Source organism: Anabrus simplex, chromosome 1, assembly GCF_040414725.1.
Source record: "Anabrus simplex isolate iqAnaSimp1 chromosome 1, ASM4041472v1, whole genome shotgun sequence".
In the NCBI taxonomy this organism is placed as follows: Eukaryota; Metazoa; Arthropoda; class Insecta; order Orthoptera; family Tettigoniidae; genus Anabrus; species Anabrus simplex.
Genome location: NC_090265.1, coordinates 614,583,968 through 614,656,056, shown reverse-complemented (window position 1 = coordinate 614,656,056; position 72,089 = coordinate 614,583,968).

Here is a 72,089-nt window from a genome sequence, read left to right as displayed (position 1 = left end):
ATGTCCCAACTGAATTATGGTCTCAAAAATTCAATGAGTACGTTCACGCTACCTTCAACCCTCCCGCACCTATCACAGAACTGCCACAGATCAACAGTGTTTGCAGTTGCTCACTGTCATAAATATCAACGCCCCCTAACGAAATTCAATATATTATCAATAGTCTCCCAACAAACTGCTCCACCGGGCCCAATGATATTAGTCTTGTATTCCTCAAAAATACTTCTACATCTCTCTGTGCACCGTTATCTACAATTTTAAACCTGTGCATGGCTACTGGTACATTCCCCGACAGCTGGTAACAAGCTGATATCACACCTATTTTCAAATCTGGCAACAAACATGATATCTCATCATACCGCCCAATATCTATCGTCGCAATATTATCCTCTGTCCTTGAAAGAATAATCCGCCGCCGACTCTTCTTTTTCACACAGCCGTATCTATCTTCTTGTATGGCGCAGAGACGTGAACCATCCTCAAACGTGATCGTGAACGGATAGAAAGCTTTGAAATGTGGTGCTGGAGGAAAATGTTAAGGATTCCTTGGACAGCTCATCGCACGAACACATCAATCCTGAACCAACTTCAGATAAAAGTTCGTCTATCGTGTAAGGTCTCTCAACGAATTGTACGCTACTTCGGACATATAATACGCCGAGATGGTAGTCTACAAAAGCTGATTGTTGAGGGCAAAGTCCAGGGAACCAGACAACGAGGACGAATACCAACGCGATGGATTGACATGGTGAACGGCCCCCTACAGTGTTCTCTCAGAGTAACCACATTGAAAGCTTTAGATAGGGAAGAATGGCGGAGTATGGTTCATCGGCTAGAGGGCTGAATATTATGATAGTCACGACGCCTCAGTCATGAGGCAAAACGAAGAAGAAGAAGAAGAAGAAGAAGAAGAAGAAGAAGAAGAAGAAGAAGGTATCTATCTAAAGAACAACACGGATTAATTTCCGGAAAATCATGCCTCACTAACCTCACAGTTCTCAATCACCACATCATTTCTGCAATAGAAAATACATCTCAGTTAGGTGTAATCTATATAGATCCGACCAAAGCTTACGACTCAGTGGATCACGCACTTCTTCATCATAAGCTCAGTACCAGATTTAGTATCCATGGCTCCGTCTTGTCATTGATAACAAGTTTTCTCTCCGGCAGAAAACAAAGAGTTGTACTCCCTGAATCTGCCTCATCATAGTTATCTATGTTATCAGGTGTATCACAGGGTAGTATTCTGGGACCCCTACTCGTTGTTCTCTATATCGATGACATAATTCTCTGCAGCCTAAATAGTCAGTGTTCCCTCCTCTTGTACGCCGACGACCTGAAAATTATAAGAGACGTGTCTACGCTTGATGATTGTGATGAGTTAGAGACTATTCTCAATTCGTGTGGTGACTGGTTTAAGAAATGGAATCTTTCTCCCAATCTTGAGAAGTGAAATACAATCTCGTTTTCATTGCTAAACCAGGGAATGAACACTGCCTGTACCATCCAGGGAAATACATTGCAATCGGCTTTTCAGGTAACCTTCTATGCTCATATTGTCTATAAAATCCCGCGCTATGCGTACCCTAGGCATTCTTTACAGGTTCACTGAAATTAATGATATTAGTGCCTTCAAATCATACTTTGTCTCGTATGTTCTCCCAATTATTGACTTTTGTTCCCCTATTTGGTCCTTATCTGCTATCACAAACATATCTCAACTGAATAGTATTTTTAACAATTTCACTTTCATTGTTAAGACCGCAATCCTGTTTCTAAGAACAAAACTAAATCTGACATTTTGTACTATCTGGGTATACTTGACCTGAGAAGCTGTTTAAAATTCTCCCATCTACGTTACCTTCATAAAATAATCGTTGGCTACAACAAATGTAATACTCTTCCGGCGTACTTCCCTATACACGTTCCTCCCCGCTAAACACGCAACCGGCCCACTCATCACGTGTCCCGTCCGCGCCTAACCTTACAACAACGCTGTATCTTCCACCGTCTCCCTACTCTTGGTAATTCACTACCCGACATATTCACACCTTTTGCATCCTTCAAACAAAAAATTAGAAGATTCCTTTGAAGTCCTTTTCAGGTTTCCATTTTCTTCCGTCAAACCAATCTTCGACCTTTCCTTTTCCTAATTTCTGTAACCGACACTTGCCAGTTATCGTCGCCATTGTTGTTACATTGTTATTGTTATTGTTAATAATTGTTAATTTATTGTTGATACATAATATTGTTGTTTATACCTTTGTTATGTTTTATAGGCCTACTTATTTAAACCTATTGTTATTATTAGTGTAAAATGGCCCTCCATAGGCTGTATATAATAAATAAATAAATAAATAAATAAATAAATAAATAAATAAATAAATAAATAAATAAATAAATAAATAAATAAATAAATAAATAAATAAATAAATAAATTTTCGCACCTTCCTCTTTCATTGATTTCCATCCTGTCTGAGAAATATAGATTGTAAATTTTGTTTGGAACACCTTTGAGTTATAAATTTTTGCCAGTAATTATTAAAAAGCACAAAATTTGTGGGATATTTTCAAGACCCTATTCATTCTGTATTCTGTTTCTAAAGATATGGTAAAGAGGACATTGGTTCATCTGCAGGAGCGACAGTTTATTTCCCTGTGAGGAGCACGAGGTATTTAGAAAATATATATCCACTTCTGAAAGTGACTGTGCATTGTCCAAACAACCCTTTCCCATATGTGTTAACTTTAACTCATCCCAAGTCCTTCATGACCTTTAAGGCTCACATACGCAGACGTGGGGCGGTAAGCGATATCTAATTACATTGTAATAAATGGAAGCCTCACAAAGGCACAGCCGCGTTAAGTAATCATGGATGAATTGTTTCACTTTTGGCGAAGACGAAGTCAAAACCCAGTTCAGTACATTAATTACATTGAATTTTCAGATAACTTTCTTCGAGAGATTCAGTATGTCATGTTCAAAAATTTGAAATTACATTTTCATCGAACCTGGGACCCTCTGAACCGAAAGCCAGTACGCTGACCATTCAGCCAACGAGTCGGGCAATTTGAAGGGTAGCAGTATGGCATATAAATTATAGAGCAAGCATACGCCCATTTCTCTCACGTTGTCAGACAATATCGGCTTCAAAATACAACCTGTGACAATAAAGTTCGTGAATAGACCTGTACTATCAACATAGATGAACAATGCACGACAGTGACCTTACTGTCCTTCGAAATAGTCCCATCCCATAACTATGGACTGCTGAGATCGGCAAGAAGGCTTCCTTTGAGATGGAGTTCAAAAGCCTCGTCACATTTCGTTGGATGTCAGGAATATCGTCAAATCTCTTTCCTTTCAAAGCTAGTTTGATGTGTGACTTTACGGCTCTGACCTTTTTCCGACGAGGGGATCCCGAAAAACGCCATTCCATGCTTTGCGGTTTCGTTTCAGGGTCGTACCTCAGACACCAGTTTTCATCCTCAGTGACAGTACAGTTCAAGAAACTTGGTGTCGCATCCGCCGTTTCGACAAAATCCTGTGAAGCCTCTAAACGTACCTGCTTCTGATCGTCAGTCAAGTGATGTGGCTCAAGACGAGAACACGTTTTTCTCTTCTCTAATTTCTGAGTAACGATTTGTCACACGGATTCATGGTTAATCTGCAGTTCATCCACTATCATGCGCACAGGTAATCGCCGATCGGTCGTGATTTATGTCCACACCTTCTCATTGTTTTCATCACTGACAGCGGTCACCGGTCTGCCGCTACGGGTTGTCAGAAACACTTTCCCGGCCTCCTCGAAAATGGGCGGAACCAGTCGTACACACACTTCAAGAACAGTGCTTGATCTTTACAAACACGTAGCAGCATCGCATGCGTTTCATTCGGTGTCTTGCCAAGCTTAAAACAAAACTGTACTTTTTTTTATCTTTTGGTCGTTCATATTCCTGTTCGCAGTTCAAAACAAACGCACTAAATACGCACTGTGTTAAACAGGTCTTACTCGGTACACACACGATGCTCAACTGAACAACGTTGGGAGCAGGTGGTCAAAACCTGCTGCTACGCAGGTGCAGCGTTGTGTGTCGCCAGTGTTGCCGGATCGACCGTTCTGACTTCATTCATCGAACTTTATTTTCACAGGTTGTACTTTCGGACTACCATTTCATAAATCCCGCTGGAATATACTTATCCCGTAGTAGGTCTAGACTGTGCGTACATGAAGTGGTTAAGTGTAAGAAAGGGCCGGGAGCCCTAACTTCGCCACAATAAAGACGCTTTAATAATAATAATAATAATAATAATAATAATAATAATAATAATAATAATAATAATAATACCGGGCGAGTTGGCCGTGCGTGTAGAGGCGCGCGGTTGTGAGCTTGCATCCGGGAGATAGTAGGTTCGAATCCCACTATCGGCAGCCCTGAAGATGGTTTTCCGTGGTTTCCCATTTTCACACCAGGCAAATGCTGGGGCTGTACCTTAATTAAGGCCACGGCCGCTTCCTTCCAACTCCTAGGCCTTTCCTATCCCATCGTCGCCATAAGACCTATCTGTGTCGGTGCGACGTAAAGCCCCTAGCAAAATAATAATAATAATAATAATAATAATAATAATAATAATACAGAAGTCTGAGGGAGTAATTTACAGTTCAGAGCATCTTTAAAGCAAGTATGTGCCTTAACACATTCAATTACATTTTTTGTCGCTTAAAATATTTTCTGCTCATTGCGTGTATAAAATGCCCCTTGCGACAGAGTTCTTATCAGGTTCACCTGAAATTTTTCGATAATGTTTCAATGAAAATCCACAGCCTGTTTCCAGTCATTCGACCGGGTCAGAAATGGGATGAATAAAGCCCCAATCTAGCGGCGAGGACAGGAATTGTGCCGACTGCCGAAGCCTATCGCACTCCTCCGGGGTAATGATTTATGAATGACAGATGAAATGATATTGGCGTGTTTTGCTGGAATTAAGTATGACAGAGAAAACCGGAATACCAGTAGGAAAACCTGTCCCACCTCCACTTTGTCCAGCACAAATCTCACATGCAGTGACCGGGATTTGAACCACGGAACCCAGCAGTGAGAGGCCGACGCGCTGCCGCCTGAGCCAAGGAGGTGTATAATGTTTCAATATGTACAGGAATTAAAAGCACTTCTGTATTTTATCACTTGTATATTACCTTCACACTTTTGTTTCTACAATAACTCCAAACTAGATTTTTGCCTATTGTTTGAATAATGAAAAAATGTTTTGAACGTAACTCACTCACTTGATTAAATAATAACATTTATTACATTTAAGACACTTATATAACACATTATAAATACATAATACTGAGTATTGATGGGCAGATGCCCTCGATAACAGTCAGTCACATGTTCTCATCTTCTCTCGCACGAGGCACCCAAGCATAACAGTCTCTCATCCCCTTCCATCCACACCACTTCCGGCTGGGTGCTGAAGGGTGCTGCTATCTATCCTAAAATGGTAGCGAGCAACTAGGTGGTCTAGCCATAGCTAGGCCGGAACATGCTTCCCACCGTTGAATCACCATGATTCAACTGAATTAAATTGCCTGATATGCCCTCATGAGCGTTCAGTTCAAATATCACACAGGCACTGACATACAGAGTTCATGTACAGTAACCAAAATGAGTTGATCATTCAACAAAATATACATATAAACATAGGCAAAACAGAAACATAAGCAACAAAATATTTACACACTGTTAACAGAAGGTACTAAGTAGGTTGACTGTGTCCTCATCCATTATTATGCAGTATGAATTAAGCACACTGTAAGTTCTCAGTTGAAATCACACACACAACACCATAATTACACTCTGAAATGAACAAGAAAAAATATTCACATGAAACACTTTATGTTTTAGCCACAACGATCCTGTTTAGTTCTCAATAGTTAATGGAATTAATTTGTTAACAGGTCGTTTAAAAAGACCACTGGTTGTTCTGATGGTAGCCACTTGTGCAAGTCCATCCTTCCCAGGGTGAACAGTCTCCACCACAGCCAACTTCCAACAGAGAGGAGGAAGATTGTCCTCCTTCAGAAGAACAACTGTACCAGTAGCTAGGTTCTCCTTGGGACAGGTCCACTTTTTCCTCTGCTGCAGTGAGTTCAGGTAATCGGCAGACCACCTCTTCCACAACTGCTGCTGCATTGACTGGATATGCTGCCATCGAGACAATCTGTTGATGGGCAGGTCAGTAATGTCAGGCTCAGGGATGGTTGTAAGGGGGGCACCAATTAGGAAATGAGCAGGTGATAAATAATTAAGGTCACTGGGGTCATTAGATAAGGCAGATAGGGGGCGAGAATTAATACAGGCTTCTATCTGTGCAGTAAGGGTACATAGCTCCTCAAATGTCAATAGCGCATAACCCGCAACTCTTCTCAAGTGGTACTTCATGGACTTGACAGCTGCTTCCCACAGTCCGCCAAAGTGTGGAGAGCTGGGAGGTATAAAGTGCCACGTGATGCCTTCCATCGCTAATGAATTCCTTATCTCTTCACAAAAGCTGGTTGAAAGGAATAGTTTTTGGAGCTCCTGCATTCTTCTATTGGCACCAATGAAGTTAGTCCCATTATCACTATAGATGATGGAGCATTTCCCACGTCGAGCTATGAATCCCCTCAGGGCTGCCATAAAGGCATCAGTAGAGAGGTCACTCACCACCTCCAGGTGAAGAGCCTTGGTAGCCAGACAGATGAACAATGCAATGTAGCTCTTCGTTGTCTGTTTGCTTCTTACATTTCCCCTCTTGACGAAGAAAGGACCAGCATAATCAGTTCCTACATTAAGAAATGGGTGACTCTGTTGCACTCTGGTAACTGGGAGCTGTCCCATCAGCTGTTCAGCTGTTGACGCCTTGAATCTAAAACAGGTCAGGAACTTGTGGATGACTCTTCGAACAACTGCCCTAGCCGTGGGAATCCAGAATCTTTCTCTTAATGATGCAATTACTAATTGAGCACCTGCATGTAAAAGCCTAATGTGTTCTGCCATCACAACAAGGTTTGTGAGAGCATGCTGGGGAGGAAGGATAAGCTGGTGCTTATTGTCATAAGGTAGTTTTGAATTTACTAGTCTTCCTCCTACCCTTAGCATTCCCTTATCATCTAAGAAAGGATGTAAATCTGCAATTTTACTTTTCCTTGAAATGCAACACTTAGAGTTGAGACTGGCTATCTCTTGAGCGTAACACACTTGCTGTGCAATTTTGATACAGGAGTGCAAGGCCATCTGCAGCTCTTGTGTACTTAATATCCCTAACCTCTTGTCTTGAGGATTGGCACTATTGTGAATAAATCGCCAACAATATGCAGTAACTCGAGTCAGTCGGGACAGTGACGAGTACTTCAGCATAAGTTCATCCCAGTTTGTACCTATCAACATAACTACAGGAAGTGTGCTTCGTGACTCAGGTAGTTCCTCTTCTGCATGGGCTGAGCTTGTGTCTGGCCATGATTCAGTGGGCTCAGTTAACCAGGATGGTCCGTGCCACCACAGGTTCATACCTCGTAGTTGTTCTGGAGCAACACCTCTGGATATTAAATCTGCTGGATTACAACTGGTAGGAACATGTCTCCATTCAGCCTTGTGAGTGTATTCTTGAATTGAAGAGACTCGGTTGGCCACAAATGTTTTCCAGCGAGTAGCAGGAGATGCGATCCAGGCTAATACAATGGTGGAGTCTGTCCACAGGTACAGCTTGCTGACTGGCAGAGACAAAGCTGGAAGGGTCTTGTGGAGTAGTCAGGCAAGTAGTAGCGCTCCACACAGTTCAAGTCTTGGTAGTGTCAGTTTCTTCACCGGTGCTACTCTGGATTTAGAACATAATAATCTGACACAGGTCTGTCCCCCTTTGTCGACAGACCGTACATAAAGACAAGCTCCATAAGCTTGTTCTGAAGCATCAGAAAAACCATGAATTTGTATATCAACAGGGGGTCCCTTACATGTGACTAACCGCTCAATATAAAATTCTCTTACTGCCTGTGGCTTAAAGTGAAGTTCTTCCCATTCTCTGACTAGTTGAGATGGTAGTCTGTCATCCCAGTTCAGATTGACTAGCCAAAGTTTCTGCATAAAAACCTTGTAAGAAATTACCAAAGGGCTGACCAACCCAAGTGGATCAAATATTGATGCAATAACAGATAAGACCTTTCGTTTAGTTACATGAGAGTCAGCATGATAGGGACTGTCTGAATACAGATTGTCACAAATGAGAAAATGATCAGTAACTGGATGCCATAATAGGCCTAAAGATTTCACGCTAGTGCCTTCATCAAGACTTAAAGGCAGCTGGGTTTCCCTGTCCTCTTCTGAAACTGCTTCTAGTAATGCTGGGTGGTTTGAACACCATTTTCTGAGGTGAAATCCTCCACTCTCTAGTAAATTAATAATTTCAGACTGCAACTGAAGAGCATCCTGGATATCGTCACAGCCGCTTAATAAATCATCAACATAAAAATCTCTGCGAACAACTTGTGCTGCTCTGGGGAACCTCGATTTTTCATCTTCAGCAAGTTGCTGCAGGCATCTGGTAGCTAGGAAGGGTGCTGATGCTGTACCATATGTTACAGTTGTCAGTTCATAGTGAGAGGGTGGGTCCCTAGGTGATTCCCTCCAGATAATCCGCTGAAGTTTCCTATCATCTGCATGAACCATGACTTGCCGATACATTTTAGCAATATCTGCGGTGAAGACAAAGGTATGCATTCTGAATCTTAGAATGATAGAGTAAAGATCCTGTTGTATTGTCGTTCCAACCATTAATATATCATTCAATGAAATATTATTAGAAGTTTTAGAAGATGCATCAAATACAACCCTAGTTTTGGTAGTCGAGCTACTAAGCTTAAAAACTGGATGATGGGGGTAGATAATAGCTTCCACCTTTATTCCCTGACTGAGTAGATGTATCCACCTTAACCATATGCCCCATCGCCTCATACTCGTGAAGAAAGTGCTTAAGTGAGGGCTGCCTGCTGAAACGCCGTTCTAATTGAGTTAGTCTTGACATGGCATGATTGAAGGAGTTTCCCAGAACCTCAGGTTTCTGCTTGAGGGGTAAGCGAACTATGAATCTACCTGTAGCATCCCTAGTAGTATTCTTTGTAAAATGTTTTTCTGTGGCTCTCTCTTCTCTTGTCATGACTCGTGATGTAAGCTCTTCTATTTCCCAGAACCGTTGTAGTTGGATGTCTAACCTGTCCTCTGACTTCAAGAAACATGTAGTTAGAGTAGGATTTTTCTCTTCCCTACGATGGTAGTGTCCAGCAATAATCCATCCTAGTTCAGTGTCTTGAAGGATAGGATAATCTGGTGATCGAGTTCTGCGCCCAGGTTTCAGTAATGAAAGGAAATGTTCTGCGCCTATTAACAATTCAATGTCACCTGGCTGGAAGAACTTGGGGTCAGCGAGCTTCAAATCAGTGGGCAAGTTCCAATGCTCATGCTGAATGTAACTACTGGGCATGTTACCTGTGATACGTGGAAATACAGAGCAAGTCATACTCACAGTGAAGTTACGTACAGTGGATTGCAAATCTAACTGAACACTGTACCTTGATTGAGAAATGGAATCATTTATGCCGCTGATTGGTATGGAATTCTTCATTTTCTTAAGGCCTAATCGCTGTGCTAGACTTTCAGTGCAAAGATTAACCTGGCTGCCACTGTCAAGAAGTGCCCGGCAGACCTGCATTTGCCCCCTACAATCTAGTACCTTGACCATGGAAGTGGACAGCAGAACCCCTACAGGGTCTTTTGTATTGCAGTATGTGTGAGAGGAGTTGGATGCAGTTTGATGGGCTGTACTTCCCTCTCTACCTGATGGATTATGTAATGATGTGTGATGCTTCCTACTACATAATTTACAGCCACGTGATTTGCACTGTTTGGCAGAATGCTGTGTACGCAAGCAGTTAAAACATAAGTCCATTTCCTTAACCCTTCTTTGTCTATCTTCCACACTGAGAGCTGCAAACTCTTCACATTTAAATATCGGGTGATTACCATGACAGCAGGGACACTTTATGAGACTGGTAGTGGTGTAAGTGTAACGTGGTTGAGTATCCCCTTGAGGTTTAGGCTTATTTCTGTCAGCTTGTTGTCTGTGTGATGGTGCAGTGTGCTGTGAGCTAGGGAAGTTCTCCAGAGCTTGCCGTTTATGCTCAACAAATGACAGCAAGTCATCAAGTGATGGAACCCGAGTGTCTGCTTGTTATAATTCCCAGTCTCGTCTAGTACAAGCATCAAGTCCTTGAGCATACAGTTGAGTCAAAATAACTTCATGCAATGGAATGTTAAGTTCTAGGGCCTTGAGTGCATTCAAATGACTATTAAAAGTGTTAGAGTACCTTAACAGTTCTGTGGCTGTTTCACTGGAGACTGATTTTAAAGTTAAGAGTGCCTTAACATGAGTAGCTGCTATTAGTTTCTTGTTCTCAAATCTGTCCTTCAACATTTTCCACGCTACCTCATAATTTGCCTCTGTGATGGGTAAATTTTGAATTAATTGGCTGGCTGGGCCCTTGAGAACAGATGCTAAGTAGTGAAATTTCTGGACACTTGGCAGATTATTGTTGTTATGGATCATAACTTGAAAACTGTCTGCGAATGAGAGCCAGTTTTCGTATTTTCCATCGAAATGTGGAATGTTAATAGCCGGTAACTTTAAACTCGCGACACTGCTGACCTGAGTTCTTCCTGAATCTACCGTGTCGCGTGATGACTCTTCAAGGTTCGCTATTATTTTACTCATTTCGCCCTTTACCTTGTAGTATTTGGTTTCGAATTCGGCACGCGCCTGATCATGAGCTTGCTCGTTTTCAGCGTCTCCTAATTCTAATTCTGACTGCACGTCATCAAACTTCGACATTAATGCACTCATGTCTTCGTATCGCAATTTAATTTCATGCGAATTCGAATGTTGTTGAGCGATGAAATTCTCAACGAAGGTTTCCGAGCGGGTAAGTTGCGCTTTAAATCGCGACCTCTGCTTAAGAAGCTTTTGCCTTGTTGAAGATTCCATGATGGAGGGGGTAAGACAATAACAAGGAGAAAAGGAGAGCCTTAAATGAATAGTACTGACCTGCCTTCAGTTTAGTTTACCTCTGGTGCTGGAACATCGAACCTGGTACTGCCAGATGATGTCATTGAAGTGAACTTCCAAGTATTTCCATGTTACTGTAGAAACTAGTCGTCCATACTACACGCCACGCTGCTTTCACGAGGTCCTCGTGGTGTAGATAATCCGGCCCGGTAATTGGACCATGTTTTGAATGTAACTCACTCACTTGATTAATTAATAACATTTATTACATTTAAGACACATATATAACACATTATAAATACATAATACTGAGTATTGATGGGCAGATGCCCTCGATAACAGTCAGTCACATGTTCTCATCTCCTCTCGCACGAGGCACCCAAGCATAACAGTCTCTCATCCCCTTCCATCCACACCACTTCCGGCTGGGTGCTGAAGGGTGCTGCTATCTGTCCTAAAGTGGTAGCGAGCAACTAGGTGGTCTAGCCATAGCTAGGCCGGAACACTAGATTTTTGCCTATTGTTTGAATAATGAAAAAACGTATAGCCATTAGTTTATATCAGACTGAAAAACCCAGAGTTATTATTAAGTATACGGGTATTTTTTACAAAACTGCCAAATTATAGCCCAAGAAACATGAAAAATCTGCCGCAAAGAGCATTTTCTATGCAACATTAAAAGATTAAAAATTATTTGTTATTAACTTTGCAACAAATGAACTAGTATGTATGTATGTTGGGTATTCAGCCCGAAGGCTGGTTGGATCCTCAACAGGTTCACCATTAGCTGTCATAGATGGCCTAGGTGTCATTGAAGAGGCGTACTAGGGAAATGAGGAGTGAGGTAGTTTCCCGTTGCTTTCCTCACCGAGTCAGAAGTTGCTATTGCACATCAGTCTGCCAAGACCACTGAAATGCCTGCACCAACCGACACTATGACCGACATTTTCACACCATTCAGAGCAGGGACTGGCTGCATAAGGAATGGCATTACTAGCGTCACTCATACCTCAGCCACTTTCATATTGTCAAAGCCAAGGATAAAGCTGAGACAGGTCAATGAAAGTAACAATTTTATTCTAGCCCATACCAGAAGACATAGCGCACTGTAAACACTACATCTTGCCAGCAAAGGCATACAAATGAACTAATCAACTTCAAATTTTCTATGGTGGTCTATCTTATAACTACGTGCTTGTGTTTTAAATTTGGTTGTGATAAGTTGAAAGTTGTAGAAATCCCAAATTTCAGCCATTACTTCCCTTAATGTGAACGAGACTTTAATGAGGTTTGCCTTCTTTATTTCTTCCCACTGGAGATCAAGTGGAAGACCTTCCAGACTAGCAATTCTTTCAATTAGGGCTAATTCACCACTTTAATATACAAATTATATTCGATAGTCTTGAGTATTTGCTGGTTCTCCTGGGAGAACATTGTTACTAAGTAGGGAAGATAATGGAGACGCTGTCGATCGATGCCTACCAAAGATCGTTTGCTCTGCATAATACAGAGCCTGCTCGATCCAAGCGCTAGCATCAGCAGAGTGCACTTCAATAATTGAGCTGGGGTTTGTCACTATTAATCGATGTTGTGTTGGACTGCTTGCAACCGGGACTGTCACTATAGCAATAGAACTGGAAGAGAATTACCAGTATGATGAGCTTAACTTGTATTAGAAGGCAGGATTAGTGCAGTGCTAGTTACTGGTTTTCCGCCCAGGTAACTAGTGGATTCTGGGTTGTAATATCCATACGGGAATTCAGGTAGCGTGATGTCTCAAACACAAGATCGAACTACAAAGTAAGCCGGGGTTCTACGGATTTGAGTTGTTTAATTCCTTCCTTTGGTTCTTACTATCAATATTTTAAATAATAATAATAATAATAATAATAATAATAATAATAATAATAATAATAATAATAATAATTACGTTACTTATTTCCACGGAGAAGAGAGGGGAAAGAAACATGAAGAGGGTGAATTCTGGACAAGGATTAACCAGCATTTACGTATAGCTAGCAAATTCATATTTCAAGTTTATTTCTTTTCTTTCATAATTGCATTCGGGAAGATACCTTCAGTTATACACCAAAAGATGAGACGTTCTAGAATTTACATCGATTATTCCAGGATATTTACAACATGAGGAGCTCGAAGGCTCGAAAATATTTACAAAAGTATTCTGAATTAAATACATTTTGTTTTTGCGTAACACAGTCAAAATCTTTGACCTGCAGGTCTTCAGAGACTGGCAAAGTGGGAGGTAGCCCCTTCTGTAATTTACACAGTAAAGAAACAGAAACCTTAGCTTCCCGAAGATTTACAATGCACATGGTTTTTAAACCCGGGTGTTTGTTTTACATCAGAGTACAAGTTGCCCTATTGTGGGCTATGTATATTTACCCAAGACCGCGTCGGTCATCATCACAGAAGAAAGCAGTAGTACACTGCCGTACAAATTACCTCTACACAACTAATATGAAGATTACCCTAAAAAAATAGAGATGATTTACAGAGTCATATGACCCACACTACTCAGCCGAAGGAATAGAAAATAAGGTTCAAATTTACAATGCCGAAAGTACAGAGTGAAATGGAGGCGGAAATCTAAGCACTCCTAATTAATTTAAGAAACAAGATTCCTTTTTTTTTTTTGCTACGGGCTTTACGTCGCACCAACACAGATATGTCTTATGGCGATGATGGGATAGGAAAGGCCTAGGAGTTGGAAGGAAGCGGCCGTGGCCTTAATTAAGGTACAGCCCCAGCATTTGCATGGTGTGAAAATGGGACACCACGGAAAACCATCTTCAGGGCTGCTGACAGTGAGATTCGAACCCACTATCTCCTGGATGCAAGCTCACAGCCGCGCACCTCTACGCGCACGGCCAACTCGCCCGGTATAAGATTCCTGAGAGGGCGTCTGACCCTATGACACAGAGGCTAATCGCATGCTACTAAGTGACAAAGTATATGAAATGTAAAGCCGAAAAAAACCTGAAAACATTCTTTACATGGTTGGAAGCTTAATCACCAACTTAAATTTAGAGGGTAAACACTCGTGATTCTTTACATTTCAACTATTTCGATAAGGAAAATGAAAATATACAGATCTAAAGACGGAAAGTAAAATTTATTTTTGAACGAGAAAGCCCTACATATAATTTGGGGACGGTGTCGGCGACCTAGCGGTTACATACTTAGGGGGGCATAGGAATCTTTCCTTGCTTCACGCGCTGTAGTTCATTTTGTAAAATAGACTGCCATGCCTTGTTTAAAGCTGCGTTTTGTATAAGGGTTTAGGCAGCACCATATACATGTTTTAGTGAAAACTCATTTGATTGGATTAAACGAAATTCGTATCAGATATTCTGATAGATGAATTAGCTTGAATAACACGCCTCTAGATGGGCGGATTAAATAAATTGCGGTTTAGGTAACTTCAGACAGTTAAAATAAACAATGGAAGATCAAGAGTATTAATAATATGTAAATACAAACATTCTTCCTGACAAGTAGTGACATCTAAACTCTACATTTGGTACCATTTTTATGTCAGAGGTATGTAGGGTAAAGCTACTATGATTTCATGAATTCACGATTTTTTCTGGACGTGGATGCACAGTCGGAGAATATACGATTTAAAATTCACCGGGAGGTCTTACTCATGTAATAATAATAATAATAATAATAATAATAATAATAATAATAATAATAATAATAATAATAATAATAATAATAATAATAATTGACTGAATAAAAACATATACAACAAGAAATGCATCTAAAGGAATGCCAAAATAAGACATTACAACACTGTGGTAAAAACAGAATATCTGTATGCCAGCGAATGCCTCTTGATAAATTACAAGTTGGAGACGCTGGAAATCCTGGAAGAAAGAATAATACGGAAAATCTTGGGCCCAATCCAGACTGAAACCGGATGGAAACTTCGAAACAACATTGAAGTCTATAATAATGTGGATACATTTTCAGAAACCGTGAAAAAGAGGAGATTATCATTTCTCGAACATTTGTACAGAATGGACAAAACCAGACTAACCAAAAATTTATTCAACTACCTGTGGGACAAGAAGAAAATGACGACCTGGATTAAGGAAGTTCGTAAAGATCTAGAGAAGTCCAACATCCAGGAAGTTCAGATATTAGACAGGAAAATATTTCGAACCATCATTCAAAACTTGGACGGGTTTCAAATCGAAAGAACTGCAAAAACGCGAAGAGCCTGGACGGATGAACAGAAGAAATAGCATAGCGCCCATATGAAGGAGTACTACAGGAAGAAGAAACATCAGACAAAGAAAATATGAAATTCAAGCGTGATCCTCAGTGGTTAATTCACAAATAAAAGAATAATAATAATTCCAGGTCCCTAGCTAATTGATCAGATGTCTCCGGGTTCGTTTCTTGCCTGGATCGGAAATTTTAGCCGCGTCCGTTTGATCCCTCCGGATTGAAGGCTGAATGTCTGTGATGGTCTTAATTCAAATCCATGTGTACCTTAAAAACCACTGTAGGAACATACAATAGTGAATAGGCCTACACCACTTCACATGGGATTGTTGACAAGAAGGACATCCGGCCGTAAAATTGGGATTAATGCATATCAGCGCCGATCCCAGAAAATCAAGAAAAAATCCAGGAATAATAATAATAATAATAATAATAATAATAATAATAATAATAATAATAATAATAATGGACATAGCGGGTGGATGAAGAGATATCGGGAATAGAAGAAGGAAAACAAAAATGAAAGTGCTGATAAGTTCAAACGCGCTCCTTATTTGGGATAACGTATCAATAATAATAATAATAATAATAATGATAATAATAATAATAGTTATTTTAGGTCCCACGAAGCACATACAAATTTGGCGTCAGAAAAGGTATCCGCCTGTAAAGCAGGACCAATTCGCACGTGCGACACAGAATTGGGAAAAGTGGTAGAAGCAGAAGAATGATTTGATTTCCAAAAGTGTTATCGTTGAATGTAAACCTTCCTCTTAGGACGCAGTATCCCTACGAAGGCTGGCGATCCAATTGATTATGATTACTCGTAAAACTGGCGCGAAATATTTCAATCTTATTGAAGCTCGTCCATGCTAACGGCGCAAGTCTTCAAGCCAGGAATTCTTCCGGCTCCTCACAGATCGTTCTGCATCAATTTTCTCCTCGATGATGAGTTGGAGTAGTTCATACTGTTCACAACTCATGATGTGCCCCATGTACCTGAGCTTTCGTTCCTTCACGGTTGTTAGCTCTTTTCTCTTATTTAATAAGCTGAGGACTTCCTAATTAGTCTTCCTTTCTACCTAGGAAACTCGAAGCATTCTTTTGTACAAGTACAAGCTTCATTCCGCCTCTTCAGCAAGGTGCACAGCATCCATCCTTCCAAACCCATACAGTAACCTTAGCGATCCTTTTACTCAAGCTATTAGTGAAATGAATCTCTATCTTCAAAGCTCATAAACGAGAAGATTGATCTAAATATTTTACAACGGATCAGAATGCCGGGCTGAGAGCCTCAGACGGTTAAGGCGCTGGCCTTCTGACTCCAGCTTAGCAGGTTCGATCCTGGTTCAGTCGGGTGGTATTTGAAGGTGCTCAAATACGTCACCCTTGTATCAGTTGATTTACTGGCATGTAATAGTACTCCTCCGGGACTAAATTCCGGCACCTCGGTGTCTCCGAAAAGCGTGAAAGTGGTTAGTGGAACCTAAAAATAAAATTATTATTATTATTATTGTTATTATTATTATTATTATTATTATTATTATTATTATTATTATTGTTGTTGTTGTTGTTACTACGGAGTTTTCCGTGGTAGTTAGAGGTGAAAGAAGGTGCTGGGATGAACAGGTCTCAACTTACGAAATTAAAGTTAATTTAAAATTTAACAAGGTTATATTTTCTTTGCAAGATCAAGAAATAACAAATATAACAGGTACTCAGTAGCCTAGCAACAAATCGAAAATGTACAATTACAGTGTTACAGGATTTGGGCTCCGAGAGCCGGACACATAATTCTTGAGCAATTAGCCCAACTTTAGCCAGATACCAGGTTTGACAAAGGGGCAGAAAACCCCAATCATGCCCAGGAGCTCTTGCTCCCTATTACTCAGTAAAGCCTGCTCGAGGCACACAGAAATCAAAAAATTTTTGGAAGAGCAACCAGCTCTCAAAGTTCCAGCCTATCAAAGGCCACACCAAACTCCACCTTCAAGCTGTCCTCCAAGGACATACACACAGGGGTAAAAATACCCAACTTACTGAGGCCGATTTAGTAAATAAACAGGAAAATTACAAGGCCCCAAAATACAAACTTGAGCGGAGGCGTAACTAGCAATCCTAATACACTTCTTTAAAACCTACTTGGCACTAGGCCACTAATGCAAGGGCTAATCCTATACTAAAGAGGTGACTTATATAAGGAAACGATTTACATTATATTAGAAGGGAAGAAACGGTTGTGAAAATAAGTTCACCTCAAAACAATATGAGTGGGAGCTCGAGAGGGTTAAGCACTCTCTATCCCAATATGTAGTTACAGAGGCAGAATTTAAACCAAACTCTTTTACATTTTAGGGGAAAGTTACATGGTAAAAGATTTCGAACCTGCCCCGAGGGTTAAACTGCTGAGCTGGCAAGAAAATAAGTTATAAAACGGCCATTACCTGGTGGTTAAACTGCTGCCCGAAGAAAGAGGCGCTTCCCGCCCCCTGCTACATAATTTACACAATGATAGATGTTACTGAAATGGCGCGGAGACCCGAAAATCAGCAGTTTATATACCCTCGCGGAAAGTTGGAGACGTTTCATGAATGATTACAACCCGCCCACACAATCTTATTGGTTACCGAACACAGTTACAGAGTAGGTTGGGGAAGAAAGCCCCGATTGGTCGAAAATTAATTTAAGAAATTTATGATTGGCCAATTTCAAAACCGGCAGAAAGAAAGGGTTAACGTTGCCAACTTAAACAAAAGCTGAAAGAAATTTAATAAGGAACAAACTTATAAACCCAAAATTTCTCCAAAACACAGTTCTTTCACTTCGCACTAGGGTGCATAATTGTAGTCCTTCAGTAGTGCCATCTAGGAGAGAATGTTCACACTTCTTACTACAGGCAAAACAAAAATACATCGAAAACGACACAGTTCAGAACACTTCAAAATTTACAAGTAGTGACATCTTCTGAAAAACTTGAGAATTAACACTGTAGTTAAAGTTCAGGGTTCCTCCAGTAGAGGAGTTTCAACTGGCGCAAAGTTTAAATTAGCGGAGGTGTACCGCCCGGTACAATTATTATTATTATTATTATTATTATTATTATTATTATTATTATTATTATTATTATTATTATTATTATTATTATTATTATTATTATTATTATTATTATTATTATTATTGTATCTCCTTGATGAAAAAATGTAAGATGGGGATTCGTGATGTTAAATGGAAGATAACAAATCCAAGATGTATAGTCCAGTTCAGCACAGTTTTTATGCTACTGTACAACTGTATGCTGCTAAGACAGCGATTTTTTATCCAAGCGTGAATCTGTTGACACTAGAGCAACTTGTCCTTAGTAACATATTCATCATAGGAAATTTAAGCGTAATTGTGATTCGAAAATAAGTACGGTACATTTCCGTACTCTGATCTCCATAGAGACTGCCGATGAGTACGCATCGTGTAACAGGGTCCACGCTGGGCCGGAATAGAATCACCGTAGTGGCAGCTCCATTGTAGTCAACGTTGAGTACACCTTACAAATTAGTTTGTTTTTATTCACTCGCCCAATTCAATCTACTTTTTTTCGTACACTCATCTTCCGTTTTCTCTTTATTTTCTTTTTCTTTTTAGAACAAAGTTTTTCCACAAGAGACAATTCATTCAATCCCTACATTTCAAACATCAGGTTCCGTACCGACATCAGAGTTAAACACTTCACATTTTATAAGAACATAAGACAGCAGTGATTGCAACTTCAGCTGCCATTCACCCTAGTATTTATTTATTATAATTATTCGTCTCTTCAAAATAATTTTTGACGAAGTTTATTCATTCAAGAACTTTTCTAAACAAGTAAACAACAACCACGTCCTTTTATAGAACAATGTGCAAATTTATTTTAATTTGTGTAAAAAATGTTGTAATATATATATCATGTATAGTCTGGAATATGTGCGTCATTTGTATTAGTAAACGGATTATTGACCAAGTTTTAATCATCCAAGAACTTTTTAAGTAAGAAAGCAAACAACAGTTACACATTTCTTTATAGAATAATGAGCCTATTTTAATTTGAACACGTATGTTTCAAAGTGCGTATCACGTTTTTAACGCGCCACTATAACGCGATTTAAATACGTTTATTAGAATATAGCTGAGGATGACCACAATAAAGCCTAAACATATTCTATTTTTAGGTTTCTGTTGTTATTTTTGAGTCATCAGTCCATAAACTGGTTTGATGCAGCTCTCCATGCCATCATATCCTGTGCTATTTTTTTTCATTTTTACGTAAGTACTGCATCCTACATCTGCCCTAATCCGCTTGTCATATTCACACCTTGGTCTACCGTTACCCTTCTTACCGCCTACACTTCACTCAAAAACCAGTTGAACAAGTTTTGGATATCTTAAATGTATTCTATCATTCTATCTCTTCTTTCCGTCAAATTTGGCCAAATCCATCTCCTCTAACCAATTCGATTCAGTATCTCTTCATTCGTGTTTCGATGTATGCATCTCACCTTCAGGAATCTTCTGTAACACTATATTTCAAAAGCTCCTAAGCTCTTTCTTTCTGAGCTACTTATCGTCAACGTTTCACTTGCATACAATGCCACGCTCCAGACGAAAGTTTTCAAAAACATCTTTCTAATTTCTATATCAATGTTCAAAGTGAACAAATTTCTTTCCTTAAGGCAGACGTTCCTTGCTTGTGCTAGTCTGCATTTTATGTCCCCTTTACTTCTGCCATCGTTAATTATTTTACTACCCAAGTAACAATATTTATCTATTTCCATTAAGATTTAATGCATCACCTGACTTCGTTCGACTGCACTCCACTACTTTGATTTTCTTTGCTTAGTTGCCTTACGTCGCACCGACACAGATAGGTCTTATGGCGACGATGGGACAGGAAAGGCCTAAGAATGGGAGGGAATCGGCCGTGGCCTTAATTAAGGTACAGCCCCAGCATTTGCCTGGTGTGAAGATGCGAAACCACGGAAAACCATTTTCAGGCCTGCCGACAGTGGGGTTCGAACCCACTATCTCCCGGATGCGAGCTCGCAGCTGCGCGTTCCTGACCGCACGGCCAACTCGCCCGGTCACTCCATTACCTTTTGTTTTGGCCTTATTTAATTATTGTCATCTGGATTCCTTTCCCAAGGCTCTGTTCATACCATTCAGCAATTTCTCCATATATTCTGCAGACTCAGATAAAATGACAATATCATCGGCTAATCTCAGGGTTTTAGGTATGACTTTTCAATTGTTGAAGGTCGATTTTACTGTAAGTGCTGGGTAGGTGGAACCTTTGTAATACATTCTTTTTAAGAATTTGCATATTGAGGAGATCTGTTCACTCACTGGAGGCAACGCAACATGATGCGCGTTTTTCTCTAGTTCTGATAAACTGTAATTAACAAGCAGTAATAGTTTACTGGACCATACTTCTTGGCTTACTATCCTCCGTATCATATCCCTATTAACCTCCCCGCATCTTGCCATTTAGGAGAAACACCATGTATAGACATTTAAAACATCCATAATAACAAATTTGTTTAAATGACTTTTATCCGGATAGGACTCAGTTTAGAAAGGACATTTCGCTCTGCCATTGACTGTCTGGGGTCAGCCGATTCTCTCTTTTAACGAAGCATCTCTAAATAATACTCTCAGGCAGTGTTTCGGAGCTTGGCACTTTTGGTTACTACAGTAATAATAATGGCGTGTGGCCTCCGATGAGGCCTGGTGCAGGTCTTTCAATCTGACGCCCTATAGGCGACCTACGCGTCTATGAGGATGGGGCCCTACCTATGATGAATTCTAACGCTGAAGACGGCACACACACCCAGCACCCGAGCCATTGGAATTAACCAATGAATGTTAAAATCCCCTACCCGGCCGGGAGTCGAACCCGGAACCCTCTGGGCCAAAGGCCAGCACGCTAACCATTTAGTCATTTAGTCGGAAGGCTACTACAGTGAAACCCCTATACGTTAGACACCTGCGGTTCGTTAAAAATATGTCCAATATAATGGAGTGTCCAATGTGAAGGGTGGGTGTCCAGTATTTAAAAATTACACTAACAGTGCAGGAAAGGAAACATCTGAGCTAGTGTGGTTATTCGAATCTATACACTACACTGAATTTCATGTCTAGTCCAACTCTTTGGCTGAATGGTCATCATAAAGGCCTCCGGTTCAGAGGGTCCCAGGTTCGATTCCCGGCCGGGTCGGGGATATTAATAGTTTCTGATTAATTATTCAGGCTTGGGGACTAGGCATTTGTGTTTGTCCCAACACTTTCCCCCCTCATATTCAGACAAAACACTACGCTACCAACCGCCACAGAAACACGTAATAGCGATTACATCCTTCTTTATACGGGTGGCATCAGGAAGGGAATCCAGTCGTAAAACAGGGCTAAATCCACATGTGCTACACATTTTGCACCCGCGATCCCACAGGTGTGGGAAAAACGGCAGAAGGGGAAGAAGAAGAAGACTAAATTTCATGTCGGCTAAAACTGTAAACAAACGCTATACACTCATGTTCATAAAAACCAGAACACCTTGAAACGTAGGACGTTGATATTCACACGCAAGACATGTGCGAAGAAATAATTAGGATTTGCAATTTTTTTTTTTGCTAGTGTCTTTTCGTCGCACCGACACAGATAGGTCGTATGGCGATGATGGGATAGGAAAGGACTAAGAGTTGGAAGGAAGCAGCCGTGGCCTTAATTAAGGTACAGCCCCAGCATTTGCCTGGTGTGAAAATGGGAAACGACGGAAGACCATCTTCAAGGATGCCGACAGTGGAATTCGAACCGGCTATATACCGGATGCAAGTTCACAGCTGTGCGCCTCTAACCGCACGGCCAACTCGCCCGGTAATTAGAATTTGAACCAGGTCTGCCTTCATGTTCAAGGTCCACTTCGATATCTCGGTGCACGGTCAATGAGTGGTAAAATGTGCCTGCTACTCCCGTTGTCGCTATAAACCCCAGGTAATGGATCAGTGTGGCTTGAGCAACATGTAAAAGTGTAGGGAATTAAACCGCAAATTCATTATATGTCCAATCAAAAAGGGGTCCAAAGTGAGGGGTTTCACAGTACTAATGTAGTGGTCCAATCAAAAGGGGGTCCAAAATAAGGGGTTTCACAGTGCTAATGTTGTGGATCGGCTTTTCGCGCATGTGACTGCGCCTCCTTCTCCATTTCAAACAGTGCCCTCAGTGACATTTACCCGCACTTAAAGGATCTCCTGCGGGACGAAGATTCCAACACCTCGAAGTCTCCGGAAACCGTAAGAGTAGGTAGTTAATGTGATATAAAACCATAATAATAATAATAATAATAATAATAATAATAATAATAATAATAATAATAATAATAATAATAATAATATATTTTGTAGAGGTCTTGTAGTACCGGAATTTTAACGTGAAATATGAACATAGTTTCACTGTTACGGACGGACTAAAGTGGTAACAGAGTTTCGATTTCACTAGTATTGAAGACTAGTGACTAACAAGCTTCAGCTGTCAGCATAAAGTATGCAAACACTGAACGTGTTATGTCTTCTTAAACGTGAGAGTGACCCACCTTCGTAGTTTTACTGCCAAATTAGATAATTGCTTTTCGGAACAAGTTTCAGCTCTTTAGTACCTCTCAAAACCAATATTGATAGAAATAATTTTAAGCATTTTAGAGTTACTCAGCTTCAACACGTGGAAGGCTGCAACTGTTCAACAAGGCATATGAGGGGTATATAGGTCATGGGAGGACAACGACTTGATTAGCGGCGGAACAGGAACCACTCTCGCCCCTGGGAAGTATGTACTGTAAGTACGGAAAGACAAAGTGTTACAAAGTGGAAGTGTGTTCTCTCTCCGTTCATGTTCACAGCCGGCTTAGGTACGTCTAGCCGATAGATATAGTTCCATACAAACTGACCGCTGAATTTTATCGCGGAAGAATTATAGAATTTGCGACTGTCAATTATATCAGCTGTCAATTATTTGTCGTACTAACACAGATAAGATTCCGGCGTGGAAATTATTCTTTCAACAAATTTTAGTGCTCGTGATGAGCGGAACGTGGTGATAGGGAAGAGCATATGGAATAGTTAAGTTAAGAAGTAACGAATTCATCTACCTACAGGTTGCAACTGTCATCTCACCCCACCTAACGAAAAGACTGGCATGTTGTGTGCTTGGTTGTTCCAGTCCTTGGAATCACATGAATGCTTACTCACGAGAATTTTGGTGTTGCTCAGTCAACTTCCCACGCACGCCTGCAACATCGTAGTAAACATCGGCTAGTTTTGTCTATCATTATGAAGAAGGTACAGTACATCATAGGATATACAACGTTACGCTATCATTGGCATGCGCATTCACCGGATATCTCTCTTTTTACGTACATCTACAGGATGTATTATAATTAATAGCGCAAGCTGAAACGGATGTAAATACACGATACTTGAAGCAAAGGCATCTTTGAACACTTCATTTAATTACGAGTAAGTTTTCTGTACAGTCATTATAACAGATTACTGTAACAAATTGAGTAAGTCTGTTTTCTTGTTCTGTAAAAATAACTGCACTTCTACCAAAGTATCGAATAATTTTTCTTAATGTTATCCCGGTATCTTTTCACAACTAGGATGACGTTTACATATAATCAAGTCAGTGGTGGCTGCTAACCACAAATTCTAAATTATCTCCCGACCCATGTTTGCTAAGACGGTTTTGATTCTAGTATCGTGTGCTTATAGCTATTTCAATTTGCGCTATTAATTATGATACACTCTGTATCTCATGATCACACAGCGGTTGGAACATCAGGAGCCCCGCGGTTACAGGAGGTTTTGGCGACGAATTGATCGATGTGGTCAGACTTAAAATGCATGTTAAGACGTCCTCCTGACATTCACAGAAAGAAATCCACAGCCTGTTTCCAGTCACTCGACTGGGTAAGGAATGGAAGGAAGCCTCATCTAGCGGTGAGGATAGGAATTACGCCTGTTCCACTCTTCTATTGATTAATGACTAACAAATGAAATGATATTGGAGAGTTTTATGGAAAACCGGATAACCCGGAAAATATCCTGTCCCTCCTCCGCTTTGTACACTACAAAATCTCACAATGGAGTGATCGGGATTTGAACCCAGCGGCCGACGCGCTGCCACTTGAGCCATGTTGGCTTCCTGACATTCATTTCAAGTTGAATTTGTAAATCCCAGAACCTCATGGCCGCACATGGCCTATAAAACTATTTCTCTCCTAGTTATGATACCTGTTGAGTGCATCCCGTTCCGGTTACTCAAGCCTGTCTTTCATTCGTGGTAGAGCCGGGCCTGCTACTAAGGCAGGGGGGCCGAACTCCATCCCTGCATCTAATTTCATCCCCCTAGGGATTTACAATACATGGTTGGGGTTAGAACCTAATGTTTAGCCGCGAGCACACGCGTAGCCTCATCCCGTTGTCTTGTTGTGAGAGTTGGCTGTGTGTACCAACTTCAGTTTCCGTGTACGAGGAGGATTCATTTTTCATGCTGAGCTGAGTTAGAGCAGCATTCTAATTAATAGCCTGTTATTCCTAGAGTGAGCACTGTGTACGAAATACAGGACCGCATTTCAGTCGTGTGGTGTAGTTCCTGGCGTGTAATCACCACCGTCAGGTGGTTGGCACGAGTTACTGTAGCGGCCATTATCATAAATCAGGGAATGTTCGTAATTTCGTCCCCCTTCATTTTATTTCTAACTTATGTTCATTACTTATTTTCAGATGGGAAAACGCAAGCAGTGGAGTAAGGAGGCTATGGAAAAGGCTAATTAAGGCAGTGAGGGACAAGATAATGGGTAACACAAGTTCAAGTAAAGCTTTTAACACCCCACGAGCAACGATGAAAGACTATGTTAAAAAGAATACCAAGCAAATGTTTGTCATAAATGGGCTTCAAGTAATTCATTATAGGGAATGTGTTTGGTAAGGTTAGAAAGGATAATATACTAAAATTAGTTGTACTGTTCACAAATTTGGTAGGGTACGAAATTAAGAACACATGTTTGGTAGTTTAGTTTTTATAGCGTTAAAGTTTATATCAAATATTGACTACCTTACATTATAACGGTTTCATTTTAATTTGCCCGTAAGTGGAGGATATATTCTGTAATACATATACCCATTTCTAGCCTTGTCCATAATACTTCCGAATTTTTACAAGTCTAAATCTGCTAAGGAAACGAAATATGGGCCCCCTACCTTACGTTGCCAATCCGTAAACTCGTACTTCACAGTGACAAGTAAATATTATCAAAAGTAGAGTTTCTACATTCCACGAGAGATACTCTTGAAAATTACCTACACACCACGCAGTTTTTATTTCTTGTGATCAAATTTCAACAAGTGTTTTATGACACGGAGCTTAATGAGAGTAGGATAAAGTGTGTCGAGTGTTGTCTGGCTGACCTTCTGCGTGTACAGTGTTAGACTTTTTTCCCTATATTCCTGCATAGCTCGTGAACTCTCGTGGCTTCTTGCCTTAATCCGTAAACGAGCAGATAAAGGAAGGGTAAGGGAGAGAGGGAGAATTTACATGCACAGAGGAGAAGAGAGAAAGAGGGAGGTACATTTCGTTGAGATAGCGTAACGAGCTAATTATGTGAGGGCCGTCGCTTTTTCTGTCACCCAGGCTTAACCTCTAATTCTACACCTTGTATCGCACACAAAAAAGAGAAGAACAATGTTAATGTGCGACCAACTGACCAGAGAGTTCTCTCACCAAAACTTGACTTATAGTAGACCAGCTGCTCTACCTGTCGTTGACGGGTTATTTCAATGCTGAAATCATTTCTTAGCAGACAAAATAGGGGTCCTCACACTATGAAAAGCGTAAAATTAAGCAATTTCCTCAATTTTGCCGAAAGTTGAAGGACTAAAGGACCCGGAATTGTTTCAAATTGTAAATCCTGGATAGCTCTATCAAACTAAAAAATTCGAAAATCGCTTCTAGCCTGAATGCAGTCCCGGAAAAACAGTCTAAAATCGTTTGTTTCTTTACTCGTTTTATTTTTGATTCAAGTCGTAGTCAAATTAACTTATTTATATGGTTATTTCTAAATGTGTTAACTTGGTCCAGCACCCTCATGCCCTTTTAGGTTTTTGAAAATTATCCACACCGAATATAGTTATAAGGGCTTAAGCGGAACAATGCATTGACTCACATTAGCACTCGTAGTGGTAGAAAAAGGCAAACTGCTAATCAAATTGACCGAATAATGATGATTAAGGAAAGTATTGTAATTTTTGTAATAAATAAAGAATATATTCTCATAATTATATAATTTCTTAACTAAAATTCGTAGCTTACATCCCTACGATGTTTTCAATATTGAATTGCTTGGATTTTTGCCTTAGTAGGGACAGAGCATACTTCAACATACAACAATCAATCAGTGTAATATTATTGATATTAAATTCGTGTCCTTGTCCCAAGATGATGCAGCTCGTTTTAGATACTGTACACCTCCAATAGAGGCTTAATTTTAACCATATACCAGCCATCTTGCCATTCTTAAATCTCTGACAGTACTGGAAATCGAACTCGGGATCCGAGAACTGTAGCTAAGTGCTAACATTTACGCTACAGACAATATTAATGATGATAAGTTTCGTAGGTGTCAGCCTCTGTGGTGTAGTGTTTAGTGTGATTAGTTGCCACCCTCGGAGGCCCAGGTTTGATTTCCGGCTCTGCCAAAAAATTTGAGAAGTGGAACGAGGGTTGTCTATCCCTTCCAATGTCTCCCACACCCCCACAAGCTCTTGTTCAGCAAAGTAGGTGAGGCCACCTGGGCGAGGTACTGATCTTCCTCTTTAGTTGTATCCCCTGACCCAATGTCTGACGCTCCAGGACACTGCCCTTGAGGCGGTAGAGGTGGGATCCCTCGCCGAGTCAAAACCAACCCTGGAGAGTAAACGGATTAAGTAAGAAAGGAGGAAAGAAAGAAAGAAAGAAAGAAAGAAAGAAAGAAAGAAGGAAAGAAAGTGCGTTGTTTTATAGGTTATGGAATGCCTGATTTAACGCGTAAAAGCGTAATTTATTGTATAACCATTTGATGGAAAATGTGCATATTCACTTTCGCAGAAAACTGAATTGTAAGTACACTTGCTATGGTTTATTTTGTTTGGTTTGGTTTTATTGTTTGGCCATTATTTTGGCTTTTCAGCGTATAAAACATGCGCAACTTCAGTAAATACGTAAACATGAACGACCGTTATTTAGATAAAGTTAATTATTGGAGATTTGTATTTGAAATGAGTATTTCTATACCATATTTTAGCTCAATTGCTCCAGTAGTTTAGGCGTAATTGCGTGATTAGCAAGAAAAGAACACACTATCTCACACATTATTTAATTTCTTCGTAAACAGTTTCGCAAATATAATTTCAGATGAATATTTTAAATAAAACGGAACTAATCATGTTCTATCAGAAAATCTTTGTGCAAAATTGCATGCTATTCTGACCAGTGATTTAGACGTGATGTCTTTTTGGTAAGATAATGAATCTCCTTTGGAACAGTCAAGTGCCTTTGATATCTAAGAAGACTCTCTATTAGACCTACTTCATACTAATAACAACAATAGCAGACTCCAGGCTGCAAAAATGAAATTTCTGATACCAATGCTTCAGAAAACAAGACGAGATAACATCAGAAATGAAATGACACGAAAAGACGTCCAAGTGGAACCACTTTGTGCAACTCTTGCAACATCAAGTCTGAAGTGGTGTGGTCACTTGAAGAGAATGGATCTAAAGAAGGAGTGGTTTGAAAGACACCTGGAGGGTAAGCGACCTAGAGGCAAGCCAAGGACAAGATCAATATCCCAAATAAAAGAAGGTCTGCAAGGAAGAGGCATAGAATGATAAAAATTTGGAGAACGCTCTTAAACTACACCCGGGAAACTGGAGGTTGTAAAATGATGATGGTGATCATAGTGATGGTCTGGAATAAGATAGTGAATCTTCCCTGTTGTTGATATACAATATCAATATTGTTGGGGAGGGGGGGGGGGAGATAAAGTTTGAAATGAATAGTTACGTCTTTGTGATTCTTATTCCGCGTAAACCTGGAGATACTGTGACTGCGATCACGGCATCGAAAGCCGGTTAAAAAGTACAAACTTGCCTTTTTATTGTTGTTTTCACTGTATAGACACCATATTTCCACACGATTTGAGACCTGGTTTATATTCATAGTTTGTTGTGGGTAACTAGAGGGTTTGTTGAAGAGGAAAAGAAGAGCATTTATGAACCATGCATTCCATATCCGAGTGAGAGACATAACATTCGCCCAGAAAACTTGTCCATGATCGTCTGCTATTTGGAAGCAGAGGCAGTGTACCTAAGCATACGTGGGAAATATTGAAAAAGCTTGGAATCCAGCACACGACTCTGGAAAAAATTATAGTGGACATTTTAAAAGATACGGTGACAATATTAAATCATCACCTATACTACCCCTAAATGATAAATCATCTAGTGTTTCCTTTCTGTAAAATAATTTTAATATTTTAGGTTATAATAGCCTAAATTGTAAAAACTCAGCATCATTGTGGTCATTCACGCTTTGTAAACTGATGTCTTTTGAAAAGTATGTACTTGGGAGGTAAATTCTATTCCGATAAAATATTAAATGTCACTAATATACAATACCAAGAGCTCATGTCTGTTTTGAGTGATTATACCTTCCCGAGCTCAACATGGATTAGGTTTTTAGTTAGCCCTTCCATCGACCCCTCTAACGATCAAGGGTACAGTGGCGGTCTCTCGATCCTCCAAGATCGCGAGTTCAAACGTGGCATAGGTAGTAGATATTTTGAACAGTGGAACCAAACTGCATTCGATACACCATATCGTACGATGTCGGCATGTGCGTTTGGTGTATCAAACCAAACCAAACCAAACCAAACCCCATGGCACTACAGCCCATGAAGGGCCTTGGCCTACCAAGCGACCGCTGCTCAGCCCGAAGGCCTGCAGATTACGAGGTGTCGTATGGTCAGCACGACGAATCCTCTCGGCCGTTATTCTTGGCTTTCTAGACCGGGGCCGCTATCTCACCGTCAGATAACTCCTCAGTTCTAATCACGTAGGCTGAGTGGACCTCGAACCAGGCCTCAGGTTCAGGTAAAAATTCCTCACCTGGCCGGGAATCGAACCCGGTGCCTGCGGGTAAGAGACAGGCACGCTACCCCTACACCACGGGGCCGGCACGTTTGGTGTATATTGGACAAAATTAATTAAAACTCAGCCATAGACACTCCACGAGAGATAGGGTTTACTCGGCCATCTGGTAGAGTAAAAGAGAACTTAAAAATTGAAACTCAAGCAGCCTAGAAGACGTAAAATCAAAATGTCTACACATTGAGTCTGAGGTCTTCTTCTTCTTCTAGCTAGCCTGGTCACCATGCTCGCTACGGTGTCAAATTTATATGGTCTGACATCACGATCCGGTTCGAGTCCCGTTGGTGGAAAAAAATACTCACCATCACAGTGTTGGCCGGCAGGGTACGAGAGGTGGTGGTACCCTATACCAGGGCCTCTCAAACGACAAAAATCTCGCACGTGCAAACCAAGGCGCAGAGGTTCTGTGCACCGTGCATCGGCCCGACTAGGCTCCGTTCGGACCAGCCTTTTATCTTGGGACAACTCAGCTAAGCTCGGCTAAGCTCGACTCAACTCGGCTCGGATGTTGGAGCGCTGCAAAGTAAGTGAGGAGGGGGGAGACAGGCGGAGCGAACGAGACAGGCATAGGAAATAGAGACACCGCTATTCCTTCAAATCCAGGAGTGGGGGCCTGCACTCTGGTCTGCTACTCGATGCGCCTTGTGCCGCGCAACGCACTGGTGCATTCACCCTGAGAGGCCCTGCCCTATACCATTTCTAATCACTAGATTGCGTCCCCATCTCGTTATTATCGTCATCACCTCACACCCAGACGCGCAGTTTGCCCATGGGTGTCAACTGGAAAAACCTGCATCAGGTGAGATGAACATGTCCCCGGATATAAATAAATAAATAAATAAATAAATAAATAAATAAATAAATAAATAAATAAATAAATAAATAAAATAAGTCCGCCTCTGTGGTGTAGAGATTAGTGTGATTACCTGCCAACCCGGGAGGCCCGGGTTCGATTCCTGCTCTGCTAAGAAATTTGAGAACTGGTAGGAGGGCTGGAACGGGGTCCAGTCAGCCTCGGGAGGTCAACGGAGTTGAGGGGGGTTCGATTCTCTCCTCAGCCATCCTCGAAGTGGTTTTCCGTGGTTTCCCACTTCTCCTCATGGCAAATGACGGGATGGTACCTAACTTAAGGCCAAGGGCGTTTCGTTCCCTCTTCCTTGTCTCTACTTCTCAATCATCCCATACCCTCACAAGGCCCCTGTTCAGAATAGCAGGTGAGGTCACCTGGCCGAGATACTGGTCCTCCTCCCCAGTTGTATTCCCCTGACCCAAAGTCTCACGCTCTAGAATACTATCCTTGAGGCAGTGAAGGTGGGATCCCTCGCTGAGTCCGAGGTAAAAACCAACCGTGGAGGGTAAATGGATTAATAAATAAATAACGAAAGAAAGAAAGAAAGAAAGGAAAAATAAATAAATAAAAAAATATCATTTATTTAATTTATACTTGTCCTTCCTCGGTGCATGAGTTTGCAAATGTAGCGACGACACCATACTGTACCAAAAGACAAAATAAATCTTAATTTATCTCCCATTAATCTGAACTTTTAGATCGTAATGTATTGTAACTTATATTTAATGAGAGTATTTGCTAGGAATTGGGTAAACTCTTGAGCGTATTAAATTACCTTCATTGTTATGAGAGCACTCGTAAAAAAGTTAGCAGGTTAAAATATATTAAGTCTCTCGAGGCTACTTTTAGCTACAAAATTGAAGAGATTTGAAGAGGTCAGAGTAGTAACAAAGAAAGAGTAAATACCCGCACAAGAGGGCAACGTGAAGAATGGAAAATATCCGACGTACAACGATCTCGTATTCACCGAACAAAGGTATGTTCAAGAAGGGCTTTTTTTATAAGCCTAGCAAAATGTGATGTACTATGTGAACTTAGAGAATTTAAAACCGGGCATTTATGTAAAATGTGAAGCCTCCTTCACTTACTAATCGACAAACAGGTTCACTGTTGGTATAGGATTTATTTATTTATTTATTTATTTATTTATTTATTTATTTATTTATTTATTTATTTATTTATACTAATAAGCCTAGTTGAAGGGTAGAGTGTTTAAGTGTTCGAGCCCCACTGTAAGCAGCCCTGAAAATGGTTTTCAGTGGTTTCCTATTCCCACACCAGGCAAATGCTGCTGCTGTACCTTAATTAAGGCCACGGACGGTTCCTTTTCAATACTAGCCCTTTTCTACCCCATTGTCGCTATACGACCTATCTGTGTCGGTGCGACGTAAGGACAATATTAAAGTGTATACTGTATATTTTGTATAAAAACATAGCTGCTGCAAGACTCGAACTCACGTCGTCGAGGTTTGTACGGTAACCATTCGGCCTCTGCTCCGGCTGACTGCGGTGTAACACTCCAAGTGTATAATGCGTTACATTGGAATCGGGGTTTAAGTAAATATTTTTCGCCTTTTAGCGTTCTATCACTTCCACTTGGTCCGAAGCGGATCCTGGGTCATGTCATTTGACCGCAACTTTTTCGAAAACGAAAGCGTATTGACCTAAACCCATCCACACGAGTTACTGTTGAGTGTCCCCCAACAGGTACATCGAAGCTCACTGAAATCGGTTGGACGCAGGGTCTAGCCCCTCCTTGTCAGACGTGAAAAAATTGAACTGCATACACTGGTTAACGTATCCCTATAATGGAATAATGGGCTGCACTCAGAACCGAACGCCTTGAAGGATGAATATTCGGACAAGGAGCTGGACAACTTTCTTCAGTTTATACACTTATTTCTGAGGTCTCTGAAGCGACCTATGATCACTTAATTCTGGCTGCGGGTTTAAGACCGGATGATCTTTCTAACATCTCGTGGTTTTTGAGATGAAAATCTCAACCCAAGATTGACCGGGATCCAGCCTTCCAGGTGGGAAGTTAGCAGCTAACCTACTAAGCTAATCACGCCCCAGAGGGTGGACTTGTATTCTGTTAAACTGATGAATATAATCCAAGATAACGTCGTTGCTCCGAGAAAAACCACTTTGTGATAATATTTCACCTTAGAATTCTGGCCCGAAGGGTTCTTTCATCTAAGGTTCAGTACTGCATGAACTATATCAACCAATTGTCGTTCTATGTGATAGATGTGCTGCGGGTAGATATTTTCCCCCTCAACATTGTATTTCGAGGCGCTACGACGATATGCTATATGCGTTACAATTGAAATGAGCAAAGTCTAATCTTTCAAAACCAAACCAAACCCCATTGTACAACAGCCACAAAGGGCCACGGCTTAACAAGTGACCGCTGCTCAGCCCGAAGGCCTAGCAGATTACGAGATGTCGTGTGGTCGACACGACGAATCCTCTCCGTCTTTATTCTTGGCTTTCTAGACCGGGACCGCTTTCACTGTCACATAGCTCCTCAACTTTAATCACGTAAGATGAGTGGACCTCAACCAGCACTGAGATTCACGTAAAAGTCACTAATCTGGCCGGGAATCTAGCCCGGGGCCTCCGGGTACGAGGAAGGCACGCTATTTGTACACCGCGGGGATGGATCATAATATTCTTCAGCATACTTCATTGAATTATAATAAAAATTGCCCGAAATATATTGCTACGTACCAGCCCCGTGGTAGCCCATTTCGGTGCTTCCAGGAAGGGGCTAGTATCACAGACGATCGGGGATCTCCCAGCCGACTTGTAGGGTGGGGTCGGCCTTTCCATGTATTCTCGTCACCTGGATTACCTGTGATTTTCTTGGAGATTAAATGGGATTGATCCACCTCTAGCCACCTCGCGAATTTTGTGGTTCCCATCACCCGAGCTCTAAAATGGGAGGCTAGCCGCGGACAGTCAGTCAGAGTTGGCCTTCGTGGAGAAGCCATAGTCAGTGTTGGTGTCGAACTCGGAGTCAGTGTTGGACTCCGTGGTTGAGTAAGTGTGAGACTCAGTGGGTTGGGGTTCATTGGGTAGGCTGAGGGCGACAGAGGTGTTGGCTGTCGCTAATATCCCACCGAGGTCTGAAAAGGAGCTGTGATTGTGGTGTCGGACAATCCAGTGAGTAGGAGGGCTGGAGACGACGGAACGGAAGACTGAGTACGACTTGAGAGTAATATGTATTTGTGTATTACTGTGCACTGAGGATCGCCGTGAGCCAGCGAGGGAAGCCGCTACCGTGAGTGTGAGGGTAAATGGACCTTTGTTAAGATTCGCTGTTGTGAGTATCGTCCTGGTGTGAATACTGTTGAGCTGTTACTCTTTGGTTGTTCACTGCATGTGGCTGTGTGAATTACCGGACTGTCTCTGGAGTCCGTGATGAGGGGGAGTAAGAGGCTCTGGCAATATTAATAATAACAATAACAATAATAATAGTAATAATAATGAGGTACACAGCGATGACAAATCAAATATAAATTAAGAAGAAGGCAGTGGAAGCAATAAGCAGGAATACCAAGAATAAGGTCTGATGTCAATGTCGGAATCAAATGAGGAGGACAATAAATAAACGTTGAGCTTAGGAATTCTGGTTAGGCTCGGAAGAAGGATTGCCAAGGCAAGACAAAGGAGCACCGACAGTTTTGAGAACAAAATATGTTTGAAAAGAACAATACCAAAATTTACAAATTTACAAGCAATCTACTGATCCTTACATATGCTGATGTTTCCCAACCATCGCACATACGTTATATCGAAAAGACAAATAAGAGAGGAAAAACGGAAGAGGGCAATAACAGATAGATAGATAACTGCCTAAAGGAAAATTAGTAAATTAACCTGAAAAGTAGTGACAACACTTTACATAATTTTAAACATCCAGCGGAAAAAATGCTACTAGCGAAAATCTCAAAAAACACTTCGAAGATTAAGTTCGTTGGTTACACACGTAGAAAATGTACATTTCAGAAATGAAAGAACATGAACCGCTCACATACATAGTTCATTGCGGACTCAAAAGCAATGGAAACCAAACACACACATCTCACAAACGTTGGAACCTAACGCATCATTTTAGACCGGTGAAGAAAGATAGAGTTTTTGCTTGGAAAGGGCATGCTCCCCATTAGTCATTAGGTAAATAACGGTGCTCATTTGCCAGATGATAAGATATAAATAAAAATTTCATACCTGACGTCCAAGTGCATGATACAGGAGCAGGAAGAAGAAAAATTATGTACACATCTCCATAAGAAAGAATAAAAATACTCCTCATTCAACCGTCTACACAGGCTTGAAGTCCATCTCAGTTGAATATGAGTGAAGCCGCCAATATATACGATGGTGCAGAGAGGGAGAAATAAGGGAAGGAAGGACTAGCACTTTCTGGAAGCTTTCAAATATTACGGCATATGCGCGAGTGGAAACAGCTGTCCATCCTGACGTCATCGGGTAACAGCTGACTTGCAAAGCAGTTAGTAGGCGATGCACAGCGGATGTGAGTAGCTGAGAAGATGAAGGCTGTGTGTGTGCGTGGCGTATTCTATTTCTCGGAGATATCGGCGATGAGGTGAGTCCATTACATGTTGAATCAACGATCAGTCATCGTATGTTTAGTGGCCCGTAGCCCCGTGTTCAAATCCAGCGGTGTACGCACAGCTATTGTATAATTTCGTGTGGCTATTTCTAGCCGGGTGCAGCCCTTGTAAGGCACGCCCTCCGATGAGGGTGGGCGGCATCTGCCATGTGGAGGTCGATGCCATATGGTGGAGGTTAGTGTTATGTGTGGTGTGTGAGTTGCAGGGATATTGGGGATAGCACAAATACCCAGCCCCCTAGCCATTGGAATTAACCAATGAAGCTTAAAATCCCCGATCCGGCCGGGAATCGTACGCGGGACTCTCTGAACCGAAGGGCAGTACGCTGACCATTCGGCCAACGAGTCGGACAAACTCGTGTCCGCATCCCGAGGTGGTGCAGCTCTCTTCAGGCACACCCCCGTTGGAGGTGAGCTGCATGTACCATTTCAACCACATACCAGCCCTCCTGCCAGATTTTAAATTCCTGGCAGTACCGGGAATCGAACCCGTGACCTCGAGGACGGCAGCTAATAACACTAACCGTTACGCTACGGAGGCTAACAGGTATTGTATGATATAACTGGACTTGGGGAAGAGTGAAAGTAAGTATTAACTCTCCCAAGGTATATTAACGGACCGGACCGCCTGCTGTGCCATAAAGAAGAGAGACGTGTAAATAGACAGCAATTAGTACATATAACTATTCACAGCTGATTAGAATTGTGTGCGTGCATTTATTGGGTCATCCTGAAATAAATTAGAGTAACAACACAGACGGAGTTTTATTCGTAACAATATAATATGAACTTTTGTCAATAATATATTCGTATTCTTTTCTATTCTGTTAATTAAACATTTAATTCAATCGTTTTTCAATTTGTTAGAGGTATGATTCTTATTTCATGACTAACCCTTTTACTCAGAGTATGGTAATGGAGTAGGATCGCCATTGTTTCTGTTCCTTAAAATCATTTTCAGTTTGCTTTGAATTGCTTCATTTCTAATAATACTGCTAGAAACCAAAATATGCACCAGTATAGTTGTAGGACTGAAATACACACTAATCTTATAGACTTCGTCTTATGTGCACTATCAATCTTCATCAATATGTCTGCTATTACTTGAAAAAAATGTACTCTCTATACTGTATGCATAAGCATATCTCTTAAATACACAGACATAGCCATGTTATGAGCACCATCTAGGTTTATTTAATCGTACCCAGGCAAGTGCCTCCCCTTCCCTAACTAGAACTCCTATGGGGTTATGAAATTTAAAGCTATAGATAAATTTTGGTCAGTTTAAAACAATCATAAATATGCTGACGGTTATGTAATTCCGCAGTCAAATGCATTTGTTCAGAATAAATAGGGGATCCTGTGGATTGACGTGTTGTGAATTAGCGAGCCTCTGTTCACGAATAAATAAATGGCAGAACGGCCGCGATATAAATATTTTAGTATGCTTTAACGCGACAAACTCTTGGTTAATTTAAAAGCCTCCAGTTGAACTCCAGTACAACGTCAATGTATGCTGTCTACTAGGTTCAGTGCTTAGAGACGTAGAATTTCGAGAACCATTAGATCTAGTAACAGGAGGAAAGGTGAAGGATTCATAGGTTGACAAAATATTATCTTGCTACATTACATATTAAATAGCTGAACGATAATTTGATGGCTTCCACTGTGGTCTGAATGGGAGGATTCTGGTAGGTACGGTTGAGATTTGAACGCTACATCAATTGCAGTTGACTTGACGCAAATTACTTCGTCCATGAAGTTGGTAAATTACCTATTAGAACAAAAACTCAGATGGATACGATCTGTTACTACACCTGCTTGATGCATCCAGGCGGTAATAACATTTGAACTGGTGATCATCGGCCCTACGCGTACATTTGTGAAGACGATACATTGCGTTACAGATATTCTGATCTTAGTCAAAACCAGGAGATAGTGGGGGTAGTCACTCAGCAATTTACATTATTTTATTGACGATTAGGTGAATACATACGTAGGATGAATCATTGTGAAGTGATATTTAACTGTACGATCAATGCATAAATACCTATTGCAGGAGTATAATTTAAGACTTCGTAGCGGAGTACCGAGGCATAGGAGAGCGGAGAAGCGCCATGATTACGCTTATAAAGACTAAACGAAACTAAACTCACCAGCTATACACATGTTCAGGATAAATAAATAAATAAATAAATAAATAAATAAATAAATAAATAAATAAATAAATAAATAAATAAATAAATAAATAAATAAATAGACTAGTAAATGAAACTGAACTCACCATTGACTGAGTCCGGTAAGATCGTAAATGTTATAATTTTCTTATATTATGTAGTGACGAGTAAATTCCTGAGCTGCTCTCCGAAGCAAATCACGTGGATTGACTTACAGTCTTGCCTGTACAGGGTTTCTCATATAAACGCAGACCGGACGCACGGTGTTTGTATTCTGCGCTACGGTAGCTGCCTCAGCCGAACTTATGTCGCGCGCGGCCGTCCTACAATCTTATGTGAAATATTACCTTATAAAAGGAGCTGGAAGTATCTTCCTTCCTTGGTTATACAGGCATTGTATCTGGTAACCACATTCTGTCTGACACGAGTGAGTTCTGCCACAGTAATATTTCTGATTTAATTCGTAATGTGTACTTTCAGTAAGTGCAATATGTGAGGATTTGTTCGATAAACTTTTATTTTCAGTTTACCCCACAAGTTAAAAGCCCACATTGTTAGATCTGGAGAACGAGGGGAAAATAGAAGAGCAGTGATCACTTTTTCTGCAAACACTTCCGAGATTCTGCTGTATGAGCAGGAGCTTAATCTTGTTGAAACCATTAACTGATGCAATATTATCTAGGTACGTCTCTGCATTTACTGTCGTCTCGAAAAAAAATTAGGCCCAGTTATTCGTCCTGCACTAACAGCAAACCAAGCACCAATCTTAGTATCATACTGAGGGTCTTCATAAACATCAGTAGGATTTTCTGCACACCAATAGCGAAAGTTATGACTGTTCACACAACCAGTAAGATGGAGCCAGGCCTCATCCGAAAGAACACAAGGTGTGGGTCGAATAAACGATCATTCAATAATGCAAAATACCACTTACACTATCACACTCTTGTGGCTGGATCAGCAAGTTTTAAACAATGGGCCCGTGTAAACCTGTACGGTAAACCTCTAACAGCTTTGTAGCTCTATGTGCAAAAGAAACCGAAACTCCTACTTGTGCTAATTTTGTGAATGATTTATTCGGTGACCATTCAAGATTCGAACCAGTGTCATCTATTTTTACCTCTGTTAAAACTGTTCGTGTGCACGTATGGGTTTTTCTATTGACCACTGAGCCAGTAATTTCAAATTTATTTATAATTACGTGAATCTGTCCTCGTGAAGGTGGCACTTCACCAGGAAATTGCTGAACAAGTGCATCGCAAGAGACCTTTGTATATCTTCTCACTTCTCCTGTGTGGGAGCTGTTTTATTTCGATGACTTTTTATAATTTGTTACGGAACCAGTATTATGCCACTTGTGAACGATTTGTAGCACAAAACTTTTATTTATTTATTTATTTATTTATTTATTTATTTATTTATTGTGCTTCATACAGGTATAAACCTAATGATGCGAAACACATATACTATTATATTAGATAAAAACAAATATCAAATTAAAATTATTTTATCTCCGGTGAAAGTCCTTGTAAAATAAAGTCTTAAATGAAACAAAAATACCCGTTTCTTCAGTAGCATGATATTGTAGCACCAGGAAATTGTCTACGGAACTTTCGAAGGCACCTTTTAACAGGTTTCTTCTACTTGTGCAAATAACTCTCAACCAAAATATTATCTGCACTGTAGTGTACCTAACCACTGCGATAATATCCTCGCAACACACCTTAGAAGTTTAATAGTTAGTAGCGAACTGCTGCGTCAGCAGACAAGACATATTATCACGCCCAACTTGACACAAACCATATGGCGCAATGACTATTTCAATTTTTGGGAGTTTGGTGATGGTGAATTTTATTTTCAAAGGAATTACAACTAGAATGAAGAAACGACGATGGGTGAGACGTACGCTGCAGTAACCGAGCGACCATGCATATAGCAAAAGAGGAACCTTATTGGAAACCACATGGACGGAGGAGTGGGCAGAAAAGAACGGAGTGTCATCTACAGGGAAAGGAATGGGTTGAAATCAATGTTGTAGCTACAGTGACTGTTCTAGAAGTAATAATTTGGGTGAGCCCAAACTTGAAGTTATTTACATGCTGGATTTCGTACACAATGAAAAGCAGCATAACATTCAAGATGACATTAATATGTTCACATTATCAGATATTTAATAGAATTATTTCTCTAAACTAGACATGGCCTAATTTTCGAAAGAATATAAAATGTGTAGTAGTATGATTATGCTGTACATTGAACATTGAAATGCATTTTTTACATGCTCATGCTATAATGTGAACTGAAGTCGGCGTGCTTTCAATTTGGTACTAGTTTTACGTCATACGGATTCTCTCTTATGGCGACGTTGCGATGGGACAGGGCTAGGAATGGAAAGGAAGGGACCGTGACCTTCATTAATGTACAGGCCCAGCATTTGATTGGTGTGGAAATGGGAAACCATCTCCAGGGCTGTCGATAGTGGGGTTCGAACTCACTATTTCCCGAATGGCTTGCTTTCTATGAGGTGAACTTGTCCATTATGCGATATGGTTCACGCAACTGAAATCACTGCTAGGTTACTAAGTCGTTCCCCGATCATAGACGTTGTGTGGTTAATTTGAAAATCTCCCATTTTTGGGTGGTCCCAGACCTACACGGCCCACCCGCTGAAACCGCCGCTGTCCTGCTAAGAACAGAACATCCGGGCGAGTTGGCCGTGCGGTTAGGGAGATAGTGGGTTCGAACCCTACTGTCGGTACCCCTGAAGATGGTTTTCCGTGGTTTCCCATTTTCACACCAGGCAAATGCTGGGGCTGTACCTTAATTAAGGCCACGGCCGCTTACTTCCAACTCCTAGATATTTCCTATCCCATCGTCCCCATAAGACCTATGTGTCGGTGCGACGTAAAGCCACTAACAAAAAGAAAAAAAGAACAGAACAAGGTTGCTTTCCGTTGTTGAAGCCCAATGCTACCCCATAAGAAGTTGAAGGAAATACGTGTCTCAGCTAGAAACCATCCTCTCTTAATTTAAATTAGAAAAGGAAAAGGAGAAATAGCGGTGTCGGCAAAGGAAATGGAAAAATTACAAAGGGTGCGAATATAAAACAGTCTCGTATACCTAATACAGTCGAGGCTCCATTTTGTCCGTGTGTTGGAGTACTATCTCCAGAATAACGATTTTGTGGCTCCCACGCCACATGGATATAGCGGGAAACGAGTTTGCTGATAGGGCTGCCAAGGAGACGGTCACATTGCCCCCGTTGCCTTACAAGGTTGCAGCCAGTGATACTCGTTTTCAGCTGAGACGTTTGGTCATATCCCATTGGGAAATGAAGTGGCAGGCCACACCTCTCTCAAATAAGCTGAGAACGATCAAATGGAACTACGAAGGCTCGGAAGATATCTCTATCTCGGAGAGGAGCTGTGGTATTTTGTCGTCTTCGGATCGTCCACGGAGTAGCGGAGGAGTAGCAACGCACTACTATTTACTGAAGGGAAAATCCCCCTCTCCCGGTGTGTACTTGCGGTGGTCATCTGACCGTAATACACATATTTACCGAGTGCGCGGACCTGGCCAATCTGCGCCGTAGTCTAAACCTTCTGAGTACCATCTCCCTCAATCTGCGAGATGACTTTGTCGTCCGTTGTATGAGGGATAGTGGCCTGTTTTATCGCATTTAACAGTGATTTTTCTATTTATTTTAGGTTTTTATGTTATTGTTAACCGCGTTTTTATGCTATTGACTCAGTTTTAGTCTGTGATTGTGTGGTTTTAATGTGTATTTTACATTTTTAATTGGAATGAAATATATGACTTCACTTCAAAGGCAATGCGTTATTTCATTTTAGTATATTTTAACAATTTTATAAGAAAATAAAGCATTGCGAATTGGATTCACTGATTATTTGAAGTATTATTATTATTATTATTATTATTATTATTATTATTATTATTATTATTATTATTATTATTACATTTCGCTTCGTCTCGTACCATTAGGGGCCTACGACATATGTTAGACCGCTTTTAAGTAACAAGCATTGTCATCATCAGCTCCGTTGTTGACTACGGAGATTAGACAGAAAATATGAAAGTGAGGATTCTGATATGAGTAAGTGAAAACAATGCCAGTCTCAACAAAGAGTAAGTGAAAACAATGTCAGTCTCAACCAAGGGAGCTGATCTAAGTAGCTCAGGCAGTAGAGCGCTGGCCCTCTGTGCCTAATTTGGCAAGTTCGATCCTGGCTCAGTCGAGTGGTATTTGAAGGTGCTCAAATACGTCAGTCTCGTGCTGGTACATTTACTGGAACGTAAAAGATCTCCTGTGGGATAAAATTCCGGCAAGTTGACGTCTCCAAATACCATAAAAATGTAGTTCATGGGAGGTGAAACAATTAAAATTATTAACTAAGGGTCATAATTTCATAACCCATAGTTCCAAATTTAAAGCTCCTGGAGGTAATGTCTTGGGACATGCGGGAGTTATAAGGTTAATCGTTAAGACTTCATGAGCTAAACTATTCATTCTACATGATTATCCTAGTAGATACAAAATTTCACTTTTGACTGTCCGCCTTCAAATCCAGTAGTTTTACGCAGGGGTCGGTTTAAGCATAACGAAGAATGACACTCTAATTTTCCTTCAAGCGATAGTGTGACCCAATTTTATTAGAGATGTGTTTTGTTGCCTTGTATGTTCTGTATAGGATCCCTGCTCAATTCCCTATAGCCTCGTCGAGCTGAATTATTTATGGATTTGTTCATCTAACAATTGACAATTAATGAATGATGAAAAGTTCACTACCGATTGGTAAATTTTTCCTCGTTGGGACACTTTGCACCGGTTTTGATCAGTCGTCTTAAGCAGATAATTTGTTTATACACACATTTGCAAAAACAATTGCGCACCATGAACAAATCGTGCGAATGCAGACCGCAGGCTTTTAGTTTACAATAGTGGAACGTCAAAATATAGTATGATTACTTGGCTGGCCTACCTGTTCTCTGGAGTTAGTTATATTTGATTCTTCTCTACGAGACCACCTGAAGGCAAATGATTGTTGAAAACTAATTTATAACATTGTAATAGTTCGTTAGTGCATACAGAATGAATTATTCGAAATACATCTAGTCATTTTTTTGGGAATAGGCCTACTGCAGTCCCCAACGTAATGATGACTATTAGTTTTCACTCGGGATGAAAGTAGCGTTGATTTGCTTGTGCTTTAATGTAGCACTAACACATCGAAGGTTTTTGGCGACACAAGGATGGCAGAGGGAGTGAAAATGGAAAACCACTGAAAAGCATATTTACGGTTGCCGACGGTTGGATTCGAACCCAACATCTCTTGAATGCAAGCTCACAGCTACGCAAACCTAGCCCCACGGGCAACTCTCTCGATACTATTTTGAACACATCCTGTAGTCATATGCAGCCTTACATTAATGAGGTAGAAACACGTATATAACTCGGAAATAAGATGAAATGAGAAGTGTTGTATTGAAAAAGAAGTAAGTATAAATAACCACCTAATCGATACTTTATTAATGCCTCAGGCAAAATTGAATAAAATTAAAACTTACAGGACATGTTTCGACCACTTAGTGGTCCTCTTCAGCTGTATAAATAAAGAACTGAAAAGAAAAACATTGACAATAAGCATTAAGTATCGATTAGGTGGTTATTTATACTTACTTCTTGATTAAACATCGATACGGTCATGAAATGGACAACTTGTAATAAGTGTCGTATTGTTCTTTCATTCATTTTAAAATGTCTAGAGTCGATTTTTTTTTTTTTTTTTTACTTTTACGATTTGCTTTACGTCGCACTGACACATATAGGTCTTACGGCGACGGTGGGATGGGAAAGGGCTACGAGTGGGAAGGAAGCGGTCGTGGCCTTAATAAAGGTACAGCCCAAGCATTTACCTGGTGTGAAAATGGGAAACCACGGAAAATCATCCTCAGGGCTGCCGACAGTGGGGTTCGAACCCACTATCTCCCGGATGCAAACTCACAGCAGCGCGCCCCTCACCACGTGCGTCTATTCTATTCATATTGAGTATGTTAGCGCCTCTTCGGTATGAATGGAAACTCATCGTTGTTCAACCTATCGGTAAAATGAAATGTCGTATGGCTTTTAGTGCCGGGATATCCCAGGAAGGGTTCGGCTCGCCAGATGCAGGTCTTTCTATTTGACTCCCGTAGGCGACCTGCGCGTCGTAATGAGGATGAAATGATGATGCAGACAACACATACACCCAGCCCCTGTTCCGTAGGAATTAACCAATTACGGAGAAAATTCCCGACCCGGTCGGGAATCGACCCTGGACCCTCTGAACCGAAGGCCAGTACGCTGACCGTTCAGCCATCGAGTTGGACAACCTATCGGTGAACCAAGCAAACACCTACAATACAATCATATTAACAAGACAACTTATGATATATAATCAATAAACTGCCAAGACGTATTTTGATGGCAAACCCTATAATTTGAATAAAGAATTACGCAGACTGGTTCAGCAGATGGACTTTTGAAGGAAAACGGTTTGTATTCGTATTTTAAGTATATAGATTACATAATGAAAACACTTATGATATTATCTAACAAAGAAATTATATATTATTTGGTATGTTCTATTTTAATCGTACAGTGTATTTGTAACTTTTTCTACAAATGATTTCTACTGGAGCTGACAATTATTGTAATGCCAGTAAATCCTCTTCCAGCAAGCGACAATGAAAGCCACTGGTTTTGGTAAAATGTACAATTGAAACTGCAACATTCATCACTGATTCCCAAAGCATTACTTCGCTGCATAATGCCTGCTGATGTATGATGCAGTACAACCGCAGTGGATGATTTATATTTAACCGTTTTGATTCAAGCCTTTGTGGGTACGAAACAGTCATGGAGGGTCTTGTATCCCTCTACCATAACTGATCATTGTTGAAATCAGTGTGGACAAACTTGGTGCATAGTTAACAAGTTTCAGGCTTACAAACTTTGTCCTGAACTCCAACTCATGTTTGGAGTAAACTAATGAATCTTGAAGAATAATGCAATAATGGGTTTAACCGTGGGTTTTTGAAGTAAATATATACCTTGAGCTCAAAGTCATATGAGACTTAGGCCTCCACAATTGCGGTAAGTAAAAACCAGGAAGACAACTAGGGATATTTAACAATGTACTCCGGTAATAATGACAGAAGCAAAAGCATTCTCGTGTAATTCAATGCGATATTTTTTCTCTTCAATAAACCTTCATGGGTCGAGTGAATAATATTAAATCCCAAAATGATATTGGGATGTGCAGTGTGTAGGAAAACTCCCATGCAATAATCACAGGCCGTGTTCAATGGAATCAAGGAATTTCACTGGAGACTCAACTGGGATAAGCAACGTAATGTCGTAGCTGAAATATCTCGAAATGCCTCGAAGAAGTTTCCACATCTCAAATCAGGCACCACGTTTCTGGTGTCTACATCAAGATTCATCTCGATCCGTCAAAAGACAGAGGTCAAATTTTTGCTTGAAAACAATACTTTCTTAAATCATCAGCAAAAATGAAACTGCGGTTATCCTGAACGACCGCACTAAATTGTACGAAGTGTAGTAGTTTAAAAATATATCTAGAAGCAAAGGCTTATGTAATGGGACCCTTAAAGAAACAAATATAATTTTCCTTTAGAAAGTAAAAATAATAATTTATTTTTATTTTTAAGATATTAATTTATAATTGCCAATGTTCGATGGTTAAGGCTCCAAGCGAACTGAGCGGCCAACAGCCAAGCTGATACTGATTTGTAAACTATCGGACGATCATGTATTTCTCCCTCCCTCTCAATCGTCTCAAGATCTCTACGCGTCCATTGAAATAGAAACTAGAAGCAGCAGTATATTCAAGCCCAGAACTTGAGTAGAAAAGGTAAAAATAAACAAAAAAATAAAAAATTTAAGGTACCAAACTGCAAAAATTTATTTTTAGTTATTGTACAATTTATATTTATTTAATGAATGAAGTTTAAAGGAATAATTTTATTTTTACCGATGTTCTGGGATAGCGTTCCTGTGTCTTACCCGGAGGCCCCGGATTCGATTCCAGATCAGGTCAGGGATTTTTACCTGGATCTGAGGGCTGGTTCGAGGTCCACGTTATTAGAGTTGAGGAGCTATCTGACGGTGAGATAGTGGCTCCGGTTTATGGAGCCAAGAATAACGGCCGAGAGAATTCGTCGTGCTGGGCACATGCCACCTCGTAATCTGCAGGCCTTCGGGATGAGCAGCGGTCGCTTGGTAGGCCAAGGCCCTTCAGGGCTGTAGTGTCATGGGGTTATGGTTAGTCTGGAATTATGATCTGAAGAATAAGCCACCTCCCAGGGTCGTATGACGTACCGGTACCGAACTCCCGAAATTGTGTGTACCTTATGAAAGGGTGTAATAATAATGATGCATGGCCGCCAGAAACGTCTCGGGATGCTTTCTCGAGTTGACTCCCATGGGCGACCTTTACTTCCAAGAGGATGGAGCCCTACCTCACATGCATTCTAATGTTGAAGACTACACACAGATTTATGCCCTGAGCTACATGAATCAACCAATGAAGGTCAAAATCCCCACCCAGTCGGGAGTCGTACCCAGAATCCCTTGGACCAGACCACAGTATACTGATTAGTTGTCCACGGAGCCGGATATAATAATAATAATAATAATAATAATAATAATAATAATAATAATAATAATAATAATAATAATAATAATAATAATAATAATAATAATAATAATAATTTATACCTTTGGTTGGAAATTAGTTACCTATTCATCACCATTCAACCTCGCTTTCCAAGTTCTGTTTGTCACAGGCAAGCGTGACACCGTAGGCAAAGCTACAGATGACACTCCTAATGGCTAAACCATAAACGATAATGTAGATATATTACAGTGCTGAGAGGAATACACTGTGTATATCAATGACCTCGTTGCATAAGCACTAGGGTTGTTTTACATGGAATTTTGATCAATAGCTGTTATTTTCCTCTTCTCTATGTATACATCTTGCGCATATCAATAATCACCTGACCAGTATCGATGATGTGCGTATTGGTAAACACTAATTATTAATTTAGCCTAGAATCGTAATTCTGGGACTGACAGCAGTATTCATGCCCAGTTTCTTGCAGGTTAGATATGGGCAGTCTTAGCCAGGGTGAGGATAGCAAATAAGAAACGAATGACAAATATTGTAGGCTTGTTTCTCCGTTGCACTTTTGCATAACTGAGTGAAAATGTATCTGGTGTCTGAACGCATACACTAAGGACTTTTAAGAATACAGTTATTAATTTAGTCCATGTGGTTTGCTAATTTGATATATAGGAACCTTATCAGGCTAGCCACACGATTTAGTTGCAAACAGTTTAACTACGTGCCTGCCGAACTGTACGTATAACTTTGCCGGTCTTATGCTCCCTACAGGCAAGTCGTTATAAACGAAGATTCCGAATTTCCCTGTTATGAAAACAAGGCCAAGGTAATAGTGAATCTCTGATTCATTGAACACTTGTACTTAATGAAGAGTAATAAAGCAGATGTCCCTACCTGAGGTCTACTGTATACTTGGCAGAACTGATAGTGAAATAGTGTTTTATATTCAGAGATAGAGAAAGAATCTAACTTTTAGTTTTATATGACCTGATTAAAAAAATAGATAAGTTTTGAAAATTATTTTTGAAATTCTGGTACTATTTGGAACATATTTAATTTGAAGATGTTTTAGTATTCGATATTTTTGTAATGGAGATTATCTTTGTAAGTTTTTCCAAAGTGTTAATTTGACATTTTACTTCAGATAGATATTGTGCCCTGTAATTCACAAGTATACTTCGAGGGCAGTGACTGAAAAATCTGCAAACATGGAATCTCCAATAATATGACACTATTATTGATTTGGGGGTCAGTAATGAATCCAGTGAAACATTATGCTTGAGAAACCGACGTGGAAAAATTATACGCCAATATAGTTGCATGCATAGTTCATTCCTAATTTTTAAAGCTCTTTAAACCCTATTGTGCGTTTTACTCGCAAGTTAGCCACAACGTTGTGTATATCTTAAAAACTCCTTTTTATCCCTAAAGCTGTTTCTTTCACATTATTTGAAGTCATTCGTACGTACAATTTCTATTTCTATATGTAAATATTTTTTGTGTATTATTTATCTACTTATTCCATTATAATTATTTTTACACATTTCTAGCTTACCGGGCGAGTTGGCCGTGCAGTTAGGGCCGCGCAGCTGTGAGCTTGCGTCCGGGAGAGAGTGGGTTCGAACCCAACTGTCGGCAGCCCTGAAGATGGTTTACCGTGGTTTCCCTTTTTCACACCAGGCAAATGCTGGAGCTGTACCTTATTAAAAGCCACGGCTACCTCCTTCCATCTCCCAGGCTTTTCCCTTCCCACCGTCGCCATAAGACCTATTTGTGTCGGTGCGACGTAAAGCCAATTGTAAAAGAAAAATTCTACCTTGGTATGCTTTTTTCCTAGTAATTCACTCTACTAGAGGGATGATAATAAATAATAAATGCCTCCAATAGAAAGGAGCCAGGTTATTTATACTTTATAGCCTGTTTTATCCATATGCTTGCTGTGTTTCTGGAGCGTCTATTGTCTTAACTTTGTCTTGTATGAAATACTTCTCTAAATTCTGGCCATTCTTCATTAAATGCGAGTAAAAATCAGACGGATTATTTCCCGACACGATGAGAACGGCTTATCGCAATATCATTTTAGTTCTTCAATAATAGATGCCTTCATCCATCTTTCAGACCGAGTTACACATAGCATTCTGTGCTAACACCATATCTAACAGTTATTCATGGAATTTTTCCCTTACCCTTCATGGCAAAACGTGGAAAAATTGAGGATACCAGTGCTTTAAACTATCAAACAATTGTAATTTTAGATATTCTCCTGTTTTTCATAGAAGCTCACCCCAGGATAATAAAGCATTTTGTTACTTTTTTCACACATTCTAGTTTCACTAATAGCGGAACCAAGAAGTCTTTAACCATATCCATATCTCTTGTATGGCCGTGAGTTATATTTGAGCTCTTCCTCATATTCTACAAATTTACCTCAGCCTCTTAACTCTTTCAAGCAATTCTGAGTAGTCATCTTCACTGCTAGCCGTGACAGCACCGAGTGAGTTGGCCGTGCGGTTAGGGGCGAGCAGCTGTGAGCTAAGCATTCGGGAGGCAGGAGATCGAACGGCACTGTCGGCTGCCCTGAAGATGATTTTTCGAATTTTCCATTTTCACACCGGGCAAATACTGGAACTGTACCTTAATTAAGGCCACGCCCGCTTCCTTCCTATTCTTAGCCGTTCCTTGTTCCATCGTCGCCATAAAACCTATCTGTGTCGGTGCGACGTAAAGCGGATTGCAAATATATATACAGTGAGAGCATAATGTTCAGGAAAGCAATCTATCGTCCACCAGACGAAATGCCACCAATCCAATGATCGAGTACTAGTCTCATGACAAACTCAGTGTAGATCTTATAGAGTAGATGGGAAGTATACAACCTTATGGAAATTCTAAGTTCCCATGGAGGGAATTAGATATTTTTCCACCAATAGAGCATTTCAAAGGTATGTAGCTTGATTAAATATGGCGGATGACAGCTGTCAAAAAAGCACGTAGCATTGTTTCCAAACAAGAGCACGTGGAATTTTTCAAATTGCCGCCACCATATTTCAATGGTATGTAGCTAAAGAGGGCAGCACGGTGCTCTCTTGATTAAAGATGGCAGCCGTCACGTGGAATTGCCTACCACCACATTTCAACCTTGTCTTACACATTTAATACATTGAAAAACTTCGAGAAATTGCCATCCATCCTTGTCTGTCTGTTTGGATTAATAGCCCAGAGACTAGTTGGATCCTCAAATGGAATCACCAGAGGTCGTTGTAGAGAAACCGCAAAAATCAATGGCAGTGTCAAAATGAGGCGTACTAGGCAAGATGAGGAGTGAGGTCGTTCGCCATCGCTTTCCTCACTGGACCAGAAAGTGCTATTCTGGCACGGCTGACCCTAAGATTATGATAAATTGCTCGCTTCTCATCGCATACTTCGGGTGGCTGATCCCCATTGATCTCTAAGAGAATTGCAAGACCAAAATCTTTTATTTGATGGACGGCTATGTCAACTTTTCTTGAACCATTTGAGGGAAGGCATATTAATTCTTCGTACACCTAGAAGCTATCACATTTACGAATGCTGTAGGCAAACGTTGAGGGCACTCTGTTGTGACGGTCGATTCTTGAGAGTTTCTCCCTTGTGGCAGGAGCGTAGCACGTAGGCTAAAATTTCATGCTCATTGTATCTTCTGCTGGCTTCTACAGGGGAGAGATCTTACAGGGATTATGTTGCAGTTCATTTTTATTGCTTCAGTTCACTGGCCATAGGAAATACATGTCTTCGTGGAGATCCGGGAGTTTCCTTTCTGTTAGTGCGAATAGAAAGTTATTCCATTTCCATTACCGGGTAATGTGTTCCATTTCTTAAAAGAAACCTCGCGAAGTTGCTTCCTGATGTGTTCTGGCCGAAGGTATTCAATTGCTTCTGGTTGTAACTGAAAACGGAGAAGTCTTTGATCAATTTCGCTTTGAAGGTCCCTGGTTATATGAATAATAATAATAATAATAATAATAATAATAATAATAATAATAATAATAATAATAATAATAATAATAATAATTTGTGAGAATTTTATATATATATACATTTCTTTCGTCGAGCTTTGTCGAGAATTCATGACTTACTTAATCAAAAACATTTACTCATCATTCATAAAATATTCAAATATGCTCAGGAAATATAGAATGAACAGCTCTCCTCATACGCAAAATATTTACGACTACATTTACTTCTTCATGAAACTCCGTATTTCCCTTTATAATGAAAGGGACAATGACATTTAATGTATTCAATTGTAAAAATTTTAAATATTTTGCGATAACGTCATAAGTGAAATATCGATGGCCTAGACTGAATACCTCGTATCTCAAAACGTTCTTTCTATCCATTATTTCCCTGGTCACGCCTCCCAGCCACATTTGGATATGCAGTCCATCAGGACAATGTTCGTTGGGTTTATTTTCCTATGCTGCCGCGTAAAGGAAAATGAACCTTATAAAAATTATACTCTAGGAATTAGTAAATAAGTCACGCAGACATACTTTCCTATAGTACGGTATGATAAGGTTCATTTTCCTTCACACGTCGGCACAGGAATAAATAACACAAAGAACATTGTTCTGATGGACTGCATATTCATGCGTGGCTGGGAGGCGTAACCAGTCTTAAGGGAAATAATGGATAGGAAGAACTTTGTGAGATACGAGGTTTTCATTCTAGGCCATCGATATGCTGTTCTAACTTTTTTTTAAATATTAAAGATATTAGCTTTTGATTTTGGTTATCAATAGCACACTGTATTATGTTTGATGTCATTTTAACCTTGTTTGTGTGTCGTCACTCATAAGTACTTAAAAGTAATAATGTTATTGGGGTACCTCCCACAAACTACTTCAACGACTTTGGTGCCAGAATTGTGTCCTACAGGAGTTTTTTAACATGTCTGTAAATCTAACGATATGAAGCTAACGTATTTAAGCACCTTCAAATACCACCGGACAGAGCCGGGATCGATTCCGCAAACGTGAACTCAGGAGGCCAGCACTGTACCACCCGAGCTACTCAGCCTGGCAGTACTTAAATTAATACGTTTATAATAATTATTTTATGTATGTGTGCAACAATTGTCATGAACATTGAAGTTATGATTCATGGACTGTTGTGTTCACAAAAATTAAATAAATAAATAAATAAATAAATAAATAAATAAATAAATAAATAAATAAATAAATAAATAAATAAATACAATTTTCTATAAACACTTCGAAAACTGTACAAGTAGTTAGTAGAACATAAAACTAATAGAATTATTTTGTATAAATAAATACATTATTTTTTATTTTCACACATTTATTAGTATTCAAATGTCAGTGTACTAATCCATGTAATAACTCATTTACGATCACTTAGTGGAAGTTAATTATTATAAAATGGATCACTGTGCTGGACATCGGAGCTCGTAACCGATGGACCAGTTATTTATGGTGATGAAAATGATGATTACAGTAATAAAGTAGGGGGATAGAATGTTGTAATACCGCTGATGGATTTCTGATGATCAGGAGTTTGACGTTTGTAATATACATGAAGCACAACTCACGATGTATATAGTACTTCGCATATCAGGTTCAAATAAGGTGGAATAAGAGTAATATTTTTAAGGATGAAGTGTGTAGTGTTTTGACATGCAACTATTAACCCTTACACTGCTACGCCCGGGATATCTCGGGTGCGATCATACGACTCGTCCTTGCTGCGCCCGAGATATCTATTAAAAAACAAAAAAAAACAATTCAGCACGGAGGGTTCGGATAGTCGCTCACAATATTAGCAGCAACATTCACGTTATTTATAAGTTTCTCTCTTATTACGTCAGAGGGACAGTAATATCGCAATTGTCATTGCAACACGTCGGTGGGTACGAATTAAGGCTAATGATGCCCCGAGTTCTCGGGTATGAAGACAAAACCAGCGGGTATCCGTGTTGCCCAAGTATAACTTCACTCAAGAGCTGATTCTCGTTCTGTCAGGGTACTTGTTCGTTGCAGTTTTCCAGTCTATAATCTCATTATAGTGAGAAAGATGATTAAAGACCAGTTATTTGAAACTCTTCATACTATTTCAAACAGTAACAGAGAATTTGTTCTGAATGTAGGGTATTAGCTCTGACAAGTAGGCCTAAATGACACGTGGATACCGTTCCAAAATTGTTTGCATTCTTCTGCTTCATATCCACTAGTTTGAAAGGGAGGGATTTCCTGATGGAGAGTAGGCGCGTTCCACTGTCATTAATGAGTTCGAGTCACGGGATAATTTTCTTAGTCTTCGGGATAATTTCTCTTATTGAAAAAATATTATTTAGGCCTACACTTAATTACTTAATACTGATTGTCAATTATTACGTATTTCCAGCTACAAAAATGAAGCATCAACTCTTGATCATGCCGATCAATGGTTAAATGCGTCCAAATTCTGATATTTCTAAACAGGTTCTAAGCAAACTAATCACACACATACATGTCTTAAATAACAGAAAAATCTGGAAATGCTACTTCTCTTTTTAAAACCTTTAGAAAAGGTAGATTATTTTTTGCTCGTTTTACTTTCACATATCTATATGTATTCAAATTTAATTTCTCAAACATCCTGAAGTAATACGTCAGAACATAGTAGTAGTAGTAGTAGTAGTAGTAGTAGTAGTAGTAGTAGTACATAAGCTGTTAGGGGATATCTAGTTGAGACAGTGAAGTAGTGCTCCATTCACCTGGAAAGATATTGGTTCGACTTCCCGCCAAGAAGTCGGAAGAGTTGGAAACAAGACCTCTACTTCTGAAGAGGCACATTTCCTTGTGTTTCACTCAAACTAATTTAGAAAAAACCTGGTTAATTTCAGGGGCAAGGACGGCTGGGCATTGACCTGACCATTCTAAATACACGCATTAAGACATCTAATGATTTCGGTGGCGAAGGGATGGGAAAGGACTAGTATTGGGAAGGTAGCGGCCGTGGTATTAATTAATGTACAGACCCAGCATTCGCTTGATGTGAAAATGGGAAAACACGGAAAACTATCTTCAGGGCTACCGACGGTGGAATTCAAACCTACCATTTCCCGAATGCAAGCTGACAGCTGCTCGTTTGGTAAAATTAAATCTCCCTGTTTACAGAGAGCTACTGTATGTTAAGAAACAGAAAGGTGATGGAGCAGAGGAGCAATTTCTCAGGGGGAAAAGACATCATATACATCGCTGGGAACATACGCAAATAACTAATCGGATATGACTGTTATTAGGTGCAATGGGTAAGCAGGTACCCGGTACATTTTGCTGTTTCTTCGTTTCATGGAGAAATGTCGTCGCCGATGGAAAATAATTTCTCGAACATCCTGAAGTAATACGTCTGAACGTAGGAGTAGTAGTAGCACATAAGCTGTTATGGGAAATCTAGTTGAGACAGTGAAGTAGTGCTCAGTTCACCAGGAAAGATATTGGTTCGACTTCTCGCCAAGAAGTCGGAAGATTTGGAAACGAGACTTCTACTTCTGAAGAGGCACATTTCCTTGTGTTTCACTGAAACTAATTTAGAAATTACCTGGTTAATTTCGGGGGCAAAGACGGCTGGGCATTGACCTAACCATTCTAAATACATGCAGTGCCGAGATGATAGAACTGGAAGCCTGTATATTTCACTCATCCAAGTACTTTCAAGGCCTTGTTTTGCTTTGAAAACACATAACACATGATATTCTCATGGTTTACTTCCAGATATCCTTCTGGAGGCAAATATGAAATGATGTGTGGACAAATCTATTCCTGATTCTTGTAAATCTAATGTCTTGGAGATCGGTAACGCGTCGTCGTCGTCATCGTCATCGTCATCGTCCTTAGGCCATATCCGTCCACTACTGCAGGTAGACCTGTTCTATCACTTTCCATGTGACTCAGCTCGCAGCTCTCCGCAACCAGTCTCTCCCCGCAATTCTCCTGATGTCATATGGCCACCTCTGCTGTTGTCTGCCAGCATTCCGCCTGCTGGTCCTCTGTTGTCACTGGAGGATTTTCATTATAAAACGTTGGTCGCTCTGCCTCGTGATGTGACGCGTCCAGCAACATGAGGCTGGTGATCCGTTGCACAACGTCTGCGACCCCCGTGTGCCTATCGACATCCGCGTTCCACACTCTATCCCTGAGACTGATCCAAAATATGGCACGTTACACGACACGCTGGCAAGTTCCGAGGCACCTGGCACTGCTCTGTGTGAGCGTTGCTATCTCATGACGTTACGCAGCGACCGGCAACGCACACAACTCGCATGTCTTTCGTTTGTGTGTGTTCGGCATCGTGGGGTTCTTGAGGATGAATCTCAGATTACCGAAAGGAATACATGTCAGGCCAATTCGGCTCGTCATCTCCGCTGTTAGGTTCCTTTCACTAAGCTTGATGTTGTTGCCAAGGTAATCAAAGTGGTACACTAACTTGAGAGCTTGGTTATCCACTTGCACTCGAATGATATCCAGACGTAATATCTTCGCTTTCTTTAGGTTTATCTTCTCTGGAGCTTCGTGGAGTTGCTGAAGGTTGATATTCTGTTCCTCTGAATTGCTACTGATTAGCACGACGTCCTCAGCAAACCACAGGTAGTTGAGGAAGGTGCCATCGAAGTTGACCGTCTTTTCCTCCCAGGAGAGCGTCCTGAAGGCCAAGCTGAACAATATCGGAGGGATGGAAGTCTCTCCTTACCAGATCCCTCCTTCGATCGGGTTCTGTGTTACCATATTGTCTTCGATCTGGCTCTGAAGAATGGCGTCGGTGTAGGTGCCTTGGGCAAAATTCGAGAACCGAGGGTCGACCCTCACCTCATCCGTCACCGAGATAATTAATAAATCAAGGAAAATACACGAGGACAGATTGCGAGTCTAGGAAAATTGATAACAAGCGCGCATACTTCGGATTAAGTTGCAATGCAATACATATATCTTCTTCTTCCTCACCTACTTTTCCCAGACACTATGCGGTCGCATTGCGATTCGTGTTGGACGTGGATACTGTGCTTCGTTTTACAGTCTTCCTGACAGAACCCTATGTGGAGGGATGTATTTACTATTGCGTGTTTCTGTGGAGTTGGTAGTGTAATGTGTTGTGCGTATTTGAATAGTAATGTACTTAGAAGAACACTCATTCTCAGAGCAAACTGAAATAATTAGAAGCTGCTAAAATACCAAACCTGACCGTGAATCGTGCTCATGAAACACCGAACCGAAAACTGCGACATTGACAGTGCAGCCGAGTAGCAGGAATGTAATCTAATGAAAATGGATAAATAAAACAATTTTTTACAAGGATTATAAATAGCAAGATAGAAGATTCTGTTCCTCCTTCTTAATGATTGTATTGGTTTCTCGCTGTTACTACACTGCAGTAATTTGCACGGATTGTGGTGCTACGTGGGTTGTATGTTATCGCCTGGCAGGAGGCACTTTCACTTTAAGCTGCAGCAAGGTAGACTAGACGCGCCGCGCCAGGGCAGCAGGTTGTAAAGTATTGACCAAACATCTCAACCTCTCCGTGTTTCTTTATAGTTAAACACTGGAGAGCTCACACGCACTCTCTTCGCGTTCTGCTGCAATCTCGGTTCATCTCTGCAATATTATCTCTCTCTTGGAAAGGATAGGCTATTGTGTAACTCACCTGACCACTATTTTGCTAAGCCATTTCCACATAATTAATTTCAGATATTATTGGGTTTCTATTCAATATCTTAATTAACACCCACCTCCTGCTGTGTTTCAAGCTGTATCTCACGCTGTAAATTAATATGGCAACCACACTGAGGGCTGCCTGCATGAGGCGGTAAAAGCGTACTCGGTTCACCGCAATGAAGCCAAAATATTTAGAAGCTAGATTCAACTTCTCGGAAGGTTAATAATTCTTGCGATCACTCACCCTACGCCGAAAATGAAAGAGCAAGCTATAATTTTACGTGAATGTTGATGACATGTATCTAGCTACAGGACCTTCAAGTGCGCGTGGAATTCGAGCCACAGAAACGAAAATTTTCATTTCAACAGTTTCTAATACACTGACTGGCATTTAACGTGCAGCCACGTTGAGCGCTGGCCTTTTCACTCTAAGTTGGCAGGCTCGATCCTGACTCAGTCCAGTTGTATACGCCAGCCTCTTGTCTGTAGACTAACTGGCACTTATATGCTAAAATTCTGGAACTTCGGCGTCTCTGAAAACTATGTCATTGCTTAAAATTAAAGCAACAAATGGATTTTTCTCCTTGTGCCCATTTGACTACATAATACGATAGGGTGACACTAAAGTATAAACACCGGAGGTCCGCCTATTAGTTCATCAGTCCAGAGGTTGGTTGGATTTTCAAATACCACAACCAAAGTTTATGCGCTTGCGGGGTACCGCAAAAACCGATGGCGGTGCCAGAATAATACTAGGCAGGGTGAGGAGTGAGGTAGTTTCCTCACTGAGTCAGAAAGTGCTATTTCAGCACGACTTATCCTATGAGCAACACCTTCCATAACAATCGGCCGCACTGATTGTGCTACGAACGTCATTACTCAGCACTGCCTGTACCCCAGCAGCTACCATATAGCCACAGCTATGGATGAGACTGGAACTTCGGTGGAAGCTACAGTTTGCTCTCGTGGTTTCCCATTTTCACACCAAGCAAATACTGTGGCTGTAACTTAATTAAGGCCACGGCCGCTTTCTCTCCACCCGTAGGCCTTTCCTATCCCATCGTCGCCATAAAACCTATCTGTGTCGGTGCGACGTAAAGAAAATTGTAAGAAAAAATATATATTTTTTTGCTAGGGGCTTTACGTCGCACCGACACAGATAGGTCTTATGGCGACGATAAAATATATTTGTTCTGGCCTGTGCAAAGAGAGAAATGCAAAAACACTGCATCAATCAAGAAATGGCAGTAGGCGGGAAAAAACGTATTCTGCTCGGTAGATGGCATTTCTGTCTTCGTCCAGCCATGACGTCAATGCCGGCATCAGCCGTTGTACGTATTGTGTATTGTCGTATTCGACGAACTTCCAAATTCACTCTGTTAATCACCACCCCGCTACGGAGATCATACGGCATCTTCATTGTAGGCTGTCAACTGGGCAGATTTGCTCACGGTAAAGCATTTCTGCGGGACTAAATTCTGGCATGTTGGTGTTTTCTACAACCGTAAAAGTAGTTGGTGGAACGTAAATCCAATAATTGAAACCCTTAAAATCTTCAGTTCTGAGGGCACCGGGTTTGATTCCCGGTCGTATCGGGGATTTTAATCCCTTCTGATTAACTTTCCTGGCACGGAGACTGGGTGTATGTGTTTGTCCCAAAACACTCCTCTTCATATTCAGACAACACACCACACTACTAACCACCACAGAAACATGGATTGCATCCCTCCACATAGGGTTCGCGTCAGAAAGGGCATCCGATCGTGAAACAGGACAATATCTGCATGTACGGCACAGTTCGACCCCCGATCTAAGAGGTGTGGGAAAAGTAGTGGAAGAAGAAGTGTTATACAGTGTTATGTCTTTCACCATTCAATCTGCGAAAACCTGTAAATTAATTATGCGCCTTCGCAGTCCTCCATTTGTAACTCACCCCATGGTCCGGTTTAGTTCTACTTCTCTCCGCTTCTCTTATCCTTCATGCTTGAGTCCATTATTCTCCTAGGTAACCTATTTTAATGCATCCGCCTTACACGACCACACTGTTTATGGGCACAGTTCCATCCGTCGAGTTCATTACTAGTATTTACCTCGTCGTTCTGAGTACCATTTTATTATTGCTTCCTCCATTTTTATACCAGCTATCATTATCGTACCGAGTCCACCCAGTTTTCATTTCTGTACAACAAAGTAGTTCCGAAAACGGACCGAAGTAGAGATTATTTTGTCCAGGTACACACTCCTTTCTTACAGACAACTATCGATCGCAACTGCGAGCTCACTGCCTTGTTATATATTGATTAAATTTCACTTATCATACTTACTATCCTGCTAGAATATCGTCTTAGCGTCTGAGAAAATCACTATGAATTATTCCAGCATGGGCTTTGGGCTGGTAAGTATTTCCATCTAAAATTCAATATTATGTTCTGATCCTCAAAGAATTCTCGTTCTTAGTGGGATATGTGCTGCGGGTCGGTATAACTTCACGAGCATCGTCACAAAGCGTTTTTCTCATGCCCAGCGACGAAATATCCAAAATTTCTCCACCGACACATCTGCTTTCCAGTGTTGTATATTTGAAAATAAAATATATTTATTTGGATATCGATAAATTGTCCGCCTCTGTGGTGTAGTGGTTAGTGTGATTAACTGCCACCCCCGGAGGCCCGGGTTCGATTCCCGGCTCTGCCACGAAATTTGAAAAGTGGTACGAGGGCTGGAACGGGGTCCACTCAGCCTCGGGAGGTCAACTGAGTAGAGGGGGGTTAGATTCCCACCTCAACCATCCTGGAACTGGTTTTCCGTGGTTTCCCACTTCTCCTCTAGGCAAATGCTGGGATGGTACCTAACTTAAGACCACGGCCGCTTCCTTCCCTGTTCCTTGTCTATCCATTCTTATCTTCCCATCCCCCCACAAGGCCCCTGTTCAGCATAACAGGTGAGGGCAAATGAGCGAGGTCCTGGTCAACCTCCCCAGTTGTATCCCCCGACCCAATGTCTCACGCTCTAGGACACTGCCCTTGAGGCGATAGAGGTGGGATCCCTAGCTGAGTCTGAGGGAAAAACCAACCCTGGAAGGTAAGCAGATTAAGAAGAAGAATAATTTATGAATGTAATGTTGATACAAATTGGAATTTCCTGTCGACATTTATGCCTGGTGAACCCCTAGCAAAGCAGACAGTTTGATGAGGGTAGGCGGTATTTGTTGAGCAATAACAACTGTACATAAGTGTGGTGCACGATAGCGTAAGTTGTAGCTGTGATCAGCAGGTGAGAACAGGATAACACAAATACATAGTCCCCAGACTAAATTAAAACTATCACGACTAAACTCTCACGGTCCAGCTGGGAATCGAACCCAGGTATTATGGACCAATACGCGCTCCACTACGAGATGGGCAGAAATTTGGATTAACGTTTAAAAATATAGTATGGTAACCCATAAAGAAATGTTTTCAAAATTTACAAAAACAGATAACTCTGTACTTTACAAACAATGAGTAACACAAATAAGGAGTAGTGTAGTTTAATTCGTATAGTGCTTTCCCAACAAGCCAGCTTTACGGTGTAGCGGTAGCGTGCCTGCCTCTTATCCGAAGGCTCCGGGTTCGATTCCCGGCCAGGTCAGGAATTTCTACCTGCACATGAGGGCAGGTTCGAGGTCCACTCAGCCTAAGTGATTACAATTGAGGGGCTATCTGACGGTGAGATGGTGGCCCCGGTCTACAAACCAACCATGACACACGACACCTCGTAATCTGCAGGCCTTCGAGCTGAGCAGCAGTCGCTTGGTAGGCCATGGCCCTTCGGGGCTGTTGCGCCATGGGGTTTGGTTTTGGTTTTCGTGCATTTCCAACATTGTTAATTCAACAACATACTGTAGCGAGATTTCTGAACAGAGCTTCTCCTTTCAAGATATATCACTTACCAAAATGATCAAACGACAGCTGACTAGATTTGATTCTCCGCTTCTGAATTCTAGGTAACAGAAACGAATACCGATATAGTAGAATACTTTTCTTTTTTTCTAGTTGCTTTACTTCGCACCGACACAGGTAGGTCTTATGGCGACGATGGGACAGGAAAGACCTAGGAGTGGGAAGGAAGAGGCCGTGGCCTTACAGTAGAATGTAGGAGAGAAATTGCAAGAAGTGCATGGTAGTAGAACACATTTCAAGCGTCAATTGAAGCTAATAGTATTTAAAGGAATATTGAATCTATAATAATAATAATAATAATAATAATAATAATAATAATAATAATAATAATAATAATAATAATAATAATAATAATAAGTTACGAATAAGCCCAGTTAGGACTGCACAAAGTACTCCAGAGGCGTTTATTTGCCTTACTTTGTGCCAATTGTTATTTTAATTTCTTGACGTAGGCCTCTTTTCTCTCCTTGTACTCCGATCACCTTTTTCGCATGATCGGCTTGCCATTTGTGAATTTGGATTTGAAGATATCCGGATGCCTCACAATTTACATACTGACCATATTGATTTCATCATCCCATTTCTTATTGCCTGGTTTTCTTTATTCTTGTTTTCATCCAATTCTCTTTATTTTGCGAGTTCGTCTGCGCTAATTCTTTTGTTGAGTCCGCAAAAATATTAATCCACATTCTTAATGCCGCTGTGAATGTATCTGTATTTTCTATTTGCTTGTGAGTCTGTATTGTTCGTATGTGAGTTTTGAGCCTACAATATTTCCTTAAGATTTTACGTTCTTTCAATATCCTTTATTTCGGACTTCCTGTTCAATTTTTCTTCACTATTCATAGAGACGTTTCGATTTATGGGTCGTATTGTAATGGCATAGTTTTGTGTATTTAGAGAAGCACATATTTACTGTTGATGTTTTGGGCGAGTAAATATGCTGTTTCCTTGTGTTGGAATTTAATTTCGTTACATTTTAATAAACTTCCGAGTTTCTGGACTGTTTCACTGATGTATTTAAATAATAATAACACTAATAATAATAATAATAATAATGATGATAATATTATTGCGACAATTCCGTTTGGACTCTGGAACAGGATGTGACCCGTCGTTACGTGAAGCTTTTTTATTGACGTAGTTTCATTTATCTTTATACATTTAAACAAATCACTGGGATGTTATTTGTAATTTATAATAAGTATTATTTTTCGACTCCTTAGCTGAGTAGTCAGCGCTGAGGCTTTCGGTTCAGAGGGTCCAGGGTTCGATTCCCGGCCGGGTGAGAAATTTTAATCTCCTTTGATTAATTCTTCTGGCCCGGGGATGGGTGATTGTGTTTGTCCTAACACTTTCCACTTCATAATTAAATAACACACTACACTACCAACCATCACAGAAACACGCAATAGTGATTACATCCCTCCATTTAGGGTTGGCGTCAGGAAGGGCATCCGATCGTAAAACAGGGCCAAATCCACATATGTGTGACACAGTTCGGACCCGCGACCCCACAGGTGTGGGGAAAAGGTAGAAGGAGAAGAAAATATTAATTATATATAATAATTAATATAATTACTACAATAATAATAATATACTGCAAGTATTCTACTCTATACTTCGAATGTGAGGATCACCAGAAAGTAGTGCACCATGTCTAGCGTCGCGCTCAGAGCCACTCATCATTTTGCGACACTTCCGTTTGGATTCTGTCTGCAGCCGGATGTGACCCGGAGTTACGGGTAGCTATTTACTGACGTCGTTTTATTTATCTTTTTATATCCACTTCAACAAATCACTGGGATGTTACTTATTTATCTTTCTATATCCACTTCTACAAATCAACGAAGTATTCCCATACGCGTGTGTCGTCCTTCAAGATATTGGAAGCCTATATGACATGTGCACACATACCTTTTCTTCTTCTTCTTCTTCACCATCTTCCACTTACATAACTTTTCCTACATTCTTCTGGGATCGCGGGTGCGATCTGTATCGCACTTATGGATTTGCCATATTTTACGGTTAGATACCCTTCCTGAAGCCAACCCAATTTGGAGGGATATAATCACACCGGGCGAGTTGGCCGTGCGGTTAGGAGCGCGCAGCTGTGAGCTCGAATCCGGGAGATAGTGGGTTCGAACCCCACTGTCGGCAGCCCTGAGGATGGTTTTCCGTGGTTTCCCCATTTTCACACCAGGCAAAAGCTGCGGCTGTACCTTAATTAAGGCCACGGCCGATTCCTTCGCATTCCTAGGCCTTTCCTATCCCATCGTCGCCATAAGACCTATCTGTGTCGGTGCGACATAAAGCTATTATTTTTTTGCAAGGGTCTTTACATCGCACCGACACAGATAGGTCTTATGGTGACGATGGGATGGGAAAGGCTTAGGAGTTGGAAGGAAGCGGCCGTGGCCTTAATTAAGGTACAGCCCCAGCATTTGCCTGGTGTGAAAATGGGAAACCACGGTAAACCATTTTCAGGGCTGCCGATAGTGGGATTCGAACCTACTATCTCCCGGATACAAGCTCACAGTCGAGCACCTCTAAGCGCACGGCCAACTCGCCCGGTACGACATAAAGCAACTAGCAAAAAATAAAAATAAAAATAGGACATAATTACTAGCCTATTGCGTGTTTCTGTGGTTGTTGGTAGTATGATGTGGTGTGCGAATATGAAAAGGAATATGTCCTAGATTCAAACGCTGTTAATCTCCGACTCGTCCGAGAATCGAACCCAGGTTACTCTGAACTGAAGTCCTTAACACTGATAATTCATATTAGGAGTCAGACATTATTATTATTATTATTATTATTATTATTATTATTATTATTATTATTATTATTATTATTATTATTATTATTGTTACCGTATTTTGGTGGTAGGTAGAGGTGAAAGAAGGTGCGGGTGTGAACGGGTCTCAAACTACGAAATTAAAGTTAATGTAAAATTTAACAAGGTTATATTCTCTTTCCAAAAATTCAGAAATAACACGAAAGACAGGTACAGAGTAGCAAGGCAATAAAAATACAATTACAATATTTACAGGGTTTGGGCTTCGAGCCCCAACCTCACAATTCTTGAGCAATTAGCCCAGTTTTACCCCAAACACAAGTTTCAACAGAGGGGCAGAAAGCCCCATTCATGCCTAGGAGCACTTGCTCCAAATTACACCGTAAGGCCTCCTTGAGGCGCGCAGAAAACAAAATTTACAAGAAAGAGCAACTTGCTCTCAAAATTCAGGCCTGTCAAAGGCTACACCTAATTCCACCTTCAAGCTGTCCTCTAAGGACATATACACAGGGGTAAAATACCCAACCTACTGAGATCTATTAAGAACAATTTACTTTACATTAAGGAAGAATCGGTTGTGAGAAATAAGTTCTCCTCAAAACAAAATGAGTGGGAGCTCGAGAGGGTTAAGCACTCTCTATCCCAATATGTAGCCTTAAAAGATAATTGATGCTAAGAGTAGTTACATTTTAGGAAAAGGTTACATGGTAGAAACGCTTCGGACCCGCCCCGAGAGTTAAACTGCTGAGCTAGCAAGAAAATAAGTTATTAAAAGGCCATTACCTTGGTGTAGAACTGCTCCCCGAAGAAAGAGGCGCTTCCCGCCCCCTGCTATGTACTTTACACACTGAAAGATGGTACTGAAGTGGCGCAGAGACCCTAAAATCAGCAGTTTATATACTCTCGCGGAAAGTCCGAGGCGTTTCAGGTAATAAAACACCCGCCCACAATCACTTTATTGGCTAGGGTACAGCAACATATCCCCTTTGGAGAAGATACACCTGATTGGTTAGAAATTAATTTTAAAAATTCGGGATTGGCTAAATACAAAACAAGGGGAAAGAAAGGGGTATACAGCCAACTTAAACAATAACAGAAAGAAATTTAACAAGAAACAAACTTTTGAAATAAAAATTTTCTCCAAAAAAAAAAAAAAAAAAAAAAACAGTTCTTTCACTTCGCACTAGGGTGCACTATTGTTGATCTTCAGTAGTGTCCTCTAGAAGAGAAAGTTCACACTTCTTACAATAGGGAAACAAAAATGCGTCGAAAACGACCCAGTTCAGAAACTACAACATTTCCCAGTAGTGACATCTTCAGAGAAACTTGAAAATTAAATCCGTAGATAAAGTTCAGACTTCCTCCAGCAGAGGAGTTTCAATTGGCGCAAATTTTAAATTAGCGGCGTGGAGGTGTACCGCCCGGTACAATTATTATTATTAATTATTAACACTATCCTCCACCACAATAACACGCAGTTACCTACACATGACAGATGCCACCCACCCTCATCGGAGGGTCTGCCTTATAAGGGCTGCACTCGGCTAGAAATAGCCACACGAAATTTTATTATTATTATTATTATTATTATTATTATTATTATTATTATTATTATTATTATTATATCTATATTATCTGATCTTAGTCTGAATGACGCTTGTTCTTGTGCAGTGCACTGGTATCTGAAAGTGGTATAACTTTAATATGTAACGCCGGTTGTAAGCGTCTCTCTAAGGCGTCTGTTTTCGACGAAGGCACTGCGTATGTGAAATATTAAGGCATCGTTAGTAAATTAATATCGCTCACTCTTGGTACAATAATTACGCGGAGGACAATGGCCAACTTGGAGCTAAGTTTATCCCTCTTGTATGAAGGAAGACCCCGGCCTCGCTTTATGAATAGAGGGAGCTTACATCTGCTAGATTAATAACCTTCAGTGTATTAGGGCCAGTCTAATTTTAAAGTTACCCATACAAAGAGAGCTCCTGTTTTGTTCTAGGGATCTGATACGCTGGATCGAGGTGAACTTTCTCCTTTGAAACTTGGTTATAAATTAGGGATGTAATATATACAACCAGGCAGCTAATTCATACATCCATCACACAGGTGGATACGAAGACAGGATTGACACATTCATGAGTGTTCCCTTTCACAAAGCCATGATGCCTTTAACCCCATCTTACATCAGTTAATTACAGATATACTCATCAGAGTAGCTCGAAGCACATTTTACACTCGCATCCATATCAGGACTCTGTTAATTACAATGTTTCTAAGTTTATCAAATAATAATCGATACCAATAACACCACCACCACCACCACCGCCATTACTACCACCACCATCACTACATCGTTCTATGGATCGATACTGGATAATGTAGACTTTCAATATGAATGTCATATTGTCTGGGATATCCCTTTGTTATATTTAGATCTAGGCCTATATCTACCATTAAGCGCTGCCACTACAACCTGCTATCTACCCAAACTAGAATATACTAGCAGGGTTTATAGTCCATGGTGTAGGACGTTTGTTCAAGAAATTGAGAAAATATACGATGATTTGTATGGTACCTTCATTATAACGAATACTGATGTTACCCATTTTATGATAAGTTATAATACACTTTTAAATAATTGTTAGTATACGTAGCTTAGGAAATTGGAGTAAAATAATTGATACTTATTCTTACATATTATTATTAACGCGGAATTAGTTATTATTAATATTTTTATTATGGGTCAACATCCATATGTGCAGCACAGGTCGCAGGCAATGCGCTAGTTGAGTGGCGGAATCAGAAGGGGAATATTAATATTGTTTTAACACAGTTACCAATATTTTTGGTTTCTGTATGCAATAAAGTGGTGTTCATTTTCATTATTATTAACGTTGTATTAGAGTATATTTAATATTATTTTCATAAATGCTATTATTAAAACCACCTAGCCGTGCGGCGTATATAAATTTGTAAAATATGTAGTATATCAGCGTTGGTGTACTGTGACTGGGAAGGTTTGGTGTATAACTAAATTAAATCGAAATTAGTATTTCTATCCCCAAGTTAGTGAATAATTTACCTCGAGGTATTAACTTATTGGTACAAACTAGTAGGTTGAAATTACTGTAGGAATTTGTTGGCTGAAAGGAGATCACTTCAAGAATTGAACCCTCACTCATTTGTGCTTCGCGTGTGTAACCAATCAAACAGCTGCTCCATTAACATTTAAACTGAACGCGTACCTTGCCAGCTCAAAGGTGTAGTAAACTCCTTGAAGTAACACTTCCCACTTGCTAGCGTCTTGTGAACTCGCCACTTTTATTTTCTCACGATAGCCTTCTGCCTTTCCTCCGGCGGAGAAACAAAGGGCTGTTTCATGATAGTGGCTAAAAGCAGCACTCTTGTGAAGGTTTACGGAGGGGCATAATGTCAATAAAGGAATGGAAGGGAAGTGAATTGTTGTGTATCAGGAAGAGAAGTCAAAGAAAAGGCCTTCGATTTCTTTCCTGTGGCATTAGGATTCTCAGGACACATGGTAGTGTTGGGAATATAACTGAGCACAACAGTACATGTTTTTATGGTGCCACCTTATTCCCATTCTACTACACATAGAACATTCAAATATTACACACGTACTATATAGCTCTTCCTTAATCCAAAACAAACAAATAGAATGACTTATGTATTCATTTTTAGAAAAGAAACGTTTTTAAAAATTTCATATGTAAAATATTATTTTTAATTTGTTTTTCTTTAAAGGTGCATTTTTCTTAGAATTTGACCCAGAAAGAGCAACTAAACTTCATACACATGATTTATATATTTAGATGCTGAGTGAGATATTATATTCATTTTATTAGCAACATGGTCATAAAAATATTGAACTGAAACCAGCATATTTTGATACAATTTTTACAGTATTTAACATGTTGTTATGATCAATATTTTCAAGATATATTTCACCTATTATATAGCTAATAGCCCTGCGGATACCCTCAACAAATATTACTTCGATTGAATCATGTCAGCGTTTTCCGGGCTTGTAGGCCGTGGTCCAGGAGCGAGTGAATGTCCCGACGTTTCACCGAAGACTGCGTTCGGCACTGTCAAGGGTTCCAACTAACTTCGAAAGCAGCGAAGCTCTCAGTGGAATGAAGTGCTTCTCATATGTTACGGTTTGGACACTCCCGAGGGGGTGCCTAGTGTGGTGCCAGTACCGGTGCGCATTGTCGCGCTCTTCACCTGGCCTGTTGTAGAAAATAAGTATAAGAATAATACATTTTAGAGTTGTAATAATAATAATAATAATAATAATAATAATAATAATAATAATAATAATAATAATAATAGTAATAAGGGGTGAGACTTACATCTGTATTGTAATTACGGTTAAGTGATTATGGGATTAAGATAACGTTCGCGACCGTTTTCTGACCATGTCTAGAAGTTAAATAAAATTTCTAAATTGCTTTGAGCCAGCGGCAAGGGCAAGGCCCGGGTGGTCACCCATCCAAACCTTAACCACGCCCGGTGTTTCTTTACTGTAACCGGACCATGCCGCTGGATTGTTTACTAGAATACATTTATATTCACGTGTATCGGATGTTTTCAATACTTTAAATTTAGAAATGACAGCATTTGAAATTGCAGCTTTTACGAAATTTTCGCTTCGGCGTCCGAAATGTTTCCAGTGCTTCTTTTAAGGTTGTGCGTGCTTCATTTTCATTGGGTTGAGATTAGGTTTAGTAATAGCTGGAGCAGGGTGGTTGCGTCTGGAGTGGGTGGGGTGGGGAGAGTAGTGACAGGTCCCGGGTTCGGTTGCGTGGGTGGTGGGGTTGGTAGGCTGAGTACCGGGGGTGGTTGTGTGGTTGGATGTAAGTGTCTGGATCGTCTGTAGTGTGCTTTTATTGCGCTCTTGATGAATGGGCAGCCAGGAAACGAGGCGGCATGATTGCCTTGGCAGTTGGCACACCTCGCCTGGTCCCTTGGCGCCTTACAACCTGTGTGGCGGTGAGGACCACCACACCTATTGCATCGAGTGGATTTAGAGCAGGAACTTGCTACGTGGTTCAATTACAGGCAATTATAGCACTGTGTGATGAGGGACGAGTGTGAAGGAGTCTGGGTTCGGTGGTGTGGTGGTGCTGTATGAACAGGGTTTTTACGTCTGTTCTTTGTTTGTGTGTGGGTATCTGTGAGTGATGGCTGTGGGTTGGTTTGAGCTTCTGCGGATTGGGTTGGTGGTGGCGGTGGTGGATTGGGTAATGATGGTTCTGGGTCGGTTTGAACTGTTGTCGACTTGACAGGTGGAGGTGGCGGAGGAGTGGGAGTGGGTGGGGGAGGGGTATCTAGTGGTGAGGTTTGGGTTATTTTGGTCTTGAGTTTGGTTTTCAGGATCTGGGTAGGTTTCTGCTTGTCTGTTTGTGAAGTTCGTGAACGGGTTGGTGGTTTGGAGCCGAGTTTCTGGGTATGGTGTAGGTGTGGAATTAGAGTCGGATGTGAGGTGGAGCGGATTTATCATGATAGGTCGAGGGAGCCCTGCATTCTGGATTACTTCCATAATGATGGGAGTGAATTTATTCTTGATTGGAGTGATCAGGAGTAAATTGTTATGGGTTTCTTCAGCGACGGCAATGAGGTCTTCAAGGATAGGTTTGATTGATTGAATGGCAGTTTTTTCTTGTGAGTGGGACCGGGCCGGATGTATGTAGAGGTAAAATGAGGACATCACACTTCTCTGATGTAGGGAAAGGTGAGTCGAAACGGACATATTGGAAGGGGGTTTCGTAGTCTTCTTCTTCTTCTTCAGTGATAGGGGTGGGAGATTTCCAGGACCAGTTGCTGTAGTCGAAGGAGTCGGTACTCATGATGGGAATGTGAAGGGCCGGGGTTCTGGCTACTCAATCCACCAGAACTGTCCCGGCTCAGGGTTAGGAACTGTAGCTTGGTGGGGTCTGGGGTGTTGTGAAGCACTGGAAACGGTCAAACTCTTTCGAGGACCAGCGTCTGACTTGGCTCACTCAGTGGGCACTAGTCGTATCAGGTTTAGTTTTAAATTGGATCACGCCAAGACAAGATACGAACGAATGGCCGCACTGAGCGCTAGACAAATTGCTCGTTTGCCCGCACAATGTTTGGCAGGCTGGCGGCTGGTATGGCTGGTATTGGTACTGCCCTCTGATTGGCTGGCAGTCTGTGCGGTAGCTTGATGAGAAACTTGGCGGTAGGCGAGCTGGCTGGTGCAGGGTGCTGGCTCGGCTGGTGCTTGGCTCTCCATGATGTGCTCTCTATGAGCGCATGGCTGAGAATGTGTTGTGTTAGGAATGAAGTGCTTTTTTTTTTGTTGGCCAGTGGATGGGAGCCCCGGGGCGGAAAATATGCCCCCCTACTCATCTGTTTCCGAGGAATTGCCGATGAGGCGAAAAGTCACTGTTCTCGCTACACTGGCGGGGAAAAAACAATCTGTCTAATAGGCTGGGAGGCCTACTGTCAGAAGAGAAACCCCCTCTGAATGAAGTGCTATTTTTTTTTCGGGGGGGCCCCCGAAGCCCGCTCCCCCCGCGTGACCATCGACTCAATCTACATGGCCTCTGACATGCTATTATTTCTAAGAAGAAGAAAGAGATAGCAGGGAGGAGTGGGAGGTGATACAAGGAGTATCTGCCGGTTTCCGAGTCAGACTCGCTACCACGGCAAGAGTTTGTGTTAGGTATATGGTGTTGAAGTATGGTATTGAAGGGTCAGGGAAAAACCACATAGGCAGAAAGAAGAAAGAGCCTACATGTAAAACCTGACATCTTGTGATAGCACATGCAAGGATGTGGGCTGGATAAAGTCCAGAGGTTGTGTTAGTTAGGAATAGATGTCATGCAATCATAACCATTTCCTTGCAATTTTTGTTATTATGAGGATCAGTCCTTCTTGTCACTGCCGGGTCGGCTCGGGTCTGCTAGCGTCTGGGCTTTGGGCCACAGGTTCGTCCCATTGTCCAGCAGCCAGCAGTCCCTGGTGCCAAGTCTCCTTTTGGAGAGGGGGGAATTAGAGCCAAGCCTTGGATGTAAGGTGCTATCTTCTTCCTCCTGTCGATGTCCCTCTATGCGGTGTTGTTTGAACACACTTGTCACTGCAGATCTAAAACTAAGGTTATTAATAACATATGTATATACAAGTTCTCATTGGAGTGCCGGCTGTTTGCCTGCTCTCGTGTCCAGCGTTCAACCTAGATAGAATTGAGATAACTTATTAAACTCTTTATAGGGCGCGGGCGGTGTTCCGCTCCCATGTCTCTGTCGGGGGGCGGGGGTGGATTGATACGTCCTTGGCCGTCTGGCTGCGTTGCCGTCGTCTTCTTAGGTTGTACTTTTTGTCAATCTTCCTCGCCTGGTCCCTGGGTCTAGGACAGCTGAAACATATGAGGCATATTTACATATTTACATAGGTGTCTGCAGTGTGTGGGTTTATGTGGTATATAGGTGTCAGCTTGGCGGGAGTGGGTTGGCTATCGGCCCCTCGCCCACCCAACCCTGTGGCTGAACAGAATGTGCTTCATTGTAGGATACTTTTTGTACAGATCAACGTCGTAGCGTCCGATCCCGCTTATTAACGGGTTGATCTTATTACTCCATGACTTTCTGTACATGTTTAGTGTCTGTTTACGTATTTGGTGCCTTATTGAGCTGACTTTCGCAATACTGCGTAGTTGGCGTATTGGTGTGTCGAAAGGGAGTCTGGTCGCTGCTCGTAGGCATTTATTTTGTATTAATTCCAGCTTATCCAGGTTCGTCATTGCAGTGAACCCCCACGCAGGGGCTGCGTACATGATTATTGGTCTGATTAGGGCCTTATACATGTTTATGGCTACTTCCGTGTTAATACTGGACTTTTTGTTCAGTATAGGATATAGCTGGTTAAGTCGTATGTGTGCTTTTCTTTGAATATCATTGATGTGGTGTAGCATGGTGAGCTTTCTGTCTAGGACTACTCCTAGGTATTTGACTTTGTCATGCCACACTATATCTTCGTTGAAAAGCTTTAGCGCTTTTATGTTGACTGGTTTGCGTGTGAGTCTGTTCTTCTTAGTGAACAGCACTGCTTGGCACTTGTCAACATTTACCTTGATGCGCCATTTCGTTAGCCAAGGCTCGAGAGTTCTCAGTGCTACTTGTAGCCTCTTTCGAGCGCACGCTAGCTGTGGATGTTGAACTGTGATAGCGGTGTCATCAGCGTAGAGGTGTGTGGTAGTGAGTTCTGTAGTAGGCATGTCGTTTGTATACAGGACGAAGAGGATTGGGCCGATAAGGGACCCTTGGGCTACGCCCGCTCTAATCCTGCGAGTACTTGACAGCGTGTTATGTACGTCTACTTTGAACTCTCGGCCCTCCAGATAAGATTTAATAAGTCTTATATAGCCTGGGTGGAATTCGTGGTCTATTAGTTTCGCTAGTAGGCCTTCGTGCCAGACTTTGTCAAATGCTTTCTGGATATCGAGGAAAACCGTTCCTGTGTCTCTTCGTTTGTTGAGACCTATGGTGGCTTGTTCTATGAATCGAGTGAGCAGCTGTGGGGCAGAATGTGCGTTCCTAAAGCCAAACTGCTCGTTGCGAATTATACCTTTTTCCTTGATATGCCCTATTAACCTTTTCAGTAGTATTTTCTCGAATACTTTACTGAGGGCGTCCAGAAGGCTGATGGGCCTGTAGTTGTTGGGGTCTGACTTGTCTTTGCCTGGTTTTCCAAATACGAGTATCCTAGCCCTTTTCCATTGTTCAGGGTAATATTGGAGTCTGAACATTGCATTGAAGATGCTGTTAAGTAGTGTTAGGGCTTTGTGAGTTAATTTCTTAATTATTATATTCTGGATCTCGTCTGGGCCAGGCGTCTTCTTGGAGTTAAGATGACCTATAATCCACTTAATTTCGTGTATATTTGTCCTCTTAACCTCCGGCTTAGGTGCGTTTCCAAGGAATTCTGCTACTTTTGCCTCAGTTTGCCTGATGAAGGCTGGGTCAGATGGTATTTCGTTCGGAGTGAAAGCCGCCTCTATCGAGTCCGCTATGATTTCGGCTTTATCACGGTTCTCGTATACCGGGCCGTTAGGTCCCTTGATGGTAGGGATATTGTGTGTTTCTCGCGTGAAGTGTCTCGCTATGTTCCACACTGGCCTGGTGTTGGTGTCGAAAAGTCTGAGGTGGTTGTTCCACTTTTTCGACATGTATTCCAGTAGTTGAGTTTGTATTTCCGTGTTTAGTTCGTTTTGCATCTCGCGGTCTTCGTCTCTGTGATGTCGAGCCCAGTTACGCCTGTGGCTGTTGCGCCTTCGTATTAACTCTTTTATGTGCGCTGGAATCTCGAAAAGAGGGGATACTCTGGGTTTGCTTAGCGGTATGCTCGCAGTTGTGGCTGTTTGAATTGCTTCTACGAGGGTTTTGACTGCTTCGTTAATTTGGGCTGTGCTGTCAATTAGCATGCCTTCGCTTCCCTGTAGGAGTGTGTCTAGCTTGCGTTCGTATTTGCCCCAGTTGGCTGCTTTATAGTTGAGCCGGCGTCTGGGGTTTTTCTCATATTTCTCTGGGTTCGCATCTAGTGTAAATATCACTGGTTGGTGCCTCGACCCCAGGTCGTTCACTACCTTTATGCTATGCCTTTGAGGAATATGTCGCAATA